General features: G+C 39.1%; 1 protein-coding gene across 1 annotated transcript; it reads right to left on the bottom strand.

The window, feature by feature from the left end:
- Positions 1 to 10,314: 10,314 nt before the first annotated feature.
- LOC143887661 (protein tesmin/TSO1-like CXC 2) lies at positions 10,315 to 34,977 on the bottom strand. Its single transcript, XM_077391777.1, has 12 exons — positions 34,775 to 34,977; positions 33,034 to 33,194; positions 32,228 to 32,942; positions 27,231 to 27,718; positions 27,034 to 27,108; positions 26,266 to 26,446; positions 26,094 to 26,189; positions 25,943 to 26,009; positions 25,078 to 25,243; positions 24,583 to 24,991; positions 23,802 to 23,888; positions 10,315 to 10,618 (listed from the first exon to the last, which is right to left on the bottom strand). Exons 1-10 carry the CDS (start codon positions 34,823 to 34,825, stop codon positions 24,613 to 24,615), a joined length of 2,379 nt encoding a protein of 792 aa, XP_077247892.1. The 5' UTR covers positions 34,826 to 34,977; the 3' UTR covers positions 10,315 to 10,618; positions 23,802 to 23,888; positions 24,583 to 24,612.
- Positions 34,978 to 72,089: the final 37,112 nt, after the last annotated feature.

Consider the following 72,089-nt stretch of genomic DNA (forward strand, 5'->3'; position numbering starts at 1 on the left):
GAATTTGAAACTCAAAACATATCGTAACGGTGTATCGGAATCTGACACTAGTCTGACATGTGTACTTTGCCAATTAAGATGAATTCATGCCACATAGTCGAAAAGTGATCACAACCTAATGCCATGGTAAATATGCCCAAAATATGATCTTTTGACTTCATGTAAGGAGTAGGTATTTGTTTATTGGAAATCTTTTCCCAAATAAATGACAATCAACCTCAGTATACTTTGTTCTTCACTACTCAATGTGGTAGCATTGTGATTGTCACAAAACATTTTCATTAGCTTTTCGAATTTAAAACATATCTCCTACGATAGTCTCTTCATCCACATTAATTCGCATGAAACATGGGCCATTTCCCAACACTGCACCAAATCTAGAAACAACAATCTAATCTTTCTTTTCCATGTCACCAAATTTCATAAACCAAAGGTACAATATGCAGTAGTCGATCATTTTTCAGAGCGAGAACCTACCTGCGTCAAAATAGCTTTGAATACATATGTGGCCATTTGGATTGAAAATAATTTCTGGATCTGGAGCACCCTTTGTCTAAAATTCGAAAACTGCATACCAATGAGAACCAGAGAAGTGCACGAATCAACTAACTACTCACTGCAAGGCTATGTCTGGACCAATGTTCTGAAAGGCTTTGGAGATGTAAGGCTTGGGACGTACGTGCCTCGAGGCAACGCACTCTCAGAACACCTAATAATGCATCCAAAGAGATGGGGCAGCTCAAAGGCGTAAGTGTTTTGGATTGAGATGCAAGAAGGCGTAAAAAGGAATACGTTTCAATTGAAAGTAGTGCCTCCGACCTAAGGCGTGCGCCTCACAGGTAGAATGCATCCAAGGTTTAAAAATTGGTATTCAATAGTAGATTTCTAGAATAATCTATGTGGGGAGCCTACAAAGATTAGAGGTTTTAGGGATTTTTTTTCACAGGTTTTAGTTTGGGTGGGTGATTTCTCCAAACCGTTCAAAGGAATCAAGAATCATCACTTCTGGTGGATTTCTATCATCAATACAAAGCTATTGATGGGGGTTTGGCTTGTGATTGCGCACTCCTTCGAAAGGTGAGATAGGAATTCTTTGTGAGCATCCATACTATGACGTAGATTGTTGATGAGTCGGAGTCATTTTTTATAGTTAGTAACCTGGTAATGGCAGTTCGATGATGGGGTGGACACTTTATTTTCTTATGGTTGGATGATGATATCTCGATGGAAATAATGAATATGTTTTCCTAGATTTAGTAGTAAGTTATTTGGAAGATTTATTAATTTTTCTATTTCTCATAAAAATATCACAAGGCCTCAAGATGTTGAACATCTCACCTAACACCTTTGCCTCTAAAAGAACATTTTGTATGTCTGATAGTCAAATAAATATGCCTCCCCTAAGATGCCTACTCTTGCCAAGATCCTCAAATATCTATCCCTGCACCTTCATAGAGTTGACAATTGGATACGTACAAGTATTTACTGGTATAGCACCTAACATCCATGTCTCGACAACAAATCTATCATATAATTCCTTTGAGACAAACTAATACCAAAGTTTCATCTAATTACTTCAATTGCGAAAATACCATAGTTGATGGTCAATCCTCAGAAAATAAACCAACAAAACGATTATGATGGTAAATCGTCAGAGCCATCCCACAATCTATGATGTACAATTCAAACCATCCCACAATCTACATGGTTTCAGCAAAATCCATATCTTATCTGACTACCCATGAGCAACAAACCCTGATGGTTGATCAATCTATGAAGGAATGTATTTTGAACTTCAAGTAGCCACAACAGCCAACGCCTATTTGCTGCTATAGAAATGATCACTCGAATTCAATTAATCTTGCCAATAGGAGCAAACGTCTTAGAATAGTTTATGCCAAAGGTGTGTATAAGCTTTAGCAAAAGAAATCTAGCTTTTCAACTTTTTTTTTTTTTTGAATAATATCTAGCTTTTCACCTTTGAATTGTTCCATAAGGCCAATACTTGACCACATGGAGCCTCCTATAACCAACATGTTTACTAACTGGCAAATCACAAAGCGCCCACGTATGACTTTGTATTAGGGCATTCATTTCCTCATCCATCGCTTTCTTCCATCCAGCATGATAAAGAGATTTTTGGTAAGACTTAAAGTAAAAGAGGCAAGGGAGAGTGTTGATGCAACTTTTTTGATATGAAGGACATAAATAGTCAAAAAAAAAAAATGGACAGTTGGATATTGACCGAAATTGGGAAAAACAGAGCAAGAAGGAAATTTCGATTCTCCTGTAGTTTCTCATTGAGAAGGATTGAATGAAATATGTTTAAGTGTAGATCCTTAATCTGAGTAATATGTAATATTCTCAAAGAAAGTAACATCAGCAAAAATAAACATCTGCATCAAACCATAATGATAGCAATGATAATCTTTCCCGATAGAAATCTCCAAAGAAAACAAGTAATGGTTCGAGAATCTAACTTGTAAATACCTCGATCCAAAGGATGAACAAAACAAACACAACTAAATACAAGAGTTGGATCGACAAATAAAGTTCCAAGAAAAATTAACAGAATATTTCCTTCAAAATTGAAGATTGAATATACGATTAATTAGATAAATGCAGTCAACACAGCATCTCCTCAATAAACTTTGAGACCAGGCATTAAATATAAAGGTATGAGTAACTTCAATGAGGCGACATTGCTTACGTTCTGCAACACCACTTTGTAGGAGTGTATCAGTAGAAGTCGGACGAACTCTATGATGAATAAGATAGTTTTGGAACTCCTGTGGCAAATATTCCTTAGCATTGTCACAAAGCAAAAAATGCATTCTTGCAAATAGGGTTTGAATTCTTTTGTGGAACAATTTAGAAACAGAATAAACCTCAAACCCTTATTTCATTTAATACAACCAAGTCTTTCTAGAATCATTGTCTACAAAAATAATAAAGTACTTGGGAAAGACAAACATTCTAGGACCCTAAATAACAACATGATTAGCACATAATGATATAAACATTATTTTATAAACTTTAAGATGAAAAGGCACTCTATGATGCTTGAATAATTCACAGCTTCACATCAATTTAAACACAACACCACAATAAGAACAAATAATTTAAAATTACAGAGACAAATGACCAGCCAGGGTGTGGTGATGCAACAGAATGATGAGCAACACCAATCAGGCTACAAAGTAGATAATAAAGGGCACTTCACTCAAATTACCCACCAATAGTCCTCTTTGTCTTTAGATCATCTAGAACACAAAAAGAGGGATAAAAGATAATGAAATTGAAGGGATTTGGTTACTTACAAGTTACAAATAACAAATTAGAAGGAAATTTTGGAAAATGTAGCACAAAAGACAATGAAAGGAATGAGAGGTATAATGAATTGTGCCTCGACCATATACAGAAGAAAAGGAACTATTAGATAAAGTAACAAATGAATGAATTTGGGTAGACTAATCAAATAAGGAAATATAGAAAACTCAAACGTCACTCATATTATCAAAGGATCCCAAAGCCAATGACAAAAGGGGAAAATCGATATGATAGAGAAAAAAAAACATGCTGTTACCTGAGTTAGCAAAAGTGGCAGTGGATGCAAGAGGATGAGTCATTGGCTTCTAAATATCCTTTATGAGTTTCTGATGGGGACACCAACAATGGGAGTGAATTTAAGATTTACAAGCGCAGACGTGGGAGAGACTGATGGTGGAGACTCTAGCATGGGCCACAGACATTAGCGTCTTTTTTTTATTATTTATCTTCTATTTTCGTCATTTTATTTGTAGCCTACTTTTTAGGCATCAAATCTAATCCGTTTGGCGTGTTTTTTGTATTATTAGAAAGATTTGTCCATTACCTATCTAATGAGCCCAAGATCACATGGTTTGAATGTGATTTGAGCAAGTTATGAGTGTTTTTAGGAAGTGGTACAGGTCTATTACAGAATTACTATTTTAGATAAGTTTTTAACTTTATTTAGTTTACTTGGAATTAGATGAATGGTTGAGATTAGTTGCTTAGGTTTTAAGTTTTCTTCTAGGGTTTCTTTTCTTATAAATACATCTTATGAAAGCAATGTAAGGGACTTTTTGAATATTGAATAAAATTGACATTTTTTTTTGTGAGCCATTTAAGCTTGGAACTTCTTCTCTTCACTCTCCTTGGTGGCTTGGAGCCATTCTTCTCAATCCCCTCTTATCTTCTCACTTCTATTCTCCTCTCAAATCAGCCATAAACAAGAAAGTAATTAGTTTTTTAATTATTTTTTTTGTGTTTCTGAACCCTAAAATACAAAAACCCAAAATCCAAATATCTCCTACATCAATTAAGATCTCATCTTAAAACTTTGAAGGGCTTTATTTGAGACTAAACCTCAGCCAAAGCATCTAAGATCCATAGTTTTAAACCCTTTTTGCAGTCAATTGAAAATTCGGACCATTTTCAACCTTAGAACACGTTTTGTTGGAAATTGATGGTGCAACGGCCATCAAAACTGGACCATAGGCCTGAAATTGGTTTTCTTTTCATCTTTTAGATCATACCCTACGAACCACCAGCCCTAAATCCCTAAATCACAGAGCTGTCTAAATTACCAAAATACCCTTTTGGCCTAAATTGGACCGATTTGACCCCGTTTTGTTGCTGCAGAAATTTATTACTGTTTTTCATTGGATTATTGCTGATTTCTCATCAAAATAAGGTTTAATTCATAGGTTTTTGGAACTGTTTTAATTATTTTACTTGGTTTCACGCTTAAAACCCCGTTTAGCCTAATTTTGCCCTTAACTAGTTACCCGAAAGGTTTTCTAACTGCTGAGTACTTTGTGCTAGGTTTTTTAATTGCTAATTGTTACTTTTCCATCTCTTATTGATGTTTTAGCCTTGATATTGCTGCTGTCCGCAAAATAAATTCGCAATAAATCAGCCTTAGTGGTTCTCATAGGTGCCTCTAGCCTTTAGATCCAGCCCTAAGAGTTCCTATAGTTTTTAATCCGATTAGGAGTGTAGGATTTTTCCCTCATTTAGGTATTATTGTCCTGCATTGGTTTCCCATACTCATCACGTGAAAGCAAAATTTAATCACCAATGGATTCGTGTTGATGATCTCCCATGGAGCTACTCAGTGGGAGATCATCCCTCGGTCATATGGGAAGCTTCATTAGCCCAAGCAGGTCTACCAAATATATCCCTACACCTTTATGAGGTTTGATTTGCTCATCCACAATGTGTACACTTCCTATTTCCATGACCTCTGCCACAGCCTCCCCGTCAATCACAACGACCATGTTTTATACCGCTACAACCATGTTATCAGCCTCTGCCAAGTCTACCCACAAATGATTGCAAAGCCAACAATTGCCAACACTAAGATTGGACGAAGATGTAAAGAATTTGATGCATTGGAGGTGAGAATATACAACGAAGCTATTTACTGGAAAGAATCTGTCCATGAACTAAATAGTACTGAGGATTCATGAGAAATTTTACAACTATAAATTCCTCTTATCGACTCTGTAAAAGCTTTAAGGAACGAATGTCACGAAGAGAGCTACAATACTCACTTAAGACTCATGTTTCCCTATTGTAACGAAAATATTTTCAAATTACTCATAAACTAATGAGATGTCTTTATGTTAAGAACGGCTAGTACGAATCCATAACCATGTCATAATTTTATAATTATCTCACTACCACTCTTCATACTTGCTATCAAACACATCAGATCGATCTTCAATAAAAAAAATAACACCTAGCGCCACCCTCACATATTTAGCACAGAGAAAGCAGTTCCTATTCAACTTCATAGAGGGACGTTTGCATTCATGGCATGTCCATGCGATTGGATATGCTATTGTCACTTGTCATGATATACACACACATAACCAAGATTAGAAACAAAAAGGGACATGAACTAAGTCTAGATGATATAAGACAAACAAACAGCACATTTAATCTTTCAATCTTGAAGACCAAACAATCTCCCATAAACCTTTGAACACATCATCCAACTACTACCACTATTCCTCTGGAACTAAATCAATAGAAAGGAATAACACCACCAAGACACATCTAGGCACAAAAAATACATGTAACCAAATTGGTAACAGGAAGAAAACCCTAGATATTGTTGGAAGATCAGGCAAAACAAATATAGGGTTTTTAAAAAAAAACTATGTAGAGGAGACAGAAGAATAACCAAGCAAGAAGTCTTGGATCAGAGGACCAGTTATCTAATAACATGCCAATGAAATAAACAAGGATGGAAGAGAAGAAAGAAAAAGGAAACAGAAGATGAGAAAAGGAGAAAAGGACGTAGTCGCATCCTACACCCACTCCTACTATATTATAGATATGAAGGGGAAAGCAAAGGTTTTATTGGTCATTAACAAAATGGAAACATTTCAGTTTCTGTATGAAATTTTGACTAAAATCTTGTAAAATCACATAAACATTTCAGTACAAAATCATGGCCGAAATCCAGGAAAAATTCTTCGCCATAGTTGTTGTTACAACTTATGACTACATTGGAGATGAAGATATGAGAGAGGAGAAGAGAGTTTGGGAGAACGAATGAATGAGAGATATCCCCTCCACACCCTATATATATATATATATATATATATATATATATATATATATATATATATATATATGAGGAAACTATTGGTGCGGTTAAGCTCACCAAACTTATGGTGAGCTTAAGCGCCCAATCACATGGGGGCCCACTTTGTTAGGATGATCCAAAGCATTCATTTGAAAGTCCCTTACATAGATAAGGCCTTGCAAATGAATGGTTTGGATCGCCACATAAAATGTGGGACCCATGTGATTGGGGAGCTTAAGCGCACCATAAGTTTGGTGCGCTTAAGCTCACCAACAGTTTCCTCTATATATATATATATATATATATATATATATATATGAGGAAACTGTTGGTGAGCTTAAGCCCACCAAACTTATGGTGAGCTAGCTTGCCCAATCACATGGGTCCCACATTTTGGGGAGTGATCCAAACCATTCATTTGCAAGGCCTTATCATAGATAGGGTGTGTACGAAAAATCAGCTGTGTCTGTCCATTTTTGTCCTCCACAAATGGAGGGGTTAGGATGATCCTATGGAGCTGATTTTTGGTACACCCCCCATCTATGTAAGGGACTTTCAAATGAATGGTTTGGATCATCCTAACAAAGTGGGCCCCCATGTGATTGGGCAAAGTAGCTCACCATAAGTTTGGTGAGCTTAAGCTCACCAACAGTTTCCTCTATATATATATATATATATATATATATATATATATATATATATATATATATATATGTGTGTGTGTGTGTGTGTGTGTGTGTGTGTGTGTGTGTGTGTTTGTAAAGAGAGAATGACATAACTGCCCCTAGAAGTGGGCACACATACACAACTTTATTCAACATTCCCCCTCAAGTTGGAGTATGTATATCATACATTCCTAGCTGGTTACATAAATCGCTCAATCGAGCTCTTCTCAATGGTTTTGTAAACATGTCTGCTATTTGAACATTCGACCTTGTAAACATAGTGCATATCTCCCCATTTTGAATTCGATGACGAATAAAGTGACAATCAACCTCTATATGTTTTGTTCGTTCATGAAAGACTGGATTCATGGCTATATGGATGGCAGACTTGTTGTCATAGTAAAGAGACGTAAGGGACGAGTAGGGCAGCCAAGATCAACTCGCAACCGGTATAGGCCATAGCTCTGTACTAAGCTTCTACACTTGACTTGATACAACTTCTTGTTTCTTGCTTTTCCACGACACTAGGTTACCTCCAACAAAAGTATAATAGCCATTTGTAGACCTCCTGTCTGCAGGAGATCCTACACAGTCTGCATATGAATATCCCTCAATCATCTTCTGAAGAGAAGTCACCCGGAGCTTTCTTCAGATATTTCGCTATCTATATAACTGCCGACCAATGAGATGTCCGTGGAGCACTCATATACTGACTAACCATGCCTACTGCATAAGCGATTTCCGGACATGTAATAGTGAGGTAAATCAACCGCCCAACTAAACGTATGTATCTGCCTGGATCCTCTATCCCTAGAACGTATCTCAGACGAGCAAGATCCTTGATACAAAATTCCTTCTGAAGAAAGTCCTTCAGCCTTTGCATACCTACACTGTCACTCCCTGTAATTATGATATCATCAACATAAACAATCAAGATGATCCTCCCATCTTTGCCCTGAGAGCTAAACACTGAGTGGTTTGCACACTGTTTCATTCCAAATCATATCACTGCCTCACTAAATCTTCCAAACCAAGCATGAGGGGATTGTTTAAGACCATATATTGCTTTTTGTAACTTGCAGATAGCATTTTTCATCTCCCCCTGAGCAACGAACCCAGGAGGTTGCTCCATATACACCTCTTCTTAAGATCACCATGCAAGAAGGCATTCTTGACATCTAACTGGTAAAGAGGCCACGACATGTTGACTGCAAGGGATATCAGAACTCTGATGGAGGGAATCTTGGCCACTAGAGAGTGTGCCTGTGTAATCAACGCCATATGTCTGTGTATACCCCTTGGCAACCAATCGAGCCTTCAGTCTTTCTAATGTCCCATCTGGTAGATATTTCACTGTGAATACCCACTTAGAGCCAACCACCTGAGCCCCTAGTGGAAGAGGGACCAACTGCCATGTGTGATTCTCTTTCATAGCACCCATCTCTGCATCCAAAACTCCTCGCCAATCTGGATTAGCCAAAGCCTCGACAACAGAGTGAGGAATAGAGACTGAAGACATAGATGACAAAAATGAACTGTAAGAGGGTGACACACAAGCATAAGAAACCACATCAAAGATAGGAGGATGAGTGGAACGAGATCGCGTACGAGATACAATCAGCGCTTCACCAGGGGAATCACTTACCTCAGGAGCAGTGGGCGGTCCAGCGAGCTATGAGGAGGCTGGAAGACATGAAGTGGCATCTTGACATGCAGGTTGTTGACAACGACGACAATAAACCTGCAAAGGTTTGGGTTGATCGACAGGTGGTGAAATCGGTACTGAGACAGGTAGTGGGACAAGTAATGGCAGCGGAACCTCAGGGTCAGGAACCTGGGTAGAAGTAGGTCCATTAAAATAGGGCTTATCCTCAAAGAATGAAACATCAGGAAACATAAAAGAACGGTGAAGCTGAGGACTACAACATCTGTAGCCCTTTTGGGTGAGAGAATAGCCCAGAAAAACACATTTCATCGCTCTAGGGTCCAATTTATCTAATCCAGGAGTAAGATCGTGAACAAAACACGTGCAACCAAACACTCTGGGAAGAAAGGGAAATGGATTTCCAGAGGGATGCAAGACAGAGAAACGTGACCTATTATCAAGAACAAAGGATGGAAGACGATTCGCCAGAAAACAGGCTGTGAGAGTGGCTTCAGCCCATTATGATTTAGGAACATGCATCTGATACAGAAGTGTTCTAGCTATGTCTAGAAGATATCGAATTTTCCTCTCTGCAACATCATTTTGTTGAGAGGTATGGGCACACGATGATTGATGAATAATACCACGACTAGATAAAAAATCCTGAAAACCATTAGAAACAGAGAAATATTCACGTGCATTATCTGTGCGTAAGCATTTAATAGAACAGGAGTACTGATTAGATATTTCAGCATAGAATAAGCGAAATATATTAAAAACTTCAGAATGATCTTCTATTACATATAACCAGGTCATCCTTGAATAATCGTCCACAAAAATAACGAAATATCGACCCCCAAATAGAGGAGTCCTACATGAACCCCACACGTCAGAATGAACAAGCTCAAACGGACGTACGACACGACTAATTGAACGTGACTTGTAGGAAACACAATGGTGTTTTCCATACTGACAAGACACACTGAAACTGACTAACTAGACCAGACACAACTGAAGAATACTGCATATGAACAGCTAGAGGGTGACCAAGGTGGCAGTGCGCATATGAATGAATCAACCGAAGTACTCAACACAGTAGGTGATGTATCACCGTAAAGGTAGTAGAGTCCATCCACGTCATGACCATAACCAATCCTCCTCCCAGTCACTAGATCCTGAAAAGAACAATAAAATGGAAAGAATGTCACTGAACAGCTAAGACGACGAGTAAGTTGGCTAACAGAAATAAGATTACAAGGGAAACTAGGAACACATAAAACAGACGAAAGCGACAAATGAGAACTGTAATGACCCGGCTTCCATTCCCTGAGGTCGCTACGAAAAACCACAGAATATTTTTTTTAAAACCATAACAAGATAAATAGCGGAAGCGATAATTGAAACTTAATAAATTAAAACCCTTCCATAAACATCATTCCCAACAACTTAAATAATAATCATTTCTCAAATTAATAAACCACTATCCTAAATAATCAAATCAAACCATAACAATTTAAATCCAAATAACTAAAGTCTTAAAATCAAATGAATAAAAAGAACTAAAGTCCACTAAAGACGACTCTCGGTAATGACATCATGTCACACCGAACTTCCGACACTGAACTCTTCCCATCCCTCATTGGTTTCATCAAATGTTTTCATTGGCGAAGGCTCCTTCCTCGACACCTACATTCCACGTAGGGTAGGTGGGTTAGAAGCAAATATCGAAAAGGCTCAAAGACTAAATCTAAACAATTATCATGATATTTATCAATCAAATCTCTCCACAAAGAAATAATAGTTTGATAAATCACAATTTTGAAATAATTGAAACAATTTAAAATAATTATGAATGCAATGCATGACAAAATTAATCTCCTTTTTCCCCAATGATCATGCGGCAATCCCCATCGATTTTCTTCTCATATACAGCGTTGCTTTTAGCCTGGCAAGTGATCATTGACCATCAAGGACCCTCCGTTCCCTAATGGAACGTGATCCACTTTAGAATTTCTATCGGTTCACCACAAGGGTTCCTCCTAATGCATCGCCTACTAGTTGTCGTACGCTCTCGGACTAGTCGGCTTTTGGCTTTTCGCCCAAGGTTGGATCCAAGGGTTCTCCTTAGTCCTCCCTCCCATCTTCCCAATCCTAAGTATGATAAAACTCTTTCGATAACCATACTTGTCTTCTTCTTTTTAACTTAAATCTTTTCTTTTTACGAATCTCCTAAATGAAATCTGCTCATAATAATTTACGATTCAACTTATAACAGAGTTATTAACAAAATTTTCATTTAAAACAAGTCTTTCTTAAATCATGCAATAATTTTATAACAACAATTATCACAGTAACAATTCACGATAAATTCAAGAAAATTAGGATAGCCTTAGAAATTGAGTCAGCCCAATACTTGCCTTATTGTCTAAAATGGAGAAATCTGAAGTAGTCTTTAATAAGAATAGGAAAGAAACAGCCCTGGAATCATAGAATCTTACGCACTAAGTTTTCTATTCACTGAAACTTTAAGTCTCATCCAAGATGAGGTACACACCCTAAATACACAGTCCTTTTACCCTAAAAGTCTCATTTTCCATAGCTATATAGTATTTATGTTTTATCCTTATAAAAATCTATAGAACTTAATTTTTAACTTAAGTGCTAATTTCCTAAAGGATGTAATTTAGAAAATTCAATCTTTAACTTAATAGGAACCTCTTCACAAAAAAATAATTAGTATGCTTCCTCTTTTACATATACAAAAGTGTCTTTCCATAAGATCCTTAGTTATCTATAACTAACACACACGTAAAGGGTTGTTTTTATAAAAACAGTTAACAAAGTGTATTAAACGCGTACAAATAGTGCTGATTGTGACTAAAATAACACCCTAAAACATGTAGATTATATATATACATCATCCCTCCTTTGAAAAACGATATTTACACTTTACAAAACAATTTAATAAAAAAGATTACTTAAAATCAGTCCTTAAAATCAATGATACTTGTTGATTTTCTTAGGAATTAGCTCCTTAAAAGTTTAAAAATATCATATATATGATATATACCACACATACAGCAATATCTATAACTTATACAACACATAAGAAAAGAAATCAACCCAAAACAGCCCCTATTCACACTGTTTATCTGCTGATTTTTGAGAAAATATACACTTTAAAACCTTTATAATACACTAACTTATCCAAATCTCTCTGACTAACAAGATACATACACTATACATCAAATATATAGTAATTTCTTTGAAAAAAAGCAGTTATTATATGCTGATTTTTTAATAAAAACCTTGGAAATCATTGAAGAAAACACATACATAGATTTTTGTCACCCAAAACTAATTTCCCAACTTTAAACAAGATTATTACACCCAAAAACCCTAAAAAGAAACATCAAATTTCCTTTCTTGATCCAAAAAAAAAACCCTCACTTATTCGAATGAAAAATAAAGATTAATTTCTTCGGGCACTTACTTGATGCTAAAAGTCAAATCGAATTGAAGTCCCCAACTTTTCTTCTCCTCTTCCCTCTCTTTCTTTATCTTTCTTTCCTTCTTTCTCTCTATTTCTCTATTGGCCGTACTCTCTCTCTCTCCCAAACGTATGAAATTTTGGGAAGAGAGAGGGGCGTCCAATAATATATAGTGTGTGGTTGTGGTTTCCAAAATTCGGTGGAAACTCCTCTAAATCAATTCCCTATTTAATTATAATTCTATTCTCTTACTTTGTTTCTAATTGTATGATCCAATTGGGAATAGAGAGTTTATAAAACTCTATTGTATTAGGTTTGAAAGGGGCCCACACATAATTTAAGAAAATATGGGAAAGCCAAAACATGCGCACTTCCAATCTTGGGAAGTGTGCACGCCCAAAAATTTTGTGGAGATTTGAAAAATCTCCAATTTTTTAGAATCTTCCTAAATTTTCTCCCGTTTTCTTTCTTTTTTTATAGAATTAAATAGTTCCTAATTTTACTTCATGTATATCTTTAATATATATCTATATACTTTATATATATAGAGAGAGAATAGAGTTCCTAAGGTGTCACCTCATATAGCTTATATGAGGTGGCGCTCACAAAACATAAAGGGCCCACATTTTTGGGGTGATCCAAACCACTCATTTGAAAGGCCCTTAGATGGATATGGTGCCTACAAAAAATCAGGTCCATAGGATCATCCTAACCCTTTCATTTATGGAGGTTAAAAATGGGTAGATTTATGGAGGTTTATACCCATCCATTTCAACCTCCACAAATGGTAGGGTTAGGATGATCCTATGAAGTTGATTTTTTGGGCACACCCTATCTATGTGAGGGTGTATCAAATGAATGCTTTGGATCATCCAAATAAAGTGGGCCCCTTATGTTTTGTGAGCGCCACCTCATATAAGCTATATGAGGTGACACCTTAGGAACTCTATTCTCATATATATATATATATATATATATATATATATATATATATATATATATATATATAATTATGCATATATATGGCTGATTTGAGGGCCCACAATAAACGCCCAAAAGGGAAAAGTATTAATTTGCCGTACCCACTCCAAATTGGAGTGGGTGGCAATATTTTACGGGAAGGGATATGGCCAAAAAAAATTTGAAATTTGGGAGTCGGTTGAATTTTGGAAGATATGGGAACATGCCTATATTTTAGGGAGTTGGGATATACGCCACGAGTTTTAGTGGTTGAGAATACAAAGAGTAATTTCTCCATTCAACTTTACAAGTGCCAAAAATACCCGTAAGCCAATACTTAACGTAATTTACTAACTAGGGTAATTTAGTCTCGCCTACTTTATTAAAATTAGGGTGCAATTAACAAAATTTTAAACTACTAAACCCAATTAAAGTATCGGTTGTTACAAGAACTGACATATGTGTCCCCCTGTACCATAAATAAGGCACTTTACCCCATTAGCCAAAGTAACCAATGTAGAAGAAGAATTGGGCTTAAAGGGGCTAAGTAGGCTACTGCTACCAGTCATTTGATGAGAGGCTTCAGAGTCAATGAGCCAAGAAGAGCATCCTCCTGACTCCACTTGTCATAGGAGGATTCCTTAGGGTTTGGCGGATCCGATGTAATAAAACTCAACTTGCCTTGCCCACGGAGATAAAGCTGAACAGATCGACTCCATGCAGGATAATTTGATCCATCAAGTTTGATGGACGTCATAGAGGTTACAGGAACGAATCGGAGACTGTAGACAACGTGGAAGGCACAGCCATTTCGAATAACCACAGTGGATTGCAATGTCACGGATCTTTGAGTATGTGGCAATAGCACTGACAAACAACAATGGCTGTCAAGTACCACTCACACAACGATACTCAACCAACCAAGAATCACATCAACCAGACAACAATTACAAGACACATCAAATCACTACCAATACCAACCACAATAATCCAAATAGGATCACATAGATCCACCAGCACAAACATCAACCAATTATAGTCATTACTACACAAATAACAACCATCAGTGCATGTTGATTATCAACAATCACTACCACCCACAAACCACAAAAGAAAATACCATCAATCGACACTAAATCAACCACAGAAATCACCAACAACTGAGCTCCATCAAATAACAAGGAAAACAACAAGAAGTAGTATCCACCGAGGCTATTTCACAATCGAACATACAGCTCCAGGATATAAAGAAGCCCTAACACCATGAGCAAACATTATTATCATAAAAAGAACACTAAACAACTGCCTGGAACCAACTACAAGATGAAAAACATCCACAAAGAGTTGTTTAGAACATGAATGGTAAGAGATGGAATCGTGGTAACAGAAGTTCAGGGGCCGTGGCAATCGTAGGGACAGCAAAGGATGATTGCGGCAAGGTCTGTAGGACCAAAGTGGTGTTAGGGCTTGAATTATGGGGCTGCGGTAATGGTAGGGACAGCAAGGGATGGTTGCGGCAAGGTCTGTAGGAAGAAAGTGATGTTAGGGTTTGAATTATAGGGTTGCGGCAAGGGTTGCGGCGAGGGTAGATACAATAAGGGAGGGGTGCAGCAATGATTGTTGGTACAAACAGGTTCGGGTAGGGATTAGGGTTAGGGGGTTGCGGCAACTGCTAGGATTAGGGTTAGGTTGGATTGGGATCTGTAGATTTAGGGTTCGTACATATAGGGTTAGTATTAGGTACCTTCAATCTCTATCTCCAATGTTGACGCTCTGATAGTCTGATACCATGTTACAACTTATGACTACATTGGATATGAAGATATGAGAGAGGAGAAGAGAGTTTGGGAGAAGGAATGAATGAGAGAGATATCCCCTCACACACCCTATGTATATATATATATATGTGTGTGTGTGTGTGTGTGTGTGTAAACAAAGAAAATGACATAACTGCCCCTAGAAGTGTGCGCACATACACAACTTTATTCAACAGTTGTCAATCCATGACTCAACTCGTGACTCGATTTCTTAATTTTATGACGCGTGACTCGACTCTACTCGTGACTCGTAAGAGTTTTTTACAATAACAAAAATTTAGTTGAACAAAATAGTCATATATCAAAAGATTAAGCATGTAAAAAAAGTAATCCAATGATAGTAGATAAAGCACTAAGCCAAAAATATAAATAACTATATGCTTGTAAATTGCATGCACAAAAATAATTAAATTCTCGTTGGAACTTAATCATGGGTGAAAACCCTTCCCTGCTTTAGATTAGTATCCGCCCATGTATGGTTGGAAGGAGATTTGTGGTGGCTCAAACCAAGAAACTAAGATTGTCCAAGACTGGGACCCTCCCGCACATGGGTTTTTGAATCTAAACTTTGATGGGTCTAGCATGGGGAACCCTGGTCCTACTGGAATTCGGGGAGTCTTGAGGGATGAATTTGGAGCTATGAAATGGGCTTTTGCGGGTCCCATTGGAGTCGCAGACGCTGATGAAGCTGAAGTGCGTGCTATCTACTAAGGAATAAAATATCTTGAGAATGAAGATTTGAACAAGGTAGTGGTAGGAGACTCGCTCAATGTGATAAGGTGGCTTAGTGGCTCTCATTCCTTTCCTTGGAGATTTGCTTCGTTCTTCGATGCCAACAATACAAACAATTTAGTTTTAGTTTTTGTTGTTTCTTAGAAATAACTTAAAGGAATCTAATTGTTCTTCTCTTTTCCTTAGGCGGAATTGATTTTTGTCAGGGTTTCTATAGTATTATCGACGTTTCGACCGAAACTTTGCTTTTTTATTTGAAAAGTTCCATGTTTCGGAAAAAATCTAGGAATTTCAGGCAAAATCTTATATTTTTTTCAAAACCTAGGGATTTCGTTTCCGTAGCAGCCAAAATTGAAATATTTTGGCCAAAACGAAATCTTTCGAACTTCCGGTCGAAATTAAAACCATGGGGAAACCCCTTAGTACAATGTTGCCAGTAATAAGTGAAATGAAAAGAAAATGATCGTTATACCGCTGCAATTATGACAAGAACATTAATAATAAATGTTCTTTAACAAAAAAAAAGACCCTTATATGCTTCGGTAAAAAGCTAGCTTCTTTCACTTTTTGAAGTTCAATACTTATATATTTGCATGCTTATTTAAAGAGTTGCATATTACTTTTGTTTTATAGCATCATTTTTTCATAATTATGAATTGTTTGTTTAGTTAATTATATTTCATTTTGGGAAATTTTATCAGCACTACAGTATTTTGATGATCGCACTCCTCACTTTATTAAAAGTACAGCATGGCCCGCACCATAGGATGATCCAAACCGTCCATTAGATTTAGATGGGCCACAGCCTAAATAGGTTGTGCCCCAAAAATCATTTCCATAGGTTGATCCTAACCCTCCGATCTGTAGAGGGACTAAATGTTAGAGGGTTGATCCTAACCCTCTATAGATCGGAGGGTTAAGATCAACCTATGAAAATAATTTTTTGGGCATAACCTATTTAGGCTTTGGCCCATCTAATGGACGGTTTGGATCATCCTATGGTGTGGACCATACCGTACTTTTAATAAAGTGAGGAGTGCAATCATCAAAATACAGTAGTGCTGATAACATTTTCCTTCATTTTTATGCATTATTGATTTTTCTTTCGGGTTTCATTTTTATTTACTAATTATTTTCTTTCATCAAATTTATCCCTTGGTTTATTATGCAACTGCCTCGAGAGGGGGGGGGGGGGGGGGGGGGGGGGGGGGGTTGACCACCTTGAATGGGGCAGTAACAGAAGAGATGTTTGTATTGTTCCCGGTTATAGTTATCATATTGTACTAAAACTAGTGATCTAGATCGATACTAAGCCCACAAGAATGCCAGCAATTACATAGGTCATCTCACCCATGGAACAAGGTGGCATGTCTTTCCCTTGCAAAGTACCACTTCTGTGTCTCAAGGTTGAAGGGGGATTATGCCATATTCTTTAAGACGCCCAAAAAAGTCAAGTTATACAACGGGACAGAAGGTAAACAAAAATGGTACCACCATTAGCATCCATGAATTGCAACTAGCCATCAAATTCCTCCAAGCTCACCTTGACAAATGGAGTTGGAGGTAGTTCCAGTAATTCTCTATTAGTTAGGTTATTTTGGAAAAATAAATCAAACTTCAATAATTTTGTAATGTTCAAAGTCCCCTAGACTATTGAAACAAAAAGAACTTCATTATCCATAAACTTTGATTCACCAGTTCCACTTGGTGTTTATAACCTCAAACTTGAACAAGAACTCAGACGAGTTAGAAAGGACTTGACATACGTGAGTCAATGATTGATGTGGTCAATCTTTTATTAAGTTGAGAGTCAAAGGAGTTTTTATTGAGCTTGTAGGGAAAAATTCTGTTAGAAGGTGTATTACATAGCCTAAGAGCATAGTAGTCATTTGTCTTTTCTCTTTATATAAATACCAAGGTAAGGGCGAGTGAACTCACTTCTTCCTCTTCTCTTCATTCTCTTCTTTCACTCTAACATGGTATCAGAGCCCTAGGGGTTTTGTGCCCTAGGGACCATTGGAGAAGCCCCTCTTCTCCCTTCTCCTTCTTCTTCTTTCCATCCTCCCGCCACCCTCCTTGCTCCCCGCCCCCAACCCCCTCTCTCACCCTCTCGCCCCCACTCTCCTGCCCTCACCTCCCTCACCCTCTCCGCCCCGCCCACACCACTACCACCCCCCCCCCCCCCCCCCCCGGTGACACCCTCCCACCCCTTTTCCCCTCCATTCCTTTCCCCTCTAGCCTCCCACTCTAAGTTTCTACCCCTCTTTCTCTCTATGGTCTAAATTTCCTCCAATCTCTTTTTCTTCTTCGTCCGTGGCTCCGACCTTTCATCTTCTCCGTTTATGCTCTAGCGCTTCTATTATGTCTTCTTTTTCTCCTTTCGTTTGTCAGAGTCGCGCCACATTCTCTAGCCACTCCTAGTGGTCTCTTTATGCCTACGAGGCATTCTCCTTTCTCTTCTCTCTTTCTTTGACGTCGTGTGTTGTGTCTCTTTCACCTTCGCTTCTTATATGGACCCTCCTACTATAGAAAATCCCTCTCTCGGGCAACACCCATCGACGGGTGTCCCTCTCACACACACGGCCTCTTCTTCTTCTACCCCTATTTCCTCTTCATCGGGTGATGCCTCCTTCCTCTCGATGACCATGATCAAGCTTGATGGTTCCAATTACATGAATTGGAAAGTGGCGGTCGAAGTTTATCTCATTGCCAAAAGGAAGGTCTACATCATACGTCCCTCCTGCGGCTTCGGATCTCACCTATGAGCAGTGGGAAACGGATGATGCTCATATCCGTAGTTTACTCTGGCAGAGTATGATCCCACAGATTTCAGGGACTATGATGCAACTTCCGACTGCAAAGAGGATTTGAGATCATACTGCGATTATGTTTTCAAGCGTGGGCAACCTCTCCCGTATTTGTGCCACATATTCTGAGTGGATCCATCTTCGGCGTGGTGACACCCCTCTTTCTACATACTATAGTCAGTTCGTCTCTCACTGTCAACAACTCGACATTTTCATGCCTTTGACGACAGACTTGGCCGTCGTCGCTCTGCAGCGGGATCAGCTCCGAGTTGTTCAGTTTCTCGAGACCTTGGGCCCTGAGTTTATGTCTTTTCGCTAGCAGATTTATGGCTCTGGTACGATGCCTTCCCTCGAGGAGGTCTATCAGCGGGCTCAGCAGTGTCTAGGTGGAGCCTCTCTTACTCCTGTTGTTTTTTATGGTCCTGCTACAGCATCGTATGCCGTAGGCGATCGGTCTGTCCGTGGTGGTTGGACGTTTCGCTAAGGCCGTGGCCGTGACTCTAGCCGTGGCGGACGTACCATGGGTACGGATTTCTTTGGTGGCAGGGGATCTAGTGGCCGATCTCGTCCATATTGTACACATTGCCGGCGCCTCGCCACCATGATGAGACCTGTTATGTGCTACATCCTGAGCGTCGTCCCTTTCAGCCGTCTCATTTTGGGCGATCAGCGCACCTTTCTACTCTGGACGACTCTGACCCAAGAGCATCTTCCTCCAGATCCAGCCCGGCTGTACCATCTTTCACTCAGGCCGACTATGATGAGCTCCAGCGCTTACACTTGGCCGCCCATCCTCCCAGAGTTGGCTTTGCACAGCCAGGTAGCACTCCTACCTCTCTTCTCAGTAGCTCGAGCTCCTGAATCATTGATTCGGGAGCCTCGAACCATGTGATAGGTACTTTATCATCACTCAGTTCTTTTCACCCTCTTTCATCTCAGTCTATGACCCTCGCTGATGGCCGTACTACTACCATTTCTGGTACTGGGAGTACCTCTCCCTATCCTGGTCTTACCCTCTCCACTGTGCTTTTGTGGTCCCGAGTCTTCCTTTAACTTACTTTCAGTCAATCAGCTCACTAAATATCTTAACAGCTATGTCTCATTTTATCCATCTTACTGCTTATTTTAGGATCTTGAGACTGGGAGGACAATTGGTAGAGGACGTGAGGTCGATGGGCTGTATCGTCTGGATGGAGGTCCCCCCTCCCCGTACCATTTTACACCGACGCCTACCAGTGGCACTGCCGCCTTGGACATCCACGCTTTAAGCGCTTACGGTGCACCTCTATAGTTTCTGTTCCTATTCAGTCCTTTCAGTGCAAGGCCTGCGAACTTGAAAACACCACCGTGTGTCGTTTCCTCCTAGGCTTGTTAGTCGTGCCTCGCACCCTTTTTGCTTTAGTGCACTCTGATGTATGGGGTCCCATGTGAACTCCTACTTTTGGATATTGATATTTTGTTGTTTTCATTGATGACTATTCTCACATGACTTGGCTGTATTTGCTTAAAGATCGATCTGAGGTTTTCTTTGTTTTTTGTACTTTTCAATCTGAGGCTACCAACCAGTTTGATTGTACCCTAAAATGCTTGCGCACAGATAATGCTAGAGAGTATTTCTCCACCACCCATGGGTTTCAGGATTTTCTTTCCAATCGAGGTATTCTCCACCAATCTTCCTGTGCTCACACCTCTCAGCAGAATAGTGTGGCTGAAAGGAAGATGCGATCGCTACTCGATGAGGCTCGCTCTCTTCTTATTCAGATGCGTGTTACCAAGAGCTATTGGGGTGATGCAATTCTCACTGCATGCCACCTTGCCAACCGGCTTCCGTCCTCGGTTCTCAGTGGCTCTTTCCCCTTTACTGTGTTATACCCTGATCGTGATCCCTTTCCTATCACCCCTAGGGTCTTTGAGTGTGTGTGCTTTGTTCACCACCTTGGTTCTGGCTTTGATAAGTTGGACCCTCGAGCTGAACAGTGCGTCTTTCTTGGGTACTCCCGTACCCAGAAAGGTTATCGTTGTTACAGTCCTCGCCTACGTCGGTCCTTTGTGTCTGCCGATGTCACATTCTTCGAGTCCAAGTCCTACTTTGTCTCATCTCATGAGACCTCTTCCCCTATTCATGAATCGCACGTTTCTCTTCCTCTTCCAGCCCTTCCGGCTCCTCCCCCCTCTCCTCCTGCATCGGTTCCTGAGATTAGTTCTATCTGTGATCCCTCCTCTTCGCTACAGGCTCCTGAGGCTATTGAGGCTCCTCCGCCTGCTCCTACACAGACATATCATCGCTGACCGAGGTCTGCAACTCATCCTCCTCCACCCGCGCCATCGTCCTTGCAGCCGGTGATCACACCCCCCACATCTCCCCCCTAATCCTACTTCAGATTCTCCATTGCTTCTCGCACTCGTTCTCACAGTACTACTCACCCTATTTCCTCTGTTATTTCATATGATTCTCTAACCCTGATGTTTCGGAGTTTTGTTTCCACTTTGTCCTCTGTTTTTTTGCCACAGTCTTTACCAGCTGCACTTGATCATCCGGGATGGCATGTGACCATAGATCTTGAGGTGGAGGCCCTACAGGCCAATCAGACATGGGAGTTAGTTCCTCTTCCTCCTGGGGCTCGACCAATTGTTTGCCGCTGGGTTTATGCTGTCAAACACTTACCTGACGATACTATTGGGCGCCTTAAGGCGCAGTTGGTGGATATACTCGGACCTTTAGTGTTGATTATTTAGAGAATTTTTTGCCGGTCGCCAAGATTCCGTCTGTTCGCGTTCTTCTATCTCTTGCAGTTACACATGCATGGCCTTTGCAACAGTTAGATGTCAAGAATGCCTTTTTACATGGTGAGCGGTGTATATGGAGCAACCTCCTGGGTATGTTGCTCAGGGGGAGATGTCCTCTTCAGTATGTCGGTTGCGGAGGTCTATATACAGCCTCAAGCAGTCCCCTAGAGCCTAGTTTGGATGATTCAGTGATGATATCATGCGATATGGCATGAAGCAATGTGCAGTTGATCACCCCATCTTCAGTTCTCATTCCACTACTGGTGGTGTGCTATTGATAGTATATGTAGATGACATCATCATTACAGGCAGTGATTCAGAGGGGATACGCAGGCTGAAAACCTTCTTGAGAAAGAGTTTTCAACCAAAGATTTGGGTCGCCTCAAATACTTTCTTGGCATTGAGGTTGCATATTCTACTAGAGATCTCTCCCTCTCAGAGAGGAAATATGTACTAGATCTACTGGAGGAGACAGGTCACCTTGGAGTGAAACCTGCGGCTGCTCCATGGACCCAAATGGGAAACTCCTTCTAGAAGAAGGGGATTTATTAGATGACCCCGGCAGATACAGGAGGCTGGTAGGTAAGCACATATCTCTTACAGTCACTCGTCCAGATATATCATTTGATGTTGGCATAGTCAACCAACATATGAGCTCACCCCGTACTTCTCACTAGGCAGCAGTGATTCAGATTCTTCGCTACTTGAAAGGAGCACCAGGGAAAGGCCTCTAATTCAAGAAGCATGGTCATACCAGGGTAGAAGGCTTCTGTGATGCAGACTGGGTAGGATCTCTAGCAGATAGGAGATCCACCACTGGATATTGCACCTTTGTTGGCGGCAATCTAGTGTCGTGGAAAAGTAAGAAGCAGGACATAGTCTCCAAGTCGAGTGCTGAATCAGAGTATCGTGCTATATCTCGTACCAGTGGGGAGCTTATTTGGTTACGTTCTCTCCTTTCAGAGATTGGTTTCTCTTCATCTGCTCCAGCTCAGCTTTATTGTCACAATAAAGCTGCTATTCATATAGCTACCAATCCTGTCTTTCATGAGAGAACCAAGCATATATAGGTTGATTGCCACTTTATTCTCCAAAGGATACAAAGAGGCGAGATTCATGTTTCTTTCACGAGATCTGCTGATCAGTTAGCAGATGTGTTCACAAAGCCCTTAAGCTATACAAAATTGAGTGACATATGTAACAAGCTTGGAATGTACAATATATACATTCCAGCTTGAGGGGGAGTGTTAGAAGGTGTATTACATAGCCTAAGGGCATAGTAGTCATTTGTATGTTCTCTTTATATAAATACCAAAGTAAGGGGGAGTGAACTCACTTCTTCCTCTTCTCTTCATTCTCTTCTTTCACTCTAACAAACTCAAACACAAATGAGAACACGTCCAAGGTAAAGAAAGAGTCGACTTGGGCAAGTCGATGATTAACTCAGGTAGTTTTAAACGGTTATTCTACAATTGAATTCCACAATGAAAATCTCAAATCAATAAGGACTATATGTTGAAATTCATAAACCCAATATTTTGAGCAAAAAACTAAATCATGTTGTCCATAGATTGGTAGCAAAAAGTAATATTTGGAAAATTGACGAATAAAAATAGAATTCTCAAAATCTATGTAAGAAAAATTCCACATTTCTGATAGAATTTGTGAACATTTATCCACAAGTGTTTTAGATTTTTGAGTGAATATAAATAATTTTCTATCGTGTTTTAGATTTAATTCCCGCAATGGCAGTAGCCTCGTGCACTGGGCCGCCTTTATTAAAAAAATTCTATCGTGTTTGATTAGCACAACAACAACATTTTAAACCCCTTTCTTCACCACCAATTTTTGCCATTCTATTTTTCTATTACCTTTTTTTAACCTTTTTTTTTTTTGAGTTAGAAAGGTTTTATATCCGTCAGTGTGGCTTGGCATTTTATCCGTTATATGATTTTCTAACAGTGCTCAAAATCACCTGCATTTGCCTATATTGGCAGAAACGAAGTGATTTAAGCAATTGTGTGTTGATGAGAAACATAAACTCATAAAAAAAAAACCTCATGGTGAATACAAAAAGGGCATTACTCTAGCAGTGATGGTGCACAAGGATAAAAACGAGCTATCATGATTGAAAATCATAAGAGAATATAGAGCTTGAGTTTGAGCTCCATATGATAAATTTGGATATTGTAATGCACCAGTCCTAAGCCACAAGTATGTAAAATTATAGCAATGCATTATCAAGATTATATTCAAATATTCTAATCATGCTTACCTACACAAGTTGCGAACCATAGATATATTGAAGTCGTAGCCAATGCCCACAGGAAATGTTTGTGCCCAAGCAAGTTCTTTCTGCAATCTGGATTTCACCAAGTGGTCAAAAATATGTATTTACCAGGTAACATAATTTTCATTTTTGACTCGTGCAAACTTAAGTCTACCCTAATCATTGTACATTTCAGTATTAGAGTTTCAATACCCAAAACCGATGAATTAAGTCAAAGAACAAGCCTTAGACCTAAAAAAGATATGAGTGAAAACATGGATCAGGAAACGTCAAGAAGCAACCCACGAAAAGAACTGGCAACCAAACAAACAACCATGCTAAAATTAATAAATGAGCACGCAAACAGTGAGATTTACCAAAGTCGTAAAACACAATTCAATTGTATGCTTGCTATATGAAGAAAAAAACCAACAGTAATGCAGGGGCCATTTTGTCATTTTCCATGTCAAAGCCACAATAGCGTTCACCTTCGGTGTGCAGAGGTATTTTCTTTTTTCATTCCGGCATGATGATTAAGAGATTAACACGCCGGGCAAATACGTTATCTAGCAATGACCCTATTCAAAAGGAACTTGAGATCCACAAGAATAATGTCTGCACTTCATTGAATAACATAATGTAAAAATAAAGGGGAAAAAAAGAAAGTGACATACTAAGAATAAACAAACACCCCTATATTATTTTACAGAGAGGTACGTGGCAGAATACAATATAATTATCACAGTATCAGAGACACTCATACTACCGATACCATTTAGCAACATACCTCTGCCAACAGTGAGCAGATGAAAGAACTTCATTGGAACTTTACTGGAAAATCACTTGTCCCAGGGTGAGATGTGAGAGATGGAAATGAAGGGATGGACTGCAATATCAATTTCCGGCTACTCCTCCGTCCAGGAGACGATCCCAATTCATTATGAGGAGGTGACACCCTTTTCCGGTTGGGAGAGACTGTCTTCACTCCATGGACAGGTGAGCAGTCACTTCTTAGAATATCAGGAGTTTCTTCTTCATTAATGTCCTGGAAATTCTTCTCAAACTTTGGTTGTTGGTGCAGAAAATCAGACGTTCTTAGTGGCTGGAAGGTCTTCAAAAATGGAGATGAACCAACAAAAGGTAAGGACGATCGTGGTGGCTTCCCGCTAGAGAATGATGGCAGTTTGATCGATGATCTGAATATAATAACTATACAGTGAATCAGAAAATAGAACAAGTGAAAAGATATATAATTCAAGAAACAAATAGCAGAGTACAAAACCTGCAAATCTGAAAAGGTGTTATGGGCAAAACGCCTTCCGGATATTGCTGTTCATCCTTTTGAGCTTCAATAATTTGAAGAGTGTTTTTATTCAGCCCATCCTTCTCACAAGCTTCTGATTCTTCCTCCTCTGGTTCAGCTTCATCTATCCCTATTGAAAGAGTTCCTGTCAGAGAGAGAGAGAGAGAGAGAGAGAGAGAGAGAGAGAGAGATGTTAGCACTTATATTGATGGCAGCCGTCTACCTAATCGCTATGTCACAAATATCATTCTCAGGAATTTCTCAGCAACGGAAAATCTCGGGATATATTAAAAAAAAATTATTTGTTCTGGGTTTAAAATGGAAAAAAGCGATAAAATTTAAACTATTTAAAAAATATAAAATTTAGGAAAAAATATAAATAAAAATATCGGGATAATATCATGATATTAGCACGATAGTTTATGATAATCGCTATATTTTTAAAATCTTACGATTATTTACCGTGATATTTTGAAAATATCGGACATATTTGTGACATAGCCTAATCGTCCATGGCAGGCAATCAAGAAGTAACTATCCTCAGTCGTAATGGCATTTGCTGCATCAAAATTTGCCCTTCAAAGTTTGAGAAGGGTAGAGATTTAAAACAAAAGGTTAGCAAGGCTGACATCAACCATGTAAACCATTTTGTTTTTTGAACGAACAACCATTGCAACGGAGGTTCGATCACCTCAATAATCAAAACTTGAAAACCAAAAACAAGAACCAAATTTCAAAGATCAATTTGAAATGCCCAATTTCTAAGAATGCTGTGAATTGCATCAAGGTCATAGAGGAGCATTTTTTTCAATCATAAAAGCATTGAACCACCAAATAAACTCACCATCTTTCCTACCAAATGCATTCTTACACCCTTCACATCTGCAATTACTGGAGCATCCGACGCCACCCTTTAAAAAGAAGCCACAACATCTGAATCAAATGATGTCCAACAATTAAAAAAATAGCATAATGAATGAGCAAGGAAGTAAAACCTGATAGCATTCACAGTATTTCTTGAGGCAACTCGATTTCTTGCAGTTGCATCCTCTTTTATGCCGGGCTGAAGCAGGCGTTTTGTTACCTTCTTCCTGCACAGGGCACCTGATCACTTAATCCCATCTCAAGATTGTCTTGCAAAAGCAAAGATGAGCCTTATTTTCCTACCCCAAGGTCTGGAACAGACACAAAGCTTCTAATGACTTTGGGAGCAAATGCGAGAGGGTTTCGTGATTCTATCTGCTTGCGAGTTGCTAAAACAGTGTCTTCATGTACAGGCTTGTTAAAGCATTCTTGGCATGAGCAAGGCTCGACACAGTAGACTCCAGCAGCAAAACATTCGCAATAACTAAAATGTTAAAGAGCAGAATTCAGAAACGGGAACGAAACAAAAATTGAGAGAACTCTAAAGCTACACATTCAAAGCATAATGAAAATCAGTATGGGCACAATCCACAGAACTTGCTATTGTATTTCTCAAGAGAAAGCACAGAAACTAGTAAATAGTATGAAAATGAATGCAAAAATAATTTTAAAATGACAGAAAAACATGCTTTTTTAATGCTCTTATTACAAACACTTGTCCTCCAAACAGACATTATAAACCAGGATAGAGATGAGTAACCATAAAATTCTTGCATAAATAATCAAATTTCCAAATTACTCTGTTCTCTGCTACAAAAGTATAGAAGAAGATGGAGGGAGGAGGGAGAGAAGAAATATTAACCACTGTATAAAACAAAGAAATTCCTTTAGAGATATAGTAGTAATGCTAAAGCGCCAAAAGTTTAATAAAAACCCAGAACACCCTTTTTCAAGAAAGAATAAAAAGTCAGTGTTCAAGGTGTATTGTCAGACCAAATTTTCAACTCAAATCAAAACATGTCCTGAAAATTAGCAAGGTCAGCAGGCATAAACTTTAATGGAGAAACTTACAGCTTCAAGCATTTCGACTTCTTACAGTTACAGCGCTTGCAAGCATCACTTTCTCCACCATTTTCAAACCTTCGCCTGTTAATCATGAGACCACCAATGATAATGTGAAAAAGAAAGAAAGAAAGCCAGAAAAGGAATCTATCAGAAAAGCCTTCAAATAGTATATCCAACAGAGAAAGCTAGTAAATTATGCATGCCTTTTTTTCTTGGGGCTACTCTGATTAAAATCTTCACCAACTCCGAATGCAGGTGCATGGGAAGCATTTTGCATCACATGAAGTTCATTGCTACAAGGTACTAGACCTCTTTCAATAGAGTTCAAAGCTAGGGATTCAATCAAAGGTTTCTTCCCAGGAGTTACAGAATGAAGTGAGCCAACAGACTTGGGCATTGTTATTAATCGTCTCCCAGAAACCGAAATTTCCTGCTTGACCATTCTAAAGTCCTTTGAAGTGGTTGCAAGAGTATTCAAGTGCAAACCAATACCAGGCAACAAACATGGCGATGAAACAATTCCAGGCTTAGGCAGTATAAATTGTCCATCATCAGAAGCAAATTTTCCATCAAACTGTGTTGAGTTTGCAGAAGTGCTTTTTGAGTCATCCTCCAATCTCTTAGTATGAGTTCCTGCTACTTCAAAAACTAGACAGCGCCTCCGCAGGCCACGCTGCTGCTGAATGTCAACCTTTGTACAAACAGATAAAACAACTTTATATACATTTTTTTTCTTTTGAAATTGTATGAACAACTTTATCTACAATAAAACAAGGGAAATGCTAACAGCACAACCCCTTTTTTGATATTTTCGCTAACCCATCTTTAGGGTTTAAAAAGCTGTCAAAACTCAAAAGGTTGTTACATTTCCCAGAAAGCTCTCACGAGCCAATTAAAGAAGAAAAGGCAGCTGGATTTGTGCAAATATCAAAATAAGGTTGTGCTGAACTGCTGATAACATTTCTCTTAAACAATTCAAGAAATTAATTTCTGCACTGACAAAGGCAAAAACAACTTAAAACAAAATATATAATAAAGTTATATCAATTAAACATCAATCAATATAAAAGGACCACAATAGGAACTAGCTTAGTTGTCAACTCTGTTTCAGTGCTGTTCTTTCTCCTCCATTCGAATGTTATGATGTTCCGCCAATTCCGGTGTTTGGTTCCAGAAAAGACAATAGAATATTTGAATTTTTTTAATTTGGTTCCAGAAAAGACAATAGTTGCCGACTCTGTTTCAGTGTTGTTCTTTCTCCTCTATAGGAATTAGCGCAATGACAAGGGTGAGCCACTATATTAAATCTCACAGGCATTGTCACTGAAATAAGCACATGGACTAACATTCTCTGAGTGGTTCCTCCACTAGTATTTTGGAGTTAATTCGGAGCCACTATAGAAAATCTCACAGGCATTGACTCTGAAATAAGCACATGGGCCAACATTCTTAGAGTGATTCCTCACCAAGTATTTTAGAGTTAATTGCTTTTATATATGTCTTCCTATTAATGTCCATTACGTGGATAATATAAGAAGTTAAGAACAGATAATTATGCACTTGCATCATAACAAACGGACATACATATACAATTGGGTAGATCAGCCACAGGGGTATCAAACTTTCCCAAAGATTGAGAAAGTTTTCAATGACAACGAAGTAATAAGTACGGCATAAAGTCATAAACATCGGAAATATAATCTATATGAATGGGAGAATGCCCATAAAAGTACATAGTATAGAACGAGTCATAGAAGACAACTTGCCCTTCATAAGCTCCACTGGGCATGACAAATGGAAAACAGTCTGAAATAAATGAAATCTGAAATTCACAAGATAAAATACAGTGTTTGAGGGAGCAAACCTACTTTGGGCCACAAGAGGTAGTTCAAAAAATTTCAGGAGCCTAAGGGTACATTGTTCAAAGTATGAGGAAACAAAAATTGCTATCAATTAAGTTGGGCAACAAAAAGTATGATCAAACAAGGGTTGCAATCAACAAAGTTGGGCAAAGAACGTAAAAACAAATAGCCAATACAGAGTAAAAAAATTAAGTAAATACAAATATGGGTTTAAGATGGAATAAATATGTGACATGTCATTGGACAAACTTTATATAAACTTATAATGGACAGCTGAGTAAAGAGTCATCTGACATCAAATGTTTTATCAATAAACGTGTGTGTCTTTTCTAGGGTGAGAAACACCTGGATTTCCTGAACATTATCTTGCTAGATCGGACAGATCAACGACCAAGAGTTTCAAATCCGTTACCGGCATGCACGTCCCATCATATCAACAATCAGGCAATCCAGATCATAGATCAAGCCCAAACTATGGCAAAGGAATACCATGCTGTAGAAAAACCGAGAAATACCTTCTCAAATAAGGATCAAACACGATGCGCAGCAAAAAGCATCATGAAACAAAGCAAAGAACACAATCACACATGAAACACACGATTTACATGGTTCGGCAGTGTGCCTACATCCACAGGGGAAGAGTTTCCACTATTTCGGTCTAGGGTTACAAACTCTCTTCTTCTTGGCCGAGAAAATACAAAGAAAAACCTCATCCTAAAACCCTAACATGTGGCTTATATACCAATGCCAATACATGGAGAAATTTACCAAAATACCCTTTAGTGAAAATTCGAAAATTAAATTTTCCTTCAGTGCCCTGAAAACCCAGCAAGGCAGCACTGCCCGCAAGTCCACCCACGTGTCCATCGCGCACACTAATCTGTTGGGGTCCTGCACAATGCCAGAATGCAAGACATCTACACAACACATCCGAAGTCCGATCATCCCGACTCGTCAGAAGATCAAAACAATGTCCAGATCTACGGTCTTCGTCGATTTCATCACCATGAAGAGAAAGAAAAGCCTTAGTTTCATTTTCATCTAATTGGAGTTTAGTCAAGTTGGTCATCCAAAAGGGAGGAAGTTTCTAGGACTTAAAGAGTTTTAAGAAGTGTCGGCCAAAAATTCTCCTTTCCCATGTGCCTACTTTGTAGGGGGAGAGAAACCTTACGAAGTCTTGGACGTGTGAAGGTTGGAGAAAGTTCAAGAAAGTTTTTAGGAGGTCCTTAGGGTTGACGAAAAGAAAGAACTTTTAGGAAGTTTTTTGTGAGAAGTTTTAGCCACACAAGGCCTCATGCCTAAAATTTCAATTTGTTTCTTTTTGTTCTAGTCGAACTAGGTGTTCTTCTTTAAGGGGGAGTCTACTACTCCAAGCTCTATATAAATCCACGATTGTAATGCAAATCGCAGACGATTTATATAATAAAGAAGAAAGTTTAAGTTTCAATTAATTTTCAATTCCTGTTATTGAAAGTAAATCTCAGAACTTTGCATGAGTTCTGTTCATAGTTGCCAGAGTAGGAAGTGAATGAAAGAAGCGATACAGGAAAAGAAAGTGGGAAGCGAGGTGTTTAGAAAAGAAAAAAATGTGGGAAGCAAAAAGCTCTAAAGAAATCAGCAACTTAAATTCAGTATTACCATACTTTTAAATTTCCCTGAAATTTTCATGAACGATCGAAATGTTTCCGTTTCCATCCACACTGAAACGAAATCTCAATGAATTCCTTCAATGTCATTATTTCCATCGAAATTCCACAGAAATTCCCATATTTTGATTGAAATGGTTAGAACGACAAAAAGGGAAACATGTTATGATTTGCATTTCATTCATTTCATTTATGTAGGGGATGATATTTGGTAGGCAACATTATTGAACTACACAACAAAGTAACCATATCTTATGCATGAGATGTCAGATCAACATGGGACCAACACATGTCATTTTGTGCTCAATGTGATTAAGCCATTATAGATAGCTTTCTAGCTAATGTGATGGTTTCTAAGTATGAATTTGCGCTTATTCTAGCATTTCTCAAAGTTTCGTCTGAAAATTTCATCATTTGCATATGTTTCCATATGTTTTAGTGATTTTATAAGATTTCCACCGAAACTGAAATATTTTTGTTTCCGTGCTGACTGAAACTGAAACCAAAATTTAAAACCTTGGTTACTACATCCCATTGCCGCGACACAAGTCTTATTTCATTTCCTCATTGCGAGTTTTCAGAAAGATGAAGTAACGAGAGCCACAAATCCTTTGAGAAATATGAACATACCCAAAATAACAATGGAATAATACACATAATAGTACACAACTGAACTAGTCATAGAAGTGCATGCCCTGCCTATTGCAGCACACATATAGCTACAAGCATCAGTAACAAAAGGAAAAATAGGCGAAATATGAGTAATAAATGCCATTAGAGCTGCAGTCAGATTGTCTATAGAAGACAATGACATTCGGATGAACCATCTTAGAGGGCTTTGTTGTTTTATTATGAAAACATTAGATTGAAATGTTGTGGGTTGTAAAGTTAGAGAGCTACCATATGGCTGAGCAAAGAAGCCAACTATGACATTACAATGTTCAAAGTTAGCTATTAAGACTCAAAGATGTCAGAAAGATCAGACGTGCTATTAAGACTCGAAGTTAGCTATTAAGACTCGAAGACAATGACATTCGGATGAACCATCTTAGAGGGATTTGTTGTTTTATTATGAAAACATTAGATTGAAATGTTGTGGGTTGTAAAGTTAGAGAGCTACCATATGGCTGAGCAAAGAAGCCAACTATGACATTACAATGTTCAAAGTTAGCTATTAAGACTCGAAGATGTCAGAAAGATCAGACGTGCTAGTTAAAAGTGGAGGAATGAAGCTTGTTAAGTTCCATTAAAAAAAAGGGCATGAAGTAGATCCTCAAATAGGATATAGGGGACAATAAATGGATGTAGAGAAGTAGCAGGTCTGATACAGAATCAGAGGATTTCCTTCCACGCATTATAGAACAAAGTGAGATTTTTTTTATATATGTTAACACGGCTAGACACGTAAAGTGCAGAAGTTTCCACTCTAAACTTTCTGAGAGTAGCAAGACAAAGGACACTATTTTTTTAAATGGCGCACGGACACTGATTTTAAAAGATTATAAATCAAGCTTTGAAAAGTACTGGGCAGCAGTAACAAAGTGAATATACATTATATGTAGTTAAGCTTTGAAGGTATAACAGGACCAGTGAAAAATAGCCACTATGCAGTTAACCTGATCATGAATTCTAAATTAAGAGCAACTTACATAGCCAGATAAGAGTTACAAACAAAATAAAAATCAATTTTACCTCACAGCCAATTTGCACGCAATCTCCAGTATTCCCATCCATTTCCATGCTCAGATCACCAATCTCCTGGTTGTGCACAAGAGCATTTGGAATTAGGTTCGGGCCGTTATCTATTCCATTCTGCTCCCCAACTTCTTCAGTGTGAATTTCCAGTTGCACGGCTTGCGGGTTGCAAGAACAAAGGGATTGAAGGGGTTCTGTTTTCTGTGAATCATCATTTTTGACTTGTAGGGGCTTTGAAACAATAGGAACAAAAGAATTAGTATCAGGCTCCTCAAATTTCTTATCATTGCCCCTACAGGCCTCTGATTCAGGGGATGCATTGAAAATTAAAAGATCAGAAGCATTAGAAATTAGATTATCCCAGTCACATCCTGGCCCTTCTTCCTTAGTTTGCTCAAGCTGACATAGGCCCGGCACTTCTACTCCAGTTTCAAATAAATGGTTTGTTTCTTGTGGGCCCTCTTGAACAAATCGAACAAGGGATGCCGGTGTGCCAACCATTTCCATCTCGAGGTCCGTCTTAATAGCATAGGAAGGAGTAGCATTATTGCTGGGACTAAGAGAATCATATTGCAAGGGCAGCTTGATAGCTAGCTTTGCATGCTCATTAGGTGGCTCATCAGAAGCACCCTTAGAAACACCCTTAGAAATGTTGGCTTCATTCCCATCATCAAAAGAGACCTCATCTTTTGATGAGCCCGCAAAGTGATTCCTGAAAACAAAAAGGAATAAACCAAGTAACTTTCAATTGATAAAACCAAGATGCGGCAGTGTTGCGAGATATATCATGAAGCCACGATTACCTCTTTAGAAATCTAGATTCTCTCTGGGAATTGAAGTGTGGTGAAGTAAACACGGATGGAATGGATGCAAAACTGAGTGACTGGAATGTCTGTGTAATATGCAGAGACTTGACTGGCTTAATAGGAGACAGGTTATTGATGTAATTAAAGACTGGAGAATCCTGCATATGAAAAGAAATTTCTAAGAGACAAATCTTCAAAATTCAAGAAAAAGGAGCAATCTTCATTATATTATATTACACACACACACATATGGGATTTGCTAGGGACCATCGCAGAAGGCATTTAGCGGACGGGCTGTTGCATGAGAGAGCAGACACAGGATGAATCAAATAAAATAAAAATCATATAAAATAAAATAAAAATCATGTCTTAAAATTTCCAGAAAAAATAAAGCAGTGCCTACAGAACACACAGGAACAGAGAAGAGGAAAATCAGAAAAACAGAACCAGGCTGATGCAGAAATCATCAAAATTTCCTTCAAGCTGCAGAAAAAAAAAATTCTCATACTTCTGTCCTACGCCACACGAAAGTCCATCCAATACCTAACCCAGATCAAGTTTTGGCACCATAAAAGAAACGGAGGGATTGCAACATCTGTGCCAAAATTGAGTCGTGAAATGCAATGAAGATGAAAAAATGCCACATAAATCAGCTCAATGACTGCAAAAAGATTAAAATGGGTTGAGATAGCAAAAAAAAATACGATGAAAAAAAAAAACCACATCTCAACCATAAAATCGGGAAAACATCTGAGCTCTCCAAAAGACATGCAAGGAACCTCAAAGATCTCACTGTAAAAATAAAAAAATACAAAAAAAAGAATGAAATTTTTCAAAGAGCTGGACGAAAATCCAGAAAAAAAGAGTCAAAATGCAGGATCCTAATCAAAAGACACAAAACCAGCAGAAATCCTTTCCGATCACACAAAAACCTCTAGTAACAAAAATAGGTGATACCGAAATACATAGAAAGGAGAATCATAAGAAGAGAACACTAAAACACGGATCTTCAGAAAAAAAAATCACCGGAAAACATGGAGAAAAACCTTCAAGACACCAAATCCACGAAATGCATCGCCTTATAGCAAAAGCAAACAACAAAATCACTCGAACTGAAGGCACTAGAACCCTAACCACACAAAAAATTGAAGCAAATTACAAACACCAAAGGCTTAAAAAAACCATAGAACCACCTTGAGTAGAGAAATTAAAGCCCTAACTAAAAAAGAATAGCTAGAGTCTACAGCCTCATATAGTCAAAACCAACTAAAATCCAAAAATAAATCATTTTCAGAGATCAGGAACCCTAATCGCAGAGAATCACTTCTTACAAACTGCAATCCACGCCCCACTCCACTCCAAAAAAAATAAAAAAATCAATTGACAGCATTAAACAGATCCTAGCCACTGACATCAAACCCTAAGTGAAGGCACTGTAACCCTAACAACACGAAAATCACAGCAAATTACAAACACCAAAGGCTTAAAAACCCGCAGAAAAACATCAAAACCAACTAAAATACAAAAATAAATCAACTCTAGAGATCAGGAACCCTAATCCCACCCTAAAATCAATCAAAACCTCAATTAAAAGTATAGCATTAAAACTGATCCTGATAAAGAAGGTTATTTTAGCCGCAGAAATTAAAACCCTAACCGAACAAACTAAAATTCCCAGCCAAAAGTATCATATCAAATAGTACAAAAACCAGATCAACTGGCCAAGCATCAAGGCCACCTCAAATTTAGCAATAGGAGTCCCGATCTGGTTTTTCTCCGGTGTATCCATGTTGAGAGAAGAACAAAAACCCCTTCCACATCATTCCCTCTTCCTTCTTTCTCTCTCGATTTTTTTTCTGGGCTTATATTCAAGTAGAGTTCAAAGGCGGGAAGACGATTCTCTGGGCCCACCGTGCGTAAAAGATCAAGACTAATAACGAGAATTTCGCCCGTTATAAGGAGAAAATCTGTAACAGCATTTCTCATATCTGTCCCTTTCTGGAAGGTCAGAAGCAGAGAGATAGTGAATGACTTTTATGCCCCTGTATTTCTTTTTTCTCTAAGTTGATTAGGGTGAATTGCTCGAGGGTATATCTTTCATTTCATAATTATGGGACGAGGTTTCATTGTATGCAAAGCGGTCCCTGCGGTTAAGGACCACCGAGGTTGCAAGAATTTTCGTGGAAAAGTTTGGAATAGAAAAACTTTTCCAAAATCTCCTGCTTTCCATTGTTTCATTACAAATGAAGCACCTTGAACTACGAGTGTTAAATTTTTATACAGATGGGACCTAGGATTTATTAATAATATCCCCTCCAAAGAAAACTATACTTATCATTTTTCTCAACAAAACTTTTGCATGAGAAATATTTTTCTTACAATCCGAACAAGAACATGAATCCTAGGTCCCCACATCTCCATTGGGCGGATATAAAACAAATTGGGATTTGCTAGGGACCATCACAGAAGGCATTTCGCAGACTGGCTGTTGCATGAGAGAACAGCCACATAAGATGAATGAACGAATAAGACAAGAGTGAACCTATGTGGCCGCTCTGTCATGCAACAGCCTGTCAGCGAAATGTCTTCCGCGATGCCATCGCCCTGGCAAATCCCAAACAAATCATAGTCTCATTTTACTCACTTGCAATTTTAAGCTCATTTTTTTTCACTTGCAATTTTATGCCCATTTACAGAAATAGAGCTCTAGCACAAAATGATGGGACAACTCACATTTACGAATCGGTTAAATAAGAGAAGAAAGAAGAGCCATTGGATCTCCAAAAAAAATCTTGGCTTGCTGGAATATCAACTAGACAGCTGAAATGTGTATGGCATTTGAAACAAGTCATGAGGTCGGCCTGATTGTGAAGGAATGCCTGGGTAGGTGCTGACAAACACGCCCACTGGGGAACAGTAAGCCCCACCTTTGACTGATCTAAACCATTCATGTTATATATCTTGCTTCGAATATCGTGTGGCACAAAATCAGGCCAATCGTGGGGCCCAACAATGAATGATCTAGATCTTTAAAGGTGGACAAGAAATTCTTGAGTTCTCTTTCCCTTCCCGACCCGCCACCACAACCCACCGGCCTTGCTGTTGGTTTTAGTAAAAAAAAAAACAAGTCTGAAGTCGACAATTCGGGGTCCACCACCTTGGGTTATTTGTATGGAGTCTGAGAAAGATCGACCACGATTTTTCATTTCTGACTGCCTATTGTAGACACCCCATTTTGACCAAGCCCTAAAAACAAAAACAAAAAAAAAAACAAAAAAAAAACAAAAACAAAGAAAAAAAAATTGGAAAATCCCTGAGCAGCTGGACCCGGATAAATCCTCGAGAAAAGAAAAGAAAAAAATAAATAATAATAACCTATAAATTAGCAGCTTAAGGCTCCAGAGTTAAATCTGGGATAGCTCAAGACCGTCAGTGGGCCCCATGAAGTTTCGTCGAGATTCAACAGAATTTACCTGGGAAATGGGGTTTATTTCGAAAAATAATGCAGAAAAGGGTTGAATTAGTCAAGTCGGGGGTGCCCTAGGCAGAGAAAAACCAGTGAAAATAAACCAAAAGAGGGTTGTCCCCGGGAAAGAAGAAGCCAAATTCGTGCTCTCATCAAGAGTGGATTTTGGTGCGCTTATAGGATTGGTGTGCCAATATCATTCCCCCAAAACCCTACCTATATATAACGAAGAGAGGGGAGAGAAACCCGAATTTTGTTTTTTGTTTTTACCCCCATCAGCTGCACAGAGAGAGGAGTGGAGGGAGAGCTGCGTAGAAGAGAAAAAAAAGGGGAGCTCCGGCCTCCTCCTTCGGCCGAAATCCGGCAAAGCCCAAGCCATCCACCACCTCCCTCTTCAACCTCTGCAATCATCACCACCTTTTTCATCCCCTTTTCTCCTCCTCCGGCAACCTTGCCGGATTCCGGCCAACCTCCATTAAACCACCACCACCTCTACCATTTTTTCCTCAATACCCATCTCCATTAAACCCCCTTCTCAGCCACCACCATCAGCCGCCACACCCATTTTCTCCACCACCACCACCAACCTTCTCCATCGCCACCCCCTCTGTCACCCAAAACCCATAAAAAAAAAGGGATCGAGAAAGCAGAGGAGAGGAAAAGAAAAAAAGAAGAAGAAGAAGAAGAAGCTCCATCTCTCCTTCTCCGGCCGTGCCTCCATCGGCCGCAACCTCCACCAGCCACCACCACAACCCCCCATTTCTTCTCCTCCACCACCATCGGCACCACCACCATTTTTTATTTTTTTTAAAACCTCCAAACCAAAAAATCCACCACCGTAACCACCTCCATCTCCGACCATCTCAACCACCAAGCCTCTCCAAACCCACTTCAAAAAAACCCAAAATCCGGCCGGCCCATTCTCAGCCACCATCGCCTTCTCCTCCACCGAACCACCACTTCGAAAACCCATTTTTTTTAAGATCAAACCCTCTCCCATCAGCAGCCGGCTCCACCAACCCCTTGAAACCCACTCCCAAGCCCAAACCCGTCTCGTTTTCATCTTCATCTTCTTCCCACCATTTTCAACCTCCAAACCCATTTTTCCCTTTTTCCACCTCCTCCTCCATCTTCTCCGATCCCACTCTGCCGGAGCTCCGGCCAAACCACCATCTCCAACTCCCCCAAAAGTTAAACCCGATCCATTTAAAAACCCATACCAGCCATCCTCATCTCATCCAACCCCACTTGCCATCCATCACTTGCAGAACAGCCACCATACCCCAAAACCCATTTCCGAAAACCATCTCCGACTCCCACTCCCTGCAACTCCAAGCAGACCCTACAAATCCGAAGTCTTCTCACACATACACACACACAGAGAGAGAGAGAGAGTGTAAGCCCAAGGGTCTACTCTCCTATCTTGTTTTGATGATTCTAAACATAATTGATTGTGTTTTTGAATACTAATCAATTTGCTTTGAAGTGTTGTGTTTGAGATAGGATTGATCATTGAAGAAACCAACACACAACATGGTCATGCTTGGAGATATCCCATACAAGAGTCAAAGGAGCTAAGTGAAGCTCACCTCATCTCTCAAGCAAGCATACACAAGATGGAAGATCAATTGAAGACCAAGACTAAAGAGAAGTTGAAAGCTACATAGGTATCATTGTACATCCTTTCTCTTTAGATTTTCAAGTCAAGGCAAAACGTTTTCAAAGTGTTTTCAATTTGTTTTTCAAAGAACACTTAAGAACTTAAAATGGATTAGTGAATGGTTATGTGGTGGACCAACATGTTGGGACCCTCATAAACATTCCAAAATAACCATAGGAGTTGAGTTCCAAAAGCTAAAAATCAAACAAGCAATAAAAATCAAAAACTGCGGATTTTTAGGCTTCTCGGAACTCCGAGATTTTTTCTCGGAGCTCCGAGAAAAGGTCCAGTAGCGTCTGGACATTTTCTCGGAACTCCGAGAAATGGTCCAGTAGAAATTTTATTTCTTCTGGCCGTTGTCTCGGAACTCCGAGAATATTTCTCGGAACTCCGAGAATTCTCGGAACTCCGAGAATGATTCTCGGAACTCCGAGAATGATTCTCGGAACTCCGAGAATGATTCTCGGAACTCCGAGAACCCTGCGACAGCTCAGAATATAGCCGTTGGGATTTGAATTAATTCTTGTATTTTGATATTTCCACCCCCAAACGATCATATTCTTTGGAGAGGCTATAAATACAATATGTAGAGAAGTTTTTCTCACTCTCTTGATCATTGAAAAACATCTTTGAGCATCAAAGAAAACTTGCAACCTATTATTGCTTGAGATTTTGTTTTTCCCCAAACTTGCCTTGCAACTTGCAAATCTATTTGAGTTGGGATTTTAGAGCTTTCACTTGCAACCATCATTGAAGAGCAATCAATGATCTACAAAGAGCATCAAGCTTTCAAGAAGAAGCCAAGCTATTCAATCTTCATATCTTGTATAGGTGGCTAGGGCATTCCGTTTTTAATTCCCTAGAGAGCAACCGCTTAGAACTCGGCGGAGAAGGAGAGTCTTTGTAAAGGTGTAAGGGCATCCTTGTTTAATATCCCTTGGAATTGTAACCGCCTCGGAGCCGGGCATCGTGGAGGTCTCCAATAGTGGAATCCCTCAAGTGCGACCTTGAGTAGAGTGGAGTAGGCCGTTGGCCGAACCACTATATATCGGTGTGTCATTTCTCACTCTTGCATTTCCATTATTGTTTGGCTTGGCTTTTCACTTTGTTCTTTCAATTATATTTGCACTAACCAAATATTTAATTAAGTGAAGAAAAATTCCAATTAGGGTTCATAGGTAATTTTCAAAAGGCCTAATATTGAGTTAAATTCAATTCACCCCCCCTCTTGAGTATTTCAATTGGTATCAAAGCCTCGTCTCTAATTTTTAGAAAACCCTAACCGGTCTAGAGTAAAGATTCTAAAATGGCAAACTACCCTCAACACAATGAAGGTTATTCAAACACTAGGCCACCCTATTTTGATGGAACAAACTATGGTTTTTGGAAAACCAAAATGAAAATCTTTTTAACCCAAGACTATCAAATGTGGAGAGCAATTAATAATGAATACATCTTACCCACAAGAAATTTAAATGATTGGACCGAAGCCGAACAACAAGCTTCGAATTATAATGCCAAAGCCATGAATTCTCTTATTTGTGCTCTATCTCCCGGAGAATTCAATAGAGTATCAAATTTGAATTCGGCTAAGGAAATTTGGGACACTTTAGAAGTCACCCATGAGGGAACCAATCAAGTAAAAGAATCTAAAATGAACCATCTTTTTCGGCAATACGAACTCTTTCAAATGACACCCGATGAAACAATTGCCGACATGTACACTAGATTCACCAATCTTGTAAAAGGATTAAGGGGTCTTGGAAAACAATTTTCCAATAGAGATTTAGTGACTAAAATCCTTAGGTCCCTACCTTTGTCTTGGGAATCTAAAACCTCCGCAATCACCGAAGCCAAGGACATGAACACATTGAACCTAGATGAACTAATAGGGTCCTTGATCACCCATGAAATGATTTTCAAAACAAAAGCACCCGAAATCGAAACTAAAATCGAAAAAGGAAAAGGAATTGCTTTTGCTTGTAATGTAGGTGAAAATGAAGATGCAAAAGAAGACATGGAAGATGAAGTTGCCCTCCTAACAAGAAGGATCAAATTCTTGCAAAGGAACATGGGAGGGATGAGAAATAGAAGGACAAACCCTCCATTCAAGAAGAAAGAAGAACTCGGTGATGGATCTTCTCAACCCCGATGCTACGGTTGCAAGAAGCTTGGACACATTCGCCCGGATTGTCCACTCAACAATGAACCCACTTCAAACAATCGCTTCAAGAGAAGAGAAGGCAAGAAAGGAATGACCGCCACATGGGATGAGGAAATTGATAGCGAAGGCGAACAAAATGATGGCGAAGATTGCTTGATAGCAAGGAACGTATGCTTCATGGCCTCAACAAACGACAACAATGAGGTAAACACTTTAAATGATGTTATTGTTTTAAAAGAAGTTCTTGATTCCCTACAAAATGCAAATGATGAACTTGAAATTCAATTTGATAAAATTGCATCACTTGAAAATTCTCTTGCTAACATGACAAAAGAATTTGGTTGGTTAAAAAAGGATCATGAATTTTTAGATGATAAGAATGAAAAATACAAAGTAGAAATTCATGAGTTAAATGCTTCTATCAAAATCTTAAATAAAAATCGACAAGAACTCTCAAATGAAAACAACAATCTAAAGCATGAAAATGGTAGATTATCTTTTGAGTATGATGAACTAAAGAAACTTTTTGAAAAATTTGAAAATAGTTCATTAAAATTGGATAGGCTTGTAAATCTTCAAAGAATGTCAAGTGACAAAAGTGGACTTGGACATAAATGGAACACCACAATATCCAACTATAAAACTAAACTTGAAAAGGTTTCTTCTAGCGGTACCAAAATTTGCTTTTATTGTGGTCTAGAAGGTCATTACAAGGTTGCTTGCTTACATGCTAAACAAGATAAGATTAAGTTGAACTCTAATGTGAAAACAAATGAACATAGCAAGATTAGGAAGATTTGGGTACCTAAGGGATCTCACTTGCCTATTCATATGTAGGTATGCCTTAAAAGCCATAACAAGAAGAACACATGGTACCTTGATAGTGGATGTTCTAGACATATGACCGGAGACCTTACTCAATTCGCATCCCTATCGCTCAAGGATGGTGGAGACGTTACCTTTGGAGATGATAAGAAAGGAAAAGTCAAAGGTGAAGGCACCATAGGTAACTCTACCTCTCCCATACATGATGTACTATTTGTTGATGGCTTGTCGCATAATCTTATTAGCATTAGTCAATTATGTGATAATGGTTTTGAAGTTGTCTTCAATCCCGATAAATGCATTGTTAAAAATAAGATAAATGGAGAAGTAAAATTCATAGGGTCTAGAGACAATAACATTTATACAATTGGACTAGATGATCTTAGACTCCAAAATGTGACTTGTCTAAATGCCATTAGTGAGGATTCTTGGCTATGGCATAGGAGGTTGGGTCACGCCGGAATGGATCTCATTTCGACCCTCTCCTCAAAAGAAAGTGTTAGAGGATTGCCTAAGTTCAAATTCATCAAGGATCACATTTGTAGAACTTGTCAATTAGGAAAACAATTGAAAAGCTCATTTGCACCTAAAAATATGATTTCAACTTCCTACCCCTTGGAGCTACTTCATATGGATCTTTTTGGACCAATGAAGACTAGTAGCCTAGGTGGAAAGAGGTACGTGTTTGTAGTTGTGGATGACTACTCACGATTCACATGGGTCATATTTCTAGGACATAAAGATGAAACTTATGAAAACTTTCTTACATTGTGCAATCAAATTCAAAATGAAAAAGGTATTGCCATCTCCCACATTAGAAGTGATCATGGAACTGAATTTGAAAATGTACATTTTGACACTTATTGTAATGAACATGGCATAAAACATAATTTTTCCGCACCTAGAACACCTCAACAAAATGTAGTAGAAAGAAAGAATCGAACTCTCCAAGAAATGGCTAGAACTATGTTGCATGAAAATGATCTCCCTAGATATTTTTGGGCGGAAGCGGTTAGCACCGCTTGCTATATCATAAACAGGGTATATCTAAGGCCAACTTCTAAGAAAACACCTTATGAGCTTTGGAAAAACTTGAAACCAAATATAAGCTATTTTAGAGTGTTTGGATGTAAATGCTTTATTTTAAACATCAAAGATAATCTACATAAATTTGATAGGAAATCGGATGATGGAATATTCTTAGGGTATTCTTCTCACAGCAAGGCATATAGAGTATTTAATAGGAGAACCCTAGTAGTAGAAGAATCTATGCATGTGACATTTGATGAAAGAGAGCCAACACCTCAAGAAATGCCACATGATGAGGATGAACCCATTGAACATCTTTTTCCAAAATTGAGTGCTCCTCCTCATGCATCAACAAGTCATACATTACCTAGTGAGGAAGTAGAAAATGAAAATGATGACTCATTGCCTAGGGATAGGAGAACATTGGTAGATCATCCTGAATCCCAAATTTTAGGTGATGCCACATTGCCAGTAAGAACTAGATCATACTATCGTAGTGTGAGTAACAATTTGGCGTTCCTATCCGAATTAGAACCAAAATCCATCAAGGAAGCTGAAAAGGATGAATATTGGTTGATGGCCATGCAAGAAGAGCTAAGTCAATTCGAAAGGAACAAAGTGTGGAGGCTAGTACCTAGACCTAGTGATCATCCAGTCATTGGCACGAGATGGGTGTATAGAAATAAATTGGATGAAAATGGAATTATCACTAGGAATAAAGCTAGGCTTGTAGCCCAAGGGTACAATCAGGAGGAAGGGATAGATTATGATGAGACATTTGCTCCTGTTGCCCGTATGGAGGCTATTATGATACTTTTGGCATACGCATCTCATAAAGGATTTAAACTATATCAAATGGATGTCAAAAGTGCCTTCCTAAATGGCTATATCCAAGAGAAAGTGTATGTTGAGCAACCTCCAGGTTTTGAAGACTTCAAACATCCAAATCATGTCTTCAGGCTTGATAAAGCTTTATATGGATTAAAGCAAGCTCCTAGAGCTTGGTATGAGAGGCTTTGCACTTTCTTAGTTGAAAAGGGATTCGAGATGGGAAAGGTGGATAAAACCTTGTTTATCAAAAGAGAAAATCATGATATCCTCCTTGTCCAAATTTATGTGGATGATACCATCTGTGGCTCAACTAATCAAAAATTGTGTGATGAATTTGCAACCTTAATGAAAAATGAATTTGAAATGAGCATGATGGGAGAGTTAACCTACTTCTTAGGACTCCAAATTAAACAATACAAAAATGGAATATTTTTAAATCAAGAAAAATATACAAAGGAGTTATTAAAGAAGTATGGCATGGATAGCAGTAAGACATCAAAAATTCCCATGAGTACTTCTGCTAAGCTAGAAAAAGATGAATTTGGCAAATCTGTGGATCAGAAATTGTATAGGGGTATGATAGGTAGTTTGCTCTATTTGACAGCCAGCAGACCAGACATTATGTTTACTGTCTGTCTCTGTGCTCGATTTCAATCGGATCCTAAAGAATCTCACCTATCAGCAGTTAAGAAGATCTTCAAGTACTTAAGAGGAACCCAAAGTCTAGGACTGTGGTATGAAAGATCATCTTCCTTCACTCTCATCGGATATTCAGATGCAGACTTTGCTGGATGTAGAGTAGATAGGAAAAGCACTAGTGGGACTTGCCAATTCTTGGGTAAATCACTTGTTTCATGGTTTAGCAAGAAGCAAAATTCAGTAGCTCTGTCCACAACAGAAGCAGAATATGTGGCAGCTGGAGCTTGCTGTGCTCAAGTCCTATGGATGAAAAGCACATTGATGGACTATGCAATTAAAATGGACAATATTCTCATCCAATGTGACAACACTAGTGCTATAAGCTTAACAAAGAACCCCATACAACACTCAAGAACAAAACATATTGAGATCAGGCACCACTTCATTAGAGATCACTCACAAAAAGGGGATATTTGCTTAAAATATATCAACACTGAAGAACAATTAGCGGATATCTTTACAAAACCCCTTAGTGATGATAGAATTTGCTATATCCGAAGTGCCTTAAACATATGGAGTGCGGATCAAATCAAAGAAATTGCCAAATAAATACTTTGTGCCTTTCACCAGCTTATCTATACAGTGTTTATATATATATCATCTTTGTTTGGTAGTATCTGCATAAATGAGATGTAAAATACTAATCTTAAAAATCACTCAATTGATATTCTTAGCCTTCTTAGTTTTCTAAGTTGGAGAGGTATCTTCACTTTAATTAAAATACCTAACATTTTGACATATGTCAACATCTCGATCATGAACAGGTATATGTACATTACTTGGTTATATATTTCTATACCATAAGCATTGATGTAGGGGGAGTTATCCACTCCTAAATTTTTTTTTACACCCTTTCTGTCGATGACAAAAGGGGGAGAAGTTTGAAATTGATTATCTATTCAATTGACTATATGCTCCACATGCTTATAACTTGTATCATTTATATGTGTGCATATATTGAGGGGGAGTTCCAGTATTCACTTGCCTACTACTATGTCACTCCACACACACCTCATAATCAATTTTGTTTGTCATCATCAAAAAGGGGGAGATTGTAAGCCCAAGGGTCTACTCTCCTATCTTGTTTTGATGATTCTAAACATAATTGATTGTGTTTTTGAATACTAATCAATTTGCTTTGAAGTGTTGTGTTTGAGATAGGATTGATCATTGAAGAAACCAACACACAACATGGTCATGCTTGGAGATATCCCATACAAGAGTCAAAGGAGCTAAGTGAAGCTCACCTCATCTCTCAAGCAAGCATACACAAGATGGAAGATCAATTGAAGACCAAGACTAAAGAGAAGTTGAAAGCTACATAGGTATCATTGTACATCCTTTCTCTTTAGATTTTCAAGTCAAGGCAAAACGTTTTCAAAGTGTTTTCAATTTGTTTTTCAAAGAACACTTAAGAACTTAAAATGGATTAGTGAATGGTTATGTGGTGGACCAACATGTTGGGACCCTCATAAACATTCCAAAATAACCATAGGAGTTGAGTTCCAAAAGCTAAAAATCAAACAAGCAATAAAAATAAAAAACTGCGGATTTTTAGGCTTCTCGGAACTCCGAGAGTTCCCTCGGAACTCCGAGAAAAGGTCAAGTAGCGTCTGGACATTTTCTCGGAACTCCGAGAAATGGTCCAGTAGAAATTTTATTTCTTCTGGCCGTTGTCTCGGAACTCCGAGAATATTTCTCGGAACTCCGAGAATGATTCTCGGAACTCCGAGAACCCTGCGACAGCTCAGAATATAGCCGTTGGGATTTGAATTAATTCTTGTATTTTGATATTTCCACCCCCAAACGGTCATATTCTTTGGAGAGGCTATAAATACAATATGTAGAGAAGTTTTTCTCACTCTCTTGATCATTGAAAAACATCTTTGAGCATCAAAGAAAACTTGCAACCTATTATTGCTTGAGATTTTGTTTTTCCCCAAACTTGCCTTGCAACTTGCAAATCTATTTGAGTTGGGATTTTAGAGCTTTCACTTGCAACCATCATTGAAGAGCAATCAAGGATCTACAAAGAGCATCAAGCTTTCAAGAAGAAGCCAAGCTATTCAATCTTCATATCTTGTATAGGTGGCTAGGGCATTCCGTTTTTAATTCCCTAGAGAGCAACCGCTTAGAACTCGGCGGAGAAGGAGAGTCTTTGTAAAGGTGTAAGGGCATCCTTGTTTAATATCCCTTGGAATTGTAACCGCCTCGGAGCCGGGCATCGTGGAGGTCTCCAATAGTGGAATCCCTCAAGTGCGACCTTGAGTAGAGTGGAGTAGGCCGTTGGCCGAACCACTATATATCGGTGTGTCATTTCTCACTCTTGCATTTCCATTATTGTTTGGCTTGGCTTTTCACTTTGTTCTTTCAATTATATTTGCACTAACCAAATATTTAATTAAGTGAAGAAAAATTCCAATTAGGGTTCATAGGTAATTTTCAAAAGGCCTAATATTGAGTTAAATTCAATTCACCCCCCCTCTTGAGTATTTCAGAGAGAGAGAGAGAGAGAGGGAGGGAGAGGAGAGAATCCCCATTTCTGCGAGCAGAGGAAAGGTTTCTCATTATATATATATATATATATATATATATATATATAATCAGAAGGGGAGTTCGAGCTCCACTTTCCAGGCGCTCTCTGATCAACCCCGTTTCATCCACCAAGGCCCCATCTCCCCCCCATTTCGTTGACACCCCATCGTAATCATCGCCTTCTTCCCCGCCTCAGATCCGTGGTTTGGCATTCATCAGGGTTTGAGGAGTTCATTTCAGGTATATCCTCTCATTTCCACATAAGTGATAGCATTAAAATTCATGAATATTGCAATAAACTTGCTCTTTTTCATGGAATTTCCCGAATAAAACTCTGGATTTATTGATTTTGTGGAATTTTATAAGCAATGCCCCTTTGATCAGTAACGTTGATACCACTGTTTCAGTGTGTATCTAATTAACTTGTTTTGGTTCGGATGTTCATAACCCCTATGCTCTGTCCTAATTTTCTTTCTCAACTAGATCTGTGACTTGAGCATGCCTTGATTTATGCATTCAGATACCTCTACACTTCTATTCAAGCATCCGATCTTTTACTTTATGAATTTAAAATCTAGGTATTTTGATGCTTTCTTATCTAGTCCGTGAGCCAAAATGATCGACAGATCCCGATCACTTATGACATTTGATGATATTTAGATTCTTATCTTAATACCTCACTTGATTTGTAGGGTATCACTATTCATTTGGGCTCCTTAATCTTTCAAGGTGTATGCCCAAGTAGCACGGGGAAGTAGTTTTACTGGTCTTCTTTGGGTTCTAGAATTCAATATATATGTGAGTGTGACTCAATTTTGGGGTCCATCCTTTGCTTTAGTTTGGACTTTTACTTTGGGGTTCCTAGTGGGTGCCTTCAAAATATGGTGTGAAAGATATGACCGTAGGAATTTGACTATCTTCCACGCAGCGCAAAGGCTAAGCTTGTTCTCCTTTAGTTTTACTTCATTCGAGTATCGGTTTCGAGCTTAGTAAGTAAATATCCCCCGGGCTATGACGGAATGTATCTTGAGCCCACCCCTTCCCTTCCTGTCTTAGAGTTTTCGCAGGTTAAGGGATTTCTTCCTCTTTAGAGTCTGTCCTAGAGAGTTTAGGAGTCTGTCCTACCATCCTAGGGTTTGGGAGTCAGTCCTACCCCTGTAGGGTTTAGGATTCTGTCCTATCCCTTCATAAAATTTGGGATTCCGTCCTCCCATCTTTCAGAGTCAGTCTTCAGCACGGGAGTCAGTCCTTCAGTCTTCCAGGAGTCTGTCTATCATCATAGGGGTTAGGATTCTGTCCACCCTCTCATCAAAGTCGTGTGTTTTTCCATCCACTCCTGCAAGGTATAGGATGCTGTCCAACCCTTGCAGAGTTGTTATTCTGTTCATTTCCCCCCGCAAAGCATAGGATGTTGTCCAACCTTTGCGGGATATCAAGAGTCTGTCGTACCCTTATGATAATAGCGTTGTGTCCTCTTGTGTCGAAAAAATAAAAAAAACACTTCAAAAGCATCTAAAAATAAAAAATCTCAAAAATCTCGAGTCATTAGGAGTAGTCAGGTACGAACTACGGATGGCTTGATCCCTAGCTGAGGGGTACGTAGGCAGCTCAGGCGTGCTGCTGGCATCCTGAGTCCATTCACCCTTTCTTTTTACACTATTTTCACACACCATTTTTGCACCCTTTCACCGTTTTTTCATCACCATTTTACAAATATTTCTCACCTTTTCGTCCGAACTACGTTGGCTTGATCCCTCTCCGCAGGGTACGTAGGTAGCTTGGGTCCACCCAAGTTCAGTCAAAACTTTTTAATAAATATTTTCAAACATTTCAAAACAAAAGCAAAAATGGGCAAGGATGGTGATTGCCAGGTCACTCGGAGCCCTCTTTTCATTCCATTTCTGGTTTTCATCTTGATTTTCCGGTTTCCATCGGTTTTCTGACGTTTTATCGGGTTTTGGGACGGGCGATGACGTAGCGTGGCCCCTTTACAGGGATTGTCCTCGCTGAGCCCAACAATAGGTCATGACGATCGCGAGACTTGTCCGATCTTCAGCAGATTAGGATCGCTGGGCTTGATTCCTTTTGAATCGCCCTCTGAGCCTATCGTGTGTTTCATCTTCTTTCCCCTGGCATTTTTGGTTCTCACATGCCGTTGATTTTTTGATTTCTTTCTTTTGTTACACCTTTTAGCTTGCTGTGTGCTTATCTTAGATTTCTCATGCATTCTAGTTCGTTTGTTCTTCTAGCGTGCGATCGATTGCCATTTTCTTAGTCTTATCTCTTGCATAGGCTCGCATGCTAGTGTGTTTACTTTACTGCTTTGATTGCTTAGCTATAGCGTTTATCCATTCGTCTTAGTTTCATTATCTGTCTAAACTTAGATATTTGCTTTCCTTATCTCATTATATCTACTATTATCTGCTTAGCTGTAGCTATGCATGCGATTGTTTATTGCTTTCTTAGATGTGATGAGTTAGGATTAGATGCGATGAGTTAGGATTTGAATGTTCACTTTCTTTGCCCATCCCCGGGTCATGCATGCTTAGATAGACGTTTTCTCGGGGATGATTGTTCCCATTTCACATGATTTTTGCCCAAAGCTCTTCAAAGTTAATAATAAATGGCATAAGAGACCAGGTGCTTGCACTTGGGCGAATTGGGGGCGCCTAACCCCTTCCCCATTCGTCATCAGGCATGGACCTTTTGTATCTCTGGTTATCTGTTGCGACAGAGCACAGCATGGGATCCAGGGCCTACTTCCTTGGATGGCGACTCTTTCTTTGTTTAAGGTGCGTCTCGAATCCGGGCTGGTCCCCGAATCGAGAGGTATCTCACTTTACATCGCCGCTCATTCTGTGAGGGGCACTCTTTCGAGAGTTCCTTGGTGGAGCTCTCCTTCACGTGGATGATCCTGAGACTCGCGTGGGGGGCCCGTCCCCCCGCCTCTCTCAGATCGGGGTCCACAGAATGGCGACTTTGCTGGGGAGTTTTTGAAACATTGCCTAACTCTGTAAAAATGCCATTTTAATTAATTTTGAAGAAATTTGGGTCAAAACCAAGTTAAATGGGAACTTTATCGTTAGAAATCCAGGGGCACCAAGTAGGTGCGTAAATAAAACGAGGGATTCACACACTGCACATCATATGTTGCCATATTCTTCATTCTTTATTTCTTTCATTGTTTTTCATTATTGGCTCCACGGGATAGATTCAATGCGTGCCCGACTGGGATGTCATTACACCCTGATGGTGCTGTTGAATCTATTTCCAAGCTATGCGCCGGCGCTGCACCCGTAAACACTCGGTGCACTTGTGTTTACAGCAGCCGATGAGCAATGAAGCATACTATGTATAACATTCGGTGCACTTGAGTTATACATATTAAGTATGGTTCATACGCATAGTACCCGATAGATTGAGTCTGGAGCCCTACTTTGTTTTATATATTATGTATATACTTACTGACTTAGTGAAACTCAACTAGGAAGTACCAGTGTTTATATACATCTATATTGCATTCATATAGGGTCGAACATGTGTTGCTTACACATGTGAAGCCTAGAGTTAGGAGCCTTGTCCCATTTGTAGACCAGGATAGCTCACCTTGCGTGGCTACAGCACGGTCCTAGTACACTCATCAGTCTGTCACGAGTCGAGACCTCCTTGGCTCCGCTAGATTAGACTAGGGTTGGTGCCCCTGGTTAGGATGTATATATATGTATATATTTATTATTAGATTAGGGCTTGCTTCTTAGTTAGGTTTCCTCATAATCTAATCAATTTTTCCCCATCTATCCATTCTGTGGATTGTCATCAGATTCTTGGCTCTTTTAGTCATGATCTGTCTTCCTTGAGCCTGATCATTTGATTGATCCTGATCAAGCCGTGTTCCACATGTCGATTGTGAGTCTATCTTGCCATTATCATTACCGGAGTGTGTGTTCTTGCTGAGAGCCCTGCTTTATCTTGACCATGACAGCATACTCTTCATGTTTAGTTGCTGAGAGCCTCCTGGTATAGCTATCATGCTGCCAATTTTTTTTAGAACCCTGGAGCGTAATTATTATCCTTTTGGGTTTGTTGACAAACCATGCGCTTACCTTACCACATCTCCTGGTATAGCCGTTATGCTGCCGAATTTTCTCCAAATACCTTGAGTGTAGTCATCATCCTTTTAGGCTTGTTGACAAACCATGTACTGGCCGTACCACATCTTCACGTACATCTGTTATGCTGTCGGATTTTATCCAAGGGAAGGATGTGTTTGTGCTACCTTTTGTTTCAACTTGCACATTACATTGTCATGCGATTAATTCTCATTGAGCCTAGTGTTTATGGTGTCCATGACAGGAGTCTTAGTCACTCATCTACCATCAACCCCAAAAGAGCTTTCATCTCTGAACTCGCTTGGTCTAGCTAGTCCGTTGTACCCATTTCCTCTCACATTGCCCAGATGGCCGAGTATACTGAAAATCTCGTCTTGACAGAAATGAGAGAGATGATGATGATATGCATGACCCGATAGACAGGGATCCCCTCATTATTCTTGAACTCAAGTGCTTCTAAGAACCCTACACCTAACCGTGTTGCACCTCCTACACCCACCACGGGAACTATTTCACCCATTCAACCCTTCATATATCTTACCACCTTTACCTGTACCACCTCTGGGCTGGAAAATGATTGGGAAGAAAAAAAAATGTCAGAGCTTGAACTCCTTGAAAACATCATACCAGAGAAAGCCTTGCCATTGTCAGGTGCTAAAGAACAATTTGAGCTGGGTTAACAGAAACCAAAGAGGCCCTCCCTTCTGAGATTCTAACTCCAGGATTGCTCTCTCCAATCATTATCATCATTAATGAAGGCACGTTGTCCTTGAACTTTCAGCACCAATCCGTTGCCTCCGATAAAGTGTCTCATCTTTGAAATTTGTTTTGAAGTGTGTATACCAACCCTCCTGTCAAAGTTGGTAAGTCTAACCATGTCAATATCAATTTTAAGTATGTTGTGTTTATTGGTCTCTCTCATTGTGAGCCAATGTCCAGTCTCTTGTTGAATTTGATGGGGAGCCTATCGTGGCGTGTCAAAAATCATTGATGTACTTCAAACATTCAATGCAATGAATATCTGATTCCAGTGTCGTCAATATTCTTGTATATGTTCACTCTTGGATCTAATGTTAAAAAACAAATTAAGACACCCTCCTCGGACGAGGATGCCGATGAAATCCTCCTCGAGATTTGAAAGATGATCAAACGAGAGGAAGAGCGTCGAGCAAAGCCACTTGAAGATGAAATCGATACCGTGGATAGTGGTATCCAAATCCGAAACTCGAGAAATAAGGATTGGTAAAAAATTTTCTCCCTAAGAGCGCAAAGAATCGATAAACCTATTTAGAGGTTTCAAAGAAGTGTTGCTTGGTCCTATGAGGATAAACCGGAAGCATGCCTTGGCACTGTTCAACGTAAGTCACCCTCAGCTTCAGACATCAGGTCGAAAAAGCAAAAATTTCAAATGAAGACTACCAGACATCAAATGAAGTTAATGAACAATTGAGAGAAGACTTGATATCTACTCGAGTTTGATCGACAATCCTAGGGGTCCAATTGTGGATCCAACGAATCGAAACGCTCAAATCGAAGATCTAAACCGTTGATCTTCGATCAAGGATTCTACGGCCAAGATTAAATTATTTTTTTACAAATTTCACCGACTTTTTGTAGAGTCGGGCATTACATTCTACCCCCTTAAAAGAATTTCGGGGCGAAATTCCACTTTTTCCTTTTTATTTTATCCTTTATTTACATTACCGACACTTGGTGGGGTCGGGTATTACATCATTCACCATCTAAGTTGACAACTGAAAAGTCGGCTTAGGCAAAAATTAGGGTATCAAGCCCGCTGGATTGAAAACCCGAAAGGGCGAACCAGGCAAAAGTTAGAGCAAGCGGTCCGTCAGATTGAAAACCTGAAAAGGCAATCTGGTCAATGGCAATGACTTCCAACCAAAAAGCGAATCATTGAGATGGAGAAATAGTCTTCAACCAGGGTAAAATCTCGGAGTCCAAGTAGTGCCAGCAAGCTTACTTTAACATTCCTCTAAACTAGGGGCATTGAAACCGAGCAATCCGAAAGGGATAATACCATGACATAAACACCGAAAGAGGAGAGTAGTGCCTCTTGACACGGTCTTCGAAATACTCTAAGAGTGGCTAAGCCATACCCTTAAAAAATGACACATCAGATCCAAGAATGAGTCGAAAGTGAGTCGAGTCCTTCGAACAACAAGAATCTTCTTTGATTGAGTCCTTGGAAATCTGTTCCTCTTTCATATTTGTGTTCCCTTTCCTTACAAAGTCCAAACTGTCGGGTGCTGGAAGAATGGGAGTGTGTCCTCCAAAATGCGAAGAAAATTCAGAGTAAATCCTGGTTTAGGTATTAGAAGGGGCGAGAGACATCTTGTTCAAACCTACCAGAGACCTTAAGCCTCCAAAAGTGAGCAATGCGAAAGAAGGGATTCTCAGACTCAGCCATCATGGTGATTGTCCTACTCTCTCCACACAAAACAATGTGCAACCTTAAGCCTTCATGAAGCGATGCATCTTCTCTTCAACCATCATTGTCCTGCCTCCTTAAAACTCCTGTCATGGAAACACAATATACTAGGGGCATCTTGTATGACTTGCGTCATAAAAGATGTCAAGCACACAAAGGCAATCAGTAACAATGTCTCCAACAAGTTAAGATAAGAAGGGTACGAGCACATCTCAAGCCAAACCTCTAAACTCCTCAGTTGAGTCCGCTCTTCAGAAGAGTCAATTCTCCAAGAAAATCAGTTTCCCTAGTGGAGTCTAGAATTTGCTCGCGCAACCCTCAATCTCCAGCAGAATTCAGTTCTCTCGGGAAAAAGGTCTACTCAAAACCCCAGCAAGTTACTTGTGTCTGGTTCTCAGCAGAGATCGCGCACTCCTAAAGTTCACGGCAAGAGACAATCAATCCTGTAATAGAATCGATCGAAATCTCAATTTCTTGAATCAAAATTGTTCCTTCTTGAGTTTCGTGTTCTTAATTCCTAGAGTGGTTTGATCATGATGACTGTCTAATCATTCCGCTTTGTTCATCTGTTAAGATGCTGTCTTCTCAGATCCCAATTTAGGTTTGATCATGATGCTGTCTAATCATTCCGCTTTGTTCATCTGTCAAGATGCTGTCTTCTCAGATCCTAATTTCGGTATGATCATGATAACTGTCTAATCATTCCGCTTTGTTCATCTGTCAAGATGCTGTCTTCTCAGATCCCAATTTAGGAATGATCATGATGCTGTCTAATCATTCCGCTTTGTTCATCTGTCAAGATGCTGTCTTCTCAGAGCCTAATTTAGGAATGATCATGATGCTGTCTAATCATTCCGCTTTGTTCATCTGTCAAGATGCTGTCTTCTCAGATCCCAATTTAGGTTTGATCATGATGCTGTCTAATCATTCCGCTTTGTTCATCTGTCAAGATGCTGTCTTCTCAGATCCCAATTTAGGTTTGATCATGATGCTGTCTAATCATTCCGCTTTGTTCATCTGTCAAGATGTTGTCTTCTCAGATCCCAATTTAGGTTTGATCATGATAGCTGTCTAATCATTCCGCTCTGTAATCTTCTAAAACCCTGAATGACCCAATTAGAGGTTGTCCAATCATTCCATGGTGTTTTCAGCGAGAATCTGTCTCGTTGTCCCATTGAAAGCCTGTCTCACTATCCCTTGAGAGTCCATCTCAGTTTTCTGTTCGAGAATCTGTCTCGCCAATTCACCTTATCATTCCTTCTTGATGAGGATCTGTCTCATCAATCCATCTCGTCGTCCCTTGCATCCCTTCTGTTTGAAACCTTGGGCCAGTCAAAATGCGTTGTCTGTTCGGCTTTGGCTTCCGTGCGACAAGCACACTCTGCCAAAGAGGGGCATCTGTAGACACCCCATTTTGACCAAGCCCTAAAAACAAAAACAAAAAAAAACAAAAAAAATAAAAACAAAGAAAAAAAAATTGGAAAATCCCTGAGCAGCTGGACCCGGATAAATCCTCGAGAAAAGAAAAGAAAAAAATAAATAATAATAACTTATAAATTAGCAGCTTAAGGCTCCAGGGTTAAATCTAGGATAGCTCGAGACCGTCAGTGGGCCCCATGAAGTTTCGTCGAGATTCAACAGAATTTACCTGGGAAATGGGGTTTATTTCGAAAAATAATGCAGAAAAGGGTTGAATTAGTCAAGTCGGGGGGTGCCCTAGGCAGAGAAAAACCAGTGAAAATAAACCAAAAGAGGGCTGTCCCCGGGAAAGAAGAAGCCAAATTCGTGCTCTCATCAAGAGTGGATTTTGGTGCGCTTATAGGATTGGTGTGCCAAAATCATTCCCCCAAAACCCTACCTATATATAACGAAGAGAGGGGAGAGAAACCCGAATTTTGTTTTTTGTTTTTACCCCCATCAGCTGCACAAAGAGAGGAGTGGAGGGAGAGCTGCGTAGAAGAGAAAAAAAAGGGGAGCTCCGGCCTCCTCCTCCGGCCGAAATCCGGCAAAGCCCAAGCCATCCACCACCTCCCTCTTCAACCTCTGCAATCATCACCACCTTTTTCATCCCCTTTTCTCCTCCTCCGGCAACCTTGCCGGATTCCGGCCAACCTCCATTAAACCACCACCACCTCTACCAGTTTTTCCTCAAAACCCATCTCCATTAAACCCCCTTCTCAGCCACCACCATCAGCCGTCGCACCCATTTTCTCCACCACCACCACTAACCTTCTCCATCGCCACCCCCTCTGTCACCCAAAACCCATAAAAAAAAAAAGGGATCGAGAAAGCAGAGGAGAGGAAAAGAAAAAAAGAAGAAGCTCCACCTCTCCTTCTCCGGCCGTGCCTCCATCGGCCGCAACCTCCACCAGCCACCACCACAACCCCCCATTTCTTCTCCTCCACCACCATCGGCACCACCACCATTTTTTATTTTTTTTAAAACCTCCAAACCCAAAAATCCACCACTGTAACCACCTCCATCTCCGACCATCTCAACCACCAAGCCTCTCCAAACCCACTTCAAAAAAACCCAAAATCCGGCCGGCCCATTCTCAGCCACCATCGCCTTCTCCTCCACCGAACCACCACTTCGAAAACCCATTTTTTTTAAGATCAAACCCTCTCCCATCAGCAGCCGGCTCCACCAACCCCTTGAAACCGACTCCCAAGCCCAAACCCGTCTCGTTTTCATCTTCATCTTCTTCCCACCATTTTCAACCTCCAAACCCATTTTTCCCCTTTTCCACCTCCTCCTCCATCTTCTCCGATCCCACTCTGCCGGAGCTCGGGCCAAACCACCATCTCCAACTCCCCCAAAAGTTAAACCCGATCCATTTAAAAACCCATACCAGCCATCCTCATCTCGTCCAACCCCACTTGCCATCCATCACTTGCAGAACAGCCACCATACCCCAAAACCCATTTCCGAAAACCATCTCCGACTCCCACTCCCTGCAACTCCAAGCAGACCCTACAAATCCGAAGTCTTCTCACACAGAGAGAGAGAGAGAGAGAGGGAGGGAGAGGAGAGAATCCCCATTTCTGCGAGCAGAGGAAAGGTTTCTCATTATATATATATATATATATATATATATATATATATATATATATATATATATATATATATATATATAATCAGAAGGGGAGTTCGAGCTCCACTTTCCAGGCGCTCTCTGATCAACCCCGTTTCATCCACCAAGGCCCCATCTCCCCCCCATTTCGTTGACACCCCATCGCAATCATCGCCTTCTTCCCCGCCTCAGATCCGTGGTTTGGCATTCATCAGGGTTTGAGGAGTTCATTTCAGGTATATCCTCTCATTTCCACATAAGTGATAGCATTAAAATTCATGAATATTGCAATAAACTTGCTCTTTTTCATGGAATTTCCCGAATAAAACTCTGGATTTATTGATTTTGTGGAATTTTATAAGCAATGCCCCTTTGATCAGTAACGTTGATACCACTGTTTCAGTGTGTATCTAATTAACTTGTTTTGGTTCGGATGTTCATAACCCCTATGCTCTGTCCTAATTTTCTTTCTCAACTAGATCTGTGACTTGGGCATGCCTTGATTTATGCATTCAGATACCTCTACACTTCTATTCAAGCATCCGATCTTTTACTTTATGAATTTAAAATCTAGGTATTTTGATGCTTTCTTATCTAGTCCGTGAGCCAAAATGATCGACAGATCCTGATCACTTATGACATTTGATGATATTTAGATTCTTATCTTAATACCTCACTTGATTTGTAGGGTATCACTATTCATTTGGGCTCCTTAATCTTTCAAGGTGTATGCCCAAGTAGCACGGGGAAGTAGTTTTACTGGTCTTCTTTGGGTTCTAGAATTCAATATATATGTGAGGGTGACTCAATTTTGGGGTCCATCCTTTGCTTTAGTTTGGACTTTTACTTTGGGGTTCCTAGTGGGTGCCTTCAAAATATGATGTGAAAGATATGACCGTAGGAATTTGACTATCTTCCACGCAGCGCAAAGGCGAAGCTTGTTATCCTTTAGTTTTACTTCATTCGAGTATCGGTTTCGAGCTTAGTAAGTAAATATCCCCCGGGCTATGACGGAATGTATCTTGAGCCCACCCCTTCCCTTCCTGTCTTAAAGTTTTCGCAGGTTAAGGGATTTCTTCCTCTTTAGAGTCTGTCCTAGAGAGTTTAGGAGTCTGTCCTACCATCCTAGGGTTTGGGAGTCAGTCCTACCCCTGTAGGGTTTAGGATTCTGTCCTATCCCTTCATAAAATTTGGGATTCTGTCCTCCCATCTTTCAGAGTCAGTCTTCAGCACGGGAGTCAGTCCTTCAGTCTTTCAGGAGTCTGTCTATCATCATAGGGGTTAGGATTCTGTCCACCCTCTCATCAAAGTCGTGTGTTTTTCCATCCACTCCTGCAAGGTATAGGATGCTGTCCAACCCTTGCAGAGTTGTTATTCTGTTCATTTCCCCCCGCAAAGCATAGGATGCTGTCCAACCTTTGCGGGATATCAAGAGTCTGTCATACCCTTATGATAATAGCGTTGTGTCCTCTTGTGTCGAAAAAATAAAAAAAACACTTCAAAAGCATCTAAAAATCAAAAATCTCGAGTCATTAGGAGTAGTCAGGTAGGAACTACGGATGGCTTGATCCCTAGCTGAGGGGTACGTAGGCAGCTCAGGCGTGCTGCTGGCATCCTGAGGCCAGTCACCCTTTCTTTTTACACTATTTTCACACACCATTTTTGCACCCTTTCACCGTTTTTTCATCACCATTTTACAAATATTTCTCACCTTTTCGTCCGAACTACGTTGGCTTGATCCCTCTCCGCAGGGTACGTAGGTAGCTTGGGTCCACCCAAGTTCAGTCAAAACTTTTTAATAAATATTTTCAAACATTTCAAAACAAAAGAAAAAATGGGCAAGGATGGTGATTGCCAGGTCACTCGGAGCCCTCTTTTCATTCCATTTTCGGTTTTCATCTTGATTTTCCGGTTTCCATCGGTTTTCTGACGTTTTATCGGGTTTTGGGACGGGCGATGACGTAGCGTGGCCCCTTTACAGGGATTGTCCTCGCTGAGCCCAACGATAGGTCATGACGATCGCGAGACTTGTCCGATCTTCAGTAGATTAGGATCGCTGAGCTTGATTCCTTTTGAATCGCCTTCTGAGCCTATCGTGTCTTCTTTCCCCTGGCATTTTTGGTTCTCACATGCCGTTGATTTTTCGATTTCTTTCTTTTGTTACACCTTTTAGTTTGCTGTGTGCTTATCTTAGATTTCTCATGCATTCTAGTTCGTTTGTTCTTCTAGCGTGCGATCGATTGCCATTTTCTTAGTCTTATCTCTTGCATAGGCTCGCATGCTAGTGTGTTTACTTTACTGCTTTGATTGCTTAGCTATAGCGTTTATCCATTCGTCTTAGTTTGATTATCTATCTAAACTTAGATATTTGCTTTCCTTATCTCATTATATCTACCATTATCTGCTTAGCTGTAGCTATGCATGCGATTGTTTATTGCTTTCTTAGATGTGATGAGTTAGGATTAGATGCGATGAGTTAGGATTTGGATGTTCACTTTCTTTGCCCATCCCCGGGTCATGCATGCTTAGATAGACGTTTTCTCGGGGATGATTGTTCCCATTTCACATGATTTTTGCCCAAAGCTCTTCAAAGTTAATAATAAATGGCATAAGAGACCAGGTGCTTGCACTTGGGCGAATTGGGGGCGCCTAACCCCTTCCCCATTCGTCATCAGGCACGGACCTTTTGTATCTCTGGTTATCTGTTGCGACAGAGCACAGCATGGGATCCAGGGCCTACTTCCTTGGATGACGACTCTTTCTTTGTTTAAGGTACGTCTCGAATCCGGGCTGGTCCCCGAATCGAGAGGTATCTCACTTTACATCGCTGCTCATGCTGTGAGGGGCACTCTTTCGAGAGTTCCTTGGTGGAGCTCTCCTTCACGTGGATGATCCTGAGACTCGCGTGGGGGCCCGTCCCCCCGCCTCTCTCGGATCGGGGTCCACAGGCTCAAAGGGTCTGCAAACGGGTATTTTTTTTGACATTGGGTTATGATTGTGAGATTTGTTCGACCAAAGGAGGCCTTCCAATGTTCAGGTTTGGAATTGATCTAGTTTGATGAGTTCTCTTTATTATTATTTCTTTCTTTCTTTTTTCGGAGTTTGACGGCATTTTCAGGTAAGAGATTATGGATCTTCTTCTTTCAAGATTCTAATATGTGCTTTCGACTTTCATAGAGCGAAACTTGTTCTTTGACATCCTCCATCTATGGATTTGTAACTCTTGATATTTGATGATCACTTTTCAATGCTTGCTCTTGAACTTCTTATCTTGAATTTGTTGGCTTCATGTTATGAATTTGAGAACCAAGGTCATTGATTGGAAATATGAAAGTTGTTTCCACTATATGCCCCTTGTATAGCATATGTCTCTCACTTTCTTCATTTTCTTGAGCTTTCTATCTATGTCTTGCCCCTGGTATCGGTTGTATCATTTCTAGACAATCTTCTTATTCTTGAAATATGTTTATCAATTCTTCACACTCTTCAGAGGGTAATGTACTTTTAATCGGCATTCACTGAATCAAAGTTTCAGTGCCAATGTTTATCACTTCAGTTTTATCTTTAAGAGGCCAAGCTCGACGCTCCTCTTGTTTGCGCATATGCTACAAACTAAGGGAAGTTTCATCGGCATTTCTTTCCTCATTCGAGACGGGAGTCTTATTTTTATTGTTATGAAAGTTAAAAGCAAACACACTAGAATGTATGAAGAAGCAAGATTTATTGAATGGAAAGAAATTATATCATTATTGGACTCATCCTGAACAAGCTCAAGATTTACATTATCAGAAAAGGACTCGCTTGGACAAAGCACTGACAGTAACTTAACTGATATGACCGAAATAAAAATTTATTCAAACTTCAGAAGACAAAACAAAATGACTAGACTCAATAAAAATAGCAAACGGACTAAGACTCTAACAGTTGCGACTGTCTGGTGTTGAAGCCTCGGCGAAGGCTGGTTCGTTCTGAATCATCATCATGGCTGATACTTTCAATTTTGAATTCTTCCTGTTCTACTGCAACTAGACCTGAGCTTCTCAAACTTCGATGTATCTAAGCCTTATCTGGCGATGGTGCGGCATGGTTCCACACAACATTTGGCGTTTGCTGGAATGATAGCTGGCGCTCATCAATCAATTTTTAGATCACATGTCTCAAAGTTATACACTGATCAGTGGTGTGCCCTGATCTTCGGTGAAAGTCGCAGTGTTCATCTGCCTTCCACGTCCTGGGGAGTGGATTTGGAGGATCCCTAATGCAAGGTAAATAGATATCGCCTGAAGCCAACCCTTGTTGCAATATAACAGATGGGGGAACCAGGAGGGGGGCGAATTGCCTATCGGGCTTTTGCTGAGGTGGAGGTCTTGGTTGATCATATTCGATTACCATAGGCTCCTGTGACCAGTTAATCCCCTTTTCCCTTTCCTTAAACCCTTTCAGGATACCAGATCGTGGGATAGGCAAATCACTGAATTTTCTGCTTTGTTTTGAAGCTGGCTTCTCTTCCTTACAGACTAGAGTCTCAAGAGGTTTTTCGCAATTTTGGGCAATACTGCCTTGGGCAGTGACATCTTCAGTCATAATATCCATGTTGATGAAGTGCTCAGAACTTTGACATTGACAACAATGGGTGGACATATAATGTATCTAATTCTTTACTTGACTGACTTCGCCAACTACCATGGCTGTCTGCAGAGAGGGGTTCATGAAGAATTTCTCCATCTTTATGAACGCATCATTTTGAGACGATTTCAATGCATCATAGAGGCTATGATTTTTGTCCTTAGAAGCAATAGAGGCAGGGCCAAGTTTCTCATCCAGCTGAGCCTTAATGTATTGATTCTCTTCCTTAAGTTCTTTCATCTGTTGGACAAGGAAAGCTAGGGTTTCTGTGACATGAAAGAGTTGAAAATTTTCCATAGAATCTGCCATAGGTAGGAAAAAGTGGATAGAGAGACTTTCAACACAAATGGGGAGTTAAATTTTCTCACTTAATCCAGAATAAGTTCAAACCCAAGAAATTTTCCAAGATTCTCAGTAATGACCAATCCTGACATAGAAACAATAATCACGAGATGTAAGCTTGACATTCAGAAAATTTTTCTTTTCTATGATTGATATGATAATTTTGATACGACTAGTTAAGGAATGGGAGATAAAATGATGGTTCCTCAAAACAAATAAACATAACAATGATGACATAATAGCACATGGGGATGCCTCTGGTTTAAGGATTATCGGAATGAACTCTGAAGGAATTTAGAAGAGGATCTTGAAAAAGGTTCCCCCTAGAGTAAGAAGGAATTGACCTTAAGCTAGGGATGCAATGATCTTAAGAGAAAGATGATCTAGGCTAAACAATCTGAATATGTAAACTACATCCCAGATGTATGAACTGCCCTAGGAAAAGCCTAAGCGATAGGTCACACGACCTATAATGACACAAGCATGACTAGACCATTGAGAGAGAGAAATCAGGATATCATAATCATATGATTTAGCAAGATCATGCAAGATAGATCTGAGAGATAGATCGAGAGGAAGCTATCCTATGAAATCTTTGGAATGATGGGATTTATATCCTAATCCCAAAGGGAAGGTTTTTTAATCTTCTTACATTTTAACAAGTGCTATCTGAAGGCATCAATCATAATCCTGATCTAGCGGAGTGGAGAAAGAATCTCGACTCTTGACTTTGTTTGTGTACCTAAGGACCAATCGCAGCCATTGGAAGATGGACTACTGCCTAATCTAGACACCATTAGATAAGATATCCTAATCTAAGCTCACACACGTGATGCACGTGTGTTCGTATACTATATGCATGTGTGGGGTAATCTAGGGGTAAGGCCAAGAGTTCCCTTAGCGCGAATCCGTGCTCAATATATTGTACCAGTGTCCGGCGTATCAGTACGTGAACAAGAGATCCGTTTACGCACCATAAAGGTACTAGGCTAAGGGTGGAATGCTTCTCTAGCACAGAGGCACCAGGTGATGAAATCCCAGTCAACCATGCTAGATAACACTCCGGATTCCTAAAATAGGACGTATGTGCATGTGAGATGCAAGGGTTTCGATGCAAGTGATGTAAGTGTGTGCAATAAGTTTGCGCAATCTATGATGCCTTCAGGTTTTGTTAGATTAAATTTGAGTAAAATGTGATGAGAAAATAAAACATACAAACTAATCTAACAAGTATAAGATATAAGATAGAGTTTTTTATGAGCCAGTTAAATTAAATTCAAATGAGTTATCGTTTGAAGTTTTAATGAAGTTAGGTGGTCCCCAGCAGAGTCGCCAAACTGTAAGACCCGATCCCGCGAGAGGTGTGACGACGCGAGCCGCCACGCTCTCTCTTGGTCTCTCGTACCCACGCGAATGGCGTGTGCTTTTTATTATTGATTTTAATTACCCAACCAAGCAGGCAGCAACCAAGCCATATGGTGCCAACAAACGTGCAACCCAGTACCCATAAGGGCAGGGGTAAGCCGCCCAGCCTAGCAAGGTATGATTTAATTCATCTTTTTCGTGAACTTAGGATCACTAAGGCAATCCGAATTCCACGCAAAAGAGAGTGACAGAGTCGCCACCTAGATGAGGGATCTAAGACCTATAATTGACCAGAAATCTAGACTCGTTACCTGGTTACAAGAATAGAAGGTATGGTGAGTTACCACCACATGCACCATTCCTGCCCGATAATCGGTCTTCAATTCCAAAAGTTAACTCTTTTGAATTTCTTTTAAATGGCTCATTTAACTCTATATTAATGTGCAAACTATGTGACATGCATCCTAAGATCTAATATCAATGTAATTCCTAAATGTGTATCTTGATTTTCTTAATTGGTTTGAATTCAATCTAAGTGAAAGTTCTCCTAAAATGCTAATTTGAGGAAAATTCTACATATTTTAATTAATAATTTATAAAAAAGACTAATATACAAAACGCCACCATTTGTGTGTGGGGCCGACTCGTGATTAGTATGCCATCAAGCATCCAAGCTGCCTACGTACCCAAGCCTCACTGGGATCAGAGTCGACGTAGTTCGGTGCACCTGAACTAAGCTACTTATGCCTAACTCATCTAAGACACCGATCTAGACTGGATTGACTGTTTCAACAGTTTTAAGAGAAGTTATTTAATTCAAGTTGAAGCTTTTAATATCCTAGGACGATCTGCTATATGATCCTATCTAAGGGCAAGTTGTCCTTTAGACTAATGTAGGTTAACCTACATCCTAGGTAACTAGGCTTGTCCTATGGGAAAAGGGATAAGTAGTGTAACTAGATCTATGACTCAATTGCTAATAATAGCAATTGGTCGTGATGAGGCTGAACTCCCTAACTTTATGACACCCTAAAACCTAGAATACAACATGACGTAAGTGTTCCTAAGGGGCCCTAAAGGTTCCTACGATAGAAGACCGTAATCCAACGGCTCCTAAGACACGGATCGAGTTAATTCGATTTGTTGAACTTAATAATTTTTTATTTTTGAGGATTTTCGATTCCTAAACATCTAAGGAATACCAAAGGCTCTATGGTTCGCAGGTTTCGGCCTCGAATCGCAACCATAGAAGGGAATCGTGCTCTCAACCTTGTATAATTTAGCACGTAAATTTAGTATCTTATTGCCTGGCATATTTCTCAGGATTTTCATGGACAGTAGACCTCGAAGCCAATATCATACTATAATTTATGCACTCCAATTATGCAGGGTTAATCGCAATTAGTATACGATTATAGTTGCGATCTCGGCAGTTAGACTATCGCGGTATAGCGAATTTACAATGAAGATCTACGAACCCTAATGTTTCTGTTTCAAACAAGTTAGGGATTAATTCATGATGTAAAGTTAAGATTTGTTTGAGGTTTTTACTGACTTTTGTGTTGATTTGCTATTAAATTATGATTTATTAACATTAAGACCAGATTGCTAAGATTACACAGAAAACCTAAGCAATCAAACCCCAAATTAGCTGAAACTTTTCGAATAACAAGATATGGATGATTGTGGTTTATTAGAAAAATTTCATGAATTATCATTAGGATTTGATAACAATTTCTGATTTTTCAAAATTTAAATCAGATTATAGATTAACACAGTAACTTGTAGTATATCAATTTTAAATTAATCCAAACTTTCACAGAATAAAGATAATCATGAGATTAGACTACTGTATGACTTTCATGAACTTTTATTATGATTTGATGCCAATTGAAATTCACACAAAAATCGGATGAAACCAAAGAATTACTTAAATAGCATTCCTAATAGTATCATAAAATCAAATAAAAAATTTCAGTAGATATATAATAGATTATAAAATTTTCTATCAAAATTTCAAAACTTAAAAATTAAATCTCCTCCATAAAATCGATTTTTAAATAGAAAAGGAGAATTTGTTTCCTAGAAATTGAAACCCATTTATTAAAATAAATTACAAAACCATATTAAAACTTTGCAAAACCAATTGAAAATTTTTATCTAACATTTCAGTAACCTAAGTTACTGGTTTGTAAAGAAAAATTTCAAAAATTTACTAATTTAATACGAAAAAGAATTATGGCATGTAAAACGAAAAAGCTATTAGAAAATAAATAAAAAACATTTTTTCAAAAAAAGAATTTCATGAGAAATTCAATTTATTATTGAAAATTAATTCTAGAGAGTTTCATCAATTTTTAAAATATTTTGATATTTATTAAAAATGGCCGAAATTGAAAATAATTTAAAACTGGATTAAATAAATTCAAAAAATTCCGAAACTTTTTGGGTAGTCTGTAAATCGAAACATTAGTTTGGAAACAAGATTTCAAAAATTTTGGACAAATTTTGATATACTTTTGGATTCGTTCATCAAGAAATAACCCCTTTCGGGGTTATTGTTTGAAAAATAGAATGAAAATTAAAACAGTCAAACCGCGATTGGAAATTAAGTTTCCAGTAGTATTTTATTTTATAGAAATCCCAAAAAATATCAGTTTTTAAAGAAACCCACGTTTTCTAACACATGCTTTGATTATCCGATTTAAATCCATATTGAATAAAAAACGAAAGAAAATCATTATTAAATGGAGAAAATTTAATTTTTTGGTGAAATGTTGAATTTTGAAAGATTATAATCTATATTATAACATACTAGAATTTCAAGAAAAACTTCATTGATTTGATTTATCAAAAGTAAAACTCTAGCATGCTTTTCTACTTTTGATATTACAAAGATAAAAATCCTACCGTTGATCGCGCTCCTTGTCTCTAGGGTGCGTAGATCCGAGGTATACGCTTTGTCGCACCCTTTTATATGATGAAGATGACCCAAAAAACACCCCAAATATCCTTGATGTATGATTTGTTGAAGAAGAAAAGGGATTTCAAGAATCCCTTTTGTGAAGAACCCTTGAGCACACTTCAAGAGAGAAGAAGTTTTTTTTTTCTTGGGAGGAGAGAGAAAAATGACGAATTTAGATTTTTTTCAATCTTTTTTATGATTGTTTGCTTTGATTTTTAAACAAAAAAACTAGGGTTAAGAGAGAAATAGTAGTTTCCAATGTGAGAGCTCTCTTTTTGACTTGTTTCTAATTTTCCCCTCTTGCTTTCTTTCTTTCTTGTTCCCAAATTGGATTTGATTCCAATATTAATTTCTTGTCAATCAAGACATGCTATTCTTTATTCTACATTGCTTCTTTGGAAGAAACTCTTTTTTAAGCAATCATTCATCTTTTCCTTCTTTCCTTCTTTTCTTTTTTTATTCTTTTTATTTTTCTTTTAACAAATACGATGTCACCATTGTGACATCATCAAGGTTGGGTGCTCAACTCATGTGTGTCAGCCATGTGGGGCGTCCACCATGGTGGTCGACCCATATAGGTGAACCCACATGAGCTCCATCTTTGCGGGCTTTAGCCCAATTGGCCATTTCACACGGGTTTCGGGTTTTTTCGTAAAAATTCAATAAAATCTTTCTAAATTCAACATTCTATATATGAACCCAACCCATTTGACATTTATGGTGCATCCCTCATACATGATCGAACCATCTTTTTTGGGAAAATAATTTTTCGGACCAAAATGCCCCTATTTGACAATTACACATCCAAATGTGACCAAAATAACCTTAAATTGGTTCACCCTTAAAGGAAAAAGTTAAAAATGAAAAGTCTTTGTGATCAAACTTCAAAAATAGAAACTTTTAAAGTTGGGTCCTTTTGATGAGCAATATCAAACAGGATCATTTGGTACCCCCTGAAAATACCCAAAATGCCCTTGACACATAAAATTTTCAAGTCAAGCGAAACCCCTGAGAAATGCTAAATTTAGTAGGTTTTCCAAAATTCAGGAAATCATTCATAATCTCTCACACATAATTCAGGGATCAAAAGAATTACACAGGAAAAGACAAAATTACCTCGAGGTGCTAGAATTTGGCGAGACTAGGGAAAACCCTGAGAAATTTCAAAAATAGCAGATTTTCGAAAATTTATGAACGGACTCAAGATTTCTTAGACACAACTTAGGGACCAAATATGATATATTGGAAATGTCTAAAATACCCCCGAAGTGCAAGACTAAGAGAAAATCTTGAGAGATCTAAATTTAGCAGGTTTTCTAAATTTTACGAAATTACTCCTAATCCTTCTGCCGTACCCTCCAGATGGTTTTGGACATATGAGAAATGATTGAAATATCCATAAGATGATGAAAATGTGGAAGCCCCATGAGTTTCTAAAAATAGCAGCTTTTTCAAAATTTGTAAAATCATTCAAGATTTCTCAAATATAACTCGGGGGTCAAACGAGACACATCGGCGGTCAAACGAGACACATCGGGGATCCCCCTAGCTCCATCAAAGGTATACGAATAATGGTTACCAGAGAAAGGTGATCAACTGAAGGACTGACCTAAGGTGAGAACATACAACAACGGGTCAAACCCTATAATCAACAGATCAAGGACTAAATCTGGCCAAGGTAATGGTGATCAAAAGCCACTGACTAGATCAGATCTGAATAACGAATGGATATAACCAATTGAATTGAATAAGGAACTCTAACTAAGAGGATGACCTTAATATATATAATTAGTATATATAGGCATATACACATACACACAAATCCTAACCAGGGGCACCAGCCCTAATTCTAATCTACCTGAGTCAAGGAAGTCTCAACTCAAAACTGACTAATGAGTGTGCTAGGACCGCTGTAGCCATATAAAATGAGCTACTCTAGTCTACAAATGAGAGAAAGCTCGTAAATCTAAGCTTCACATGTATGAGCAACACATGTTCGACCCTTATATGAATGTAATATACTTATATAAACACGTGTACTTCCTAGTTGGATTTCACTAAGTCAGTAAGTATATACATAATATATAAAAGAAAGTAGGGCTCCGGACTCAATCTATCGGGTACTATGCGTATGAACTATACTTAATATGTATAACACAAGTGCACCGAGTGTTATACATAGTATGCTTCATTGCTCATCGGCTGCTGTAAACACAAGTGCACCGAGTGTTTACGGCTGCAGCGCTGGCGCATAGCTTGAAAATAGATTCAACAGTACCATCAGGGTAATGACATCCCAGTCGGGCACGAATTGAATTTATCCCGTGGAGCCAATAATGAAAAATAATGAAAAACAATAAAAGAAATAAAAAATATGATAATGCATGATGTGCAGTGTGTGAATCCCTTGTTTTAATTACGCACCTATCTGGTATTCTAACGATAGAATTCCCATTTGAAATGATTTTAACTCAAATTTCTCCAAAGTTAGTAAAAATGGCATTTTTATAGAGTTAGGCAACGTTTCAAGAAGTCCCCAGCAGAGTCGCCAACCTGTGGACCCCGATCCGAGGACGAGTGAGGGAACGGGTCCCTAACATCCTCTGGATCATCCACACGTGAAGGAGAGCTCTACCAAGGAACTCTCGAAACGGATGCCACCCTCATAGCATAGCACGAGTGGCGATATAAAAAGAAAGAGATATGTTTTGATCCGGAGCCAAGGCTCGAAACAGAGACATACCTAAAATAAACTCAGAGTCGCCATCCATGGATATGCCATGGAACCCTAAAATCAAATCCTCTGTGCAATGTATAACCAGAAATATATATGGGCTCGTGCCTGATTACGAATGAGAAAGGTCTAAAGAGCACCCAATTCGTCCGAGTGCAAGCACTTGGTCTCTTATGCCATTTTCATAAACTCCAGAGAAGTTTGGGTAAAAATCATGTGAAATGGGAACAATCCTCAGGAGTCGTCTACCTAAGCATGCATTTCCTGAGAATACAAATAATAAACACACATAAAATAAAATGAAAGATGTGTCACCTAAGCATAGCTAGGTTATGAGTGACATGCCTAATGGGTGTCTAAGTTCTGATGTGCAAACACATGCAAGCTATAGCTGAAGGTATAGGATCAGTACAAGAAAGTAAGAAAACACATCAAAACATACAATAACTAGACAACAAATCCTAAGACTCTAAATGATTAGCCCGAGTCCTCGGATGGTCTGGTATTCATCTAAAGAAGCCTACGTATCCCTGCCTCCACGAGAATCAAGGCAACGTAGTTCTTCGCGCCTATTCTAAGCTATGATGCCTAAGACACCTAGCCCTCTATCCTAGACTCGATCTAAAAGACCGGACTAATTATTAAAGTTTCTTGTACGATTATTTAAATTCCAGTGAATTGTGGATTTTAGGACACCCTATATGCCCTAACTAAATGCAGATTAGCCCTAAGCTAATGCAGGTGATTCCTACAACCAATGTGTAACTAGGCTGTATTTTCTAAAGAAAACCAAGGGTGGACTAGCGTATCCTACTCTAGTTATCACTCGGCGATGTGGATCGCCGACTGACCGGACGAAGGCGCTCCTATAACTCTAGGACAGACCCCTAACTCTAGAACAAGCACACAACAACCAAACAATCAAACAACCTATCAAAAGAAAATCCTAACTCTAAAACTCTCTATCTAGGAGAAACTCGTAACTCTAGAAGAAGATCTTTTGAAAACAGGGTTTTAAAGGTTTTTGAAGAAGGTTTAAAATATTATTTACAAAAAAGTTTGGCTGGACTTGGGATGTAAATCCCAAGCTGCACTACGTACCTCGTGGAAGAGGATCAAGCCAACGTAGTTCGAAACGAACTCTCCTAATTAAAACGTTACACTTCAAATGATTTAACGGTTTTAATGCTTTTCAAATGTTTTTGATATTTTTAAAGTTTTCAAATGTTTTTGAATTTCAAATTTCTATTGTTTTTGAGTTTTAAAATATTCAATGTTTTTTAGATTTTAAAACTTTTCCAATGTTTTTGAAGTTTTAAAGAGTTTTCACCCTTTTGGTTAAAGACCTAAGGGAATATACAATGCAAAACCCTAGGGCAAATAGGGGAAACCCCTAAACAAGGCAAACTAACGCAAAAGACGAGAGAATGATCTAAGATCGCAAAAGGTAAAGCTCTAATGAGACTGTGCTAGTCCCTAACAAACAAGAGTGACGACAACACTAAGGAGAAGCTCCTAAAAGCAACTATAAAAAAGGGGGAAATGAGTCAAAGACTCTCTAATACTGCTATCAAAGGACGAACGAATCAAAGACTCTCTAACAATGCCATCCAACGGACGAATGAGCCAAAGGCTCTCTAATACTACAACTTAAAGGAGGAATGATTCAAAGACTCTCTAATACTACCACTAAAAAGGATAAATGAGTCAAAGACTCTCTAACACTCTATAAAGGGGAACAAATAAGACATAGCATGTCTTTTAGCTCAAAAGAGAGACAAATCGGAGAGGTTCTATAAATGAGGCACTGTATGCCTCCAATGGGAGAAGGCGGGCTCTAAGCAATGAGGCTTGCTCCCAGAGGAGAGCTGCCTAACGAGACAAAGCGTGTCTCCTATGATGGAACTCGCTAATAAGACCACAATGGTCTCATAAATGATGAAGAGAAACTATCATCTAATGGTTTCTAAAAGACTAGAGAAGTCCACTAAATAGAGAGGGGGACACTACTTGGACTAAGCAAGTCCCCTGAGGCTGGGCTTGCTCTATAGAGACACAAATTATCTCTCTAAAGGGGAGGCTCCGACTATTGCCATCATTGCCCCTGCAATGGGAGAAAGATTACATCTAAGGATATCTAAAAAAAAAACTTAGAAAGTCGACTAGAATAAAGAGGGGAGTGCCATATGGACTAAGACAGTCCCCTAAAGATGGGCTCTTCTAACGAGATAATATTAGTCTCTCTATAAAGAATTGGATTGTTCAACTACACATCACCTTCAACAATAGATGAAATTTCTATTAATAAAACACAGGATATTTTCAATTAACACTATTATCCTCTACAAATGCCATAAATTTTAGCACATGCAAATCTAGTGTCACTGATTATATCTTGAGATGCCAACTAACATATTGCAAGCAATTCAAATTCTTATTTATATAAAAGAAACAAAGCTTGTGAAATTAGACATATTAGAAACCCGAATCAAATTTGAGGCTTAAATTCTTCTTTTTCCTACACTCTGTGTAGACTTCCTGACTACATTACTTTAAGTGAAAGAGTGTTTCTAAATGAGAAAATAAAATACGGGCTGCACATATTCAAATTGAAAGAGTGGCTGCCAAGAGCCAAATTAAAGTGCACAAAGTCTACAGGGCAGCAACTATGCTACAATTATGAAAGATTATAATATCAGAATGCATGAGTATATAAGGCAGAAATGAGTGTATAAGGTAGAAACAGGGCTATAATTATGAGCATACAAGACAATGAGTAGATAGTATTGAATCATGATTGCACTTTATGCTAACAAAGAACAATTCATTCAAATATGGAATCATATCTATGCAATTTCAAAGGCCGAAGAAGTTTCCCAAGTTTTATGCTTAAATTCAGCTTAATAAGCCACATCATTATCAAGGATTTTGTACAAGTCTTAATATGTCATTTGTTATACAAGTCACACTCTTAGACATACAGACATATATGTGACCGCACTTATGCACATCCACATATACAGGTTTTTTCATACACACATCAACACACATTTGATACATATAGACACTCTCACATACACATACCTGTATATGCTCAACCACATTCACAACTATTCATCTATTGACAAGAAATCAAATAGACATGTATTCAAACCACACAAAACAAGGGTCGAATCAATTACTTAAGCCATACAAAACAGGGGCTGATCCATGGTGCAAACAAATGAGATAAATCTGTGCCAAAACAGGGCAAAACTGAGACCAAAACCTGAGCCGAATTGTGCAGGAATTCGTGGCCAAATCAGTGGCTGTATTGTGTTGAAATTTGAGACTATATCAGGGACAGATTTGTGTGCATGAACTATGCTAAACAAAGACAGATTTATGTGCATGAATCTGTGCTAAACAGAGACAGATTTTTGTGCATGTATTATGCTAAACATAGGCAGATTTTTGTGCATGTACTATGCTAAACATAGGCAGATTTGTGTACATGAACCTGTGCTAAACAAAGACAGATTTTTGTGCATGAACTTTGCTAAACATAGGCAGATCTGTGTACATGAATCTGTGATAAACAGAGACAGATTGTTGTGCATGCACTGTATTTAAACATAGACAGATATTATGCTAAACAGCGGGGCTGAATTATGCAGAAATATAGGACCAAATCAGGAGTTGAATCATGATTTTGTATTGCTGAGCAATTAGAACACAATAGGCACATATCTCACAATAGTGTCAGCTCTTTTGATTAAACTAATGTAATCACCTTATTGGATAATCCAATCATAATAGACCTTCCTTGCTCAACAAAAAATTCAACTCCCAATTCATTCATACTATTTCATGGAACCTGCTGTAACTTGTGCCATCAAATGATATTTAAAACCATCATTATTCAAATGACCAAAAGAAACACCCTATGATAATTGAGCCATAATATGGACCTGAAAATTAAACAACCATTGCTTCCATGCTCATTCAAATCTCCTCTTAACAGCTGAGGATTGGAATAGAGCTATATATATTATCAAATATGCATTCGAAATGCAAAATGCAATTTTTTTATAAAAGAAGTACCAAAATCCTTTCCAACGAACTATAGTTTCATACCAGTAAATGAATTTCTGACACAAACTACACAAGATATACTGGCGATTTAAGATATGACACACAC

This window comes from Tasmannia lanceolata, unplaced genomic scaffold, assembly GCF_043159265.1.
Source record: "Tasmannia lanceolata isolate RefF3 unplaced genomic scaffold, GAP_Taslan_0.1 ptg000012l, whole genome shotgun sequence".
Classification (NCBI taxonomy): domain Eukaryota; kingdom Viridiplantae; phylum Streptophyta; class Magnoliopsida; order Canellales; family Winteraceae; genus Tasmannia; species Tasmannia lanceolata.

Excerpts from the sequence above, each read along its gene's own strand:
- LOC143887661 (XM_077391777.1), bottom strand. The coding sequence starts at position 34,825 with ATGGATACACCGGAGAAAAACCAGATCGGGACTCCTATTGCTAAATTT. Across the intron at positions 27,109-27,230 it reads AGTAGCCCCAAGAAAAAAAG|GCGAAGGTTTGAAAATGGTG; the intron begins GCATGCATAATT and ends CATGATTAACAG. Across the intron at positions 26,190-26,265 it reads TGTCTGTTCCAGACCTTGGG|GAAGAAGGTAACAAAACGCC; the intron begins GTAGGAAAATAA and ends TGCCCTGTGCAG.